Source organism: Coregonus clupeaformis, chromosome 2 (genome assembly GCF_020615455.1).
Source record: "Coregonus clupeaformis isolate EN_2021a chromosome 2, ASM2061545v1, whole genome shotgun sequence".
NCBI lineage: Eukaryota > Metazoa > Chordata > Actinopteri > Salmoniformes > Salmonidae > Coregonus > Coregonus clupeaformis.
The window spans coordinates 2907116-2978219 of record NC_059193.1 but is presented as its reverse complement, the minus strand read 5'-3'; the positions used below and the strand labels follow the sequence as shown (position 1 = coordinate 2978219).

At 44.2% G+C, this 71104-nt stretch overlaps 4 protein-coding genes across 6 annotated transcripts; 2 read left to right on the top strand and 2 right to left on the bottom strand.

The window, feature by feature from the left end:
• The first annotated feature begins 11654 nt into the window (after window positions 1–11654).
• On the top strand, window positions 11655–28657 carry LOC121549796 (protein arginine N-methyltransferase 8-B-like). 3 transcript variants are annotated; one of them, XM_041861693.2, is made up of 10 exons: window positions 11655–12510; window positions 13242–13463; window positions 18324–18479; window positions 20290–20353; window positions 21362–21504; window positions 22009–22096; window positions 24131–24246; window positions 25751–25901; window positions 27037–27158; window positions 27866–28657. In XM_041861693.2, the coding sequence occupies exons 1-10, from the start codon at window positions 12445–12447 to the stop codon at window positions 27947–27949; spliced, it is 1212 nt and encodes a 403-aa protein (XP_041717627.1). In that variant the 5' UTR covers window positions 11655–12444; the 3' UTR covers window positions 27950–28657. The 3 variants fall into 3 exon arrangements, with proteins under 3 accessions (XP_041717627.1, XP_041717619.1, XP_041717636.1); XM_041861685.2 differs by having other exon boundaries at window positions 13239–13463; XM_041861702.2 differs by lacking the exon at window positions 18324–18479 and having other exon boundaries at window positions 13239–13463.
• Window positions 28658–28690: 33 nt separating this feature from the next.
• LOC121549786 (EF-hand calcium-binding domain-containing protein 4B-like) lies at window positions 28691–47859 on the bottom strand. Its single transcript, XM_041861674.2, has 18 exons — window positions 47589–47859; window positions 44072–44455; window positions 42623–42734; window positions 42002–42194; window positions 40416–40562; window positions 35934–36024; window positions 35612–35707; window positions 35128–35315; window positions 34865–34936; window positions 34714–34762; window positions 34517–34605; window positions 33414–33984; window positions 33010–33148; window positions 30956–31037; window positions 30624–30738; window positions 30389–30490; window positions 29410–29486; window positions 28691–29054 (listed from the first exon to the last, which is right to left on the bottom strand). The coding sequence occupies exons 2-18, from the start codon at window positions 44282–44284 to the stop codon at window positions 28967–28969; spliced, it is 2424 nt and encodes an 807-aa protein (XP_041717608.2). The 5' UTR covers window positions 44285–44455; window positions 47589–47859; the 3' UTR covers window positions 28691–28966.
• Window positions 47860–49714: 1855 nt separating this feature from the next.
• Window positions 49715–51631, bottom strand: LOC121555507 (thyroid transcription factor 1-associated protein 26 homolog). Its single transcript, XM_041869344.2, has 4 exons — window positions 51404–51631; window positions 50605–50980; window positions 50294–50402; window positions 49715–50191 (listed from the first exon to the last, which is right to left on the bottom strand). Exons 1-4 carry the CDS (start codon window positions 51612–51614, stop codon window positions 50021–50023), a joined length of 867 nt encoding a protein of 288 aa, XP_041725278.2. The 5' UTR covers window positions 51615–51631; the 3' UTR covers window positions 49715–50020.
• A 173-nt stretch (window positions 51632–51804) lies between these two features.
• Window positions 51805–65769, top strand: mettl25 (methyltransferase like 25). Its single transcript, XM_041861713.1, has 12 exons — window positions 51805–52122; window positions 52267–52443; window positions 52749–52861; window positions 53253–53876; window positions 54210–54357; window positions 57972–58069; window positions 59591–59620; window positions 60415–60488; window positions 61842–61935; window positions 62915–62989; window positions 63392–63463; window positions 65306–65769. Exons 1-12 carry the CDS (start codon window positions 51897–51899, stop codon window positions 65411–65413), a joined length of 1839 nt encoding a protein of 612 aa, XP_041717647.1. The 5' UTR covers window positions 51805–51896; the 3' UTR covers window positions 65414–65769.
• Window positions 65770–71104: the final 5335 nt, after the last annotated feature.

The window sequence follows — 71104 nt, the reverse complement described above, 5'->3', positions numbered from 1 at the left end:
CAATCATCTCCTTTGTCTTGGTCACGTTGAGGGAGAGGTTGTTATCCTGGCACCACATGGCCAGGTCTCTGACCTCCTCCCTATAGGCTGTCTCATCGTTGTCGGTGATCAGGCCTACCACTGTTGTGTCGTCGGCAAACTTAATGATGGTGTTGGAGTCGTGCCTGGCCATGCAGTCATGGGTGAACAGGGAGTACAGGAGGGGACTGAGCACGCACCCCTGAGGGGCCCCCGTGTTGAGGATCAGTGTGGCAGATGTGTTGTTACCTACCCTTACCACCTGGGGGCGGCCCGTCAGGAAGTCCAGGATCCAGTTGCAGAGGGAGGTGTTTAGTCCCAGGATCCTTAGCTTAGTGATGAGCTTTGAGGGCACTATGGTGTTGAATGATGAGCTGTAGTCAATGAATAGCATTCTCACGTAGGTGTTCCTCTTGTCCAGGTGGGAAAGGGCAGTGTGGAGTGCAATAGAGATTGCATCATCTGTGGATCTGTTGGAGCGGTATGCAAATTGGAGTGGGTCTAGGGTTTCTGGGATAATGGTGTTGATGTGAGCCATGACCAGCCTTTCAAAGCATTTCATGGCTACAGATGTCAGTGCTACGGGTCGGTAGTCATTTAGGCAGGTTATCTTAGTGTCCTTGGGCACGGGGACTATGGTGGTCTGCTTGAAACATGTTGGTATTACAGACTCAGTCAGGGACATGTTGAAAATGTCAGTGAAGAGACTTGCCAGTTTGTCAGCACATGCTCGGAGTACACGTCCTGGTAATCCGTCTGGCCCTGCGGCCTTGTGAATGTTGACCTGCTTAAAAGTCTTACTCACATCGGCTACGGAGAGCGTGATCACATAGTCATCCAGAACAGCTGGTGTTCTCATGCATGCTTCAGTGTTGCTTGCATAGAAGTGGTTTAGCTCGTCTGGTAGGCTTGTGTCACTGGGAAGCTCGCGGCTGTGCTTCCCTTTGTAGTCTGTAATAGTTTTCAAGCCCTGCCACATCCGACGAGCGTCAGAGCCGGTGTAGTACGATTCAATCTTAGTCCTGTATTGACTCTTTGCCTGTTTGATGGTTCGTCGGAGGGCATAGGGGGATTTCTTATAAGCGTCCGGGTTAGAGTCCCGCTCCTTGAAAGTGGCAGCTCTACCCTTTAGCTCAGTGCGGATGTTTCCTGTAATCCATGGCTTCTGGTTGGGGTATGTACGTACGGTCACTGTGGGGACGACATCATCGATACACTTATTGATGAAGCCAGTGACTGATGTGGTGTACTCCTCAATGCTATCTGAAGAATCCCGGAACATGTTCCAGTCTGTGCTAGCAAAACAGTCCTGTAGCTTAGCATCTGCGTCATCTGACCACTTTTTTATTAACCGAGTCACTGGTGCTTCCTGCTTTAGTTTTTGCTTACAAGCAGGAATCAGGAGGATAGAGTTATGGTCAGATTTGCCAAATGGAGGGCGAGGGAGAGCTTTGTATGCGTCTCTGTGTGTGGAGTAAAGGTGGTCTAGAGTTTTTTTTCCTCTGGTTGCACATTTAACATGCTGGTAGAAATTAGGTAGAATGGATGTAAGTTTCCCTGCATTAAAGTCCCCGGCCACTAGGAGCGCTGCCTCTAGATGAGCGTTTTCCTGTTGACTTATGGCCTTATACAGCTCATTCAGTGCAATCTTAATGCCAGCATTGGTTTGTGGTGGTAAATAGACAGCTATGAAAAATATAGATGAAAACTCTCTTGGTAAATAGTGTGGTCTACAGCTTATCATAAGATACTCTACCTCAGGCGAGCAAAACCTTGAGACTTCCTTAGTATTTGATTTTGTGCACCAGCTGTTGTTTACAAATATACACAGACCGCCACCCCTTGTCTTACCGGAGTCAGCCATTCTATCCTGCCGATGTAGCGTATAGCCCGCTAGCTGTATGTTATCCATGTCGTCGTTCAGCCACGACTCGGTGAAACATAAGATATTACAGTTTTTAATGTCCCGTTGGTAGGATAACCGTAATCTTAGGTCATCCAATTTATTTTCCAATAATTGAAGATAGGATCCAATGATTGATAATAGGCTTGATGGGAGCGGCAGTTTACTCGCTCGCTGTCGGATCCTTACAAGGCACCCCGACCTACGTCCACGATATCTCCATCTCTTCCTCATGCGAATGACGGGGATTTGGGCCTTGTCGGGTGTCTGTAGGATATCCTTCGCGGCCGCCTCGTTGAAGAAAAAATATTCGTCCAATACGAGGTGAGTAATCGCTGTCCTGATATCCAGAAGCTCTTTTTGGTTATAAGAGACGATGGCAGAAACATTATGTACAAAATAAATTACAAATAACTCGGAAAAACACACATAATAGTACAATTGGTTAGAGGGCTGTAAAACGGCAGCCATCTTCTCCGGCGCCATTTCATTTGGGTATCATAGCGCTTGATGGTTTTTGCAACTGCACTTGAATAAACTTTCAAAGTTCTTGACATTTTCTGTATTGACTGACCTTCATGTCTTAAAGTAATGATGGACTGTTGTTTCTCTTTGTTTATTTGAGCTGTTCTTGTCATAATATGGACTTGGTATTTTACCAAATAGGGCTTTCTTCGGTATACCCCCCTACCTTGTCACAACACAACTGATTGGCTGAAACGCATTAAGAAGGAAAGAAATACCAGCATGACTTCTGCCGTGTTCAAAACAACTGGAAACTCGGAACTGGGAAATCTCAGACTTCAGTGAGTTCAAGACAACTTGGAACTCTGAAAAAAACTAGCTCCGACTAGGGAAAATATGTTTTGAACGGTCATCCAACTCGGAATTCCAAGTCGGGAACTCGGGCCTCTCTCTAGAGCTCCGACCTGAAGATCATTGACGTCATCATTCAACCTTGTTTTTTTCAGAGTTCCCAGTTGTCTTGAAAGCACCATAAATTCAGAGAATGCCAGACTTTGATGACAAAGTTTGATGACAAAATGTTACCCACAAGAAGGACCGCCTCGCCACCTTCCGGTTCAAGTGAGCACAGAACAACAAGGTGAGTCCAAAAATGTATTGTACGCTGCTGCATAATGTTGTAATATGCCAGGGAGATATATGCCTCATCCTAATAATTTGGTCACTTTCCCCCTCTTAACTTAGCCTACTGTTCTGACTTGGTGGTGCACATGTAGCCTATAGCCTGTTTTAGAGAAATGTAATCATCGAATATTGTAAGAGCTTTCATTGTCTGCTTATATGCCCCCTTTATTTATCCTAGGTTCTAACTTGTAGAACAGGGAGAATACTGTAAGAACGGCCCATGTTCTGAATTCTGTCGCTGTACATATCAAAAGTGCTGAACAAATAGTTATATTGACTACGTCCAACCTAGCTCACTTATTAATGTCTTAATAGAAATTACGGATTGCCTCTTATCCGCTGGTCGTTCCCTTATAGTTTGTACATCTCAATTGTCAGTAGAAACACCATTTGTTTAAGCAAGTCAGCCATATCAGCTGTTTTTTTTAAAGACAGTAAATGAGGCTGAATGAACTGTTTCGCTGCCAGAAAAGGCTTCGCTGATAGCCAGGTGTAGTGGTGCTTACCACTCCAGGGTGCTGAAAAGAAAGCTCTACTGTTGGGACAGCTTTTTGTAGGCCCTAACAGGTTGTGGGCACCGTTTGTCACCATTATAGTGCAATTAATGTATTGTTTAGTGTTGTGTTGTGTTGTGTTGTGTTGTGTAGTGGCTTTGCTGGCATGCATCTAAAAAATTGTTTGAGTTTGCCCCACCAAGATTTACATGCTAAAATCGCCACTGTGTGTGACCCAACCTCCTTTTCACTTTCATCATTATTTAATTGACCACGCCAGTCAAATCAATGATGTTCTGCTCTCTGTTTGAATATCAAATTAACCTTTGTCTGTGGGGGTCGGAGAGACCGCCACTTCATCAGCAGATAGACTACTTTGCATAATGAAGAGGGAGCTGTTGTTGATAGAACCGCCTGCGCCTCCTTGTTGACCACTTGATCGGAATGGATGATGTGAAAGGTTTTCGAAACCTCAAATAACCCCAAACCAGTCTCTAAAATATGCAAATCACGCATGAGGTGTCAAACGAAATGATTTGCTTTGGTAAATAACATTATTTCACCAGAATATGTATTTTTTAAAACCCCCAACACCTAATCTACAGGGTGCACTTGATTATTTGGATAATAAAACAAGACACTGTGAGTAGAGGACACAACATGTGAGGGGATGCACTTTAGGCGCGTTCGCACTGCACTTTAGCCCAGGGCTAAGAGCCTCCTTAGCCCTGGGCTAAGGGAGATTTTAACTCGGGGCTAAGCGAGTGTTCACACTTGCACATTCTAAAGTGGATTAGCACCAACCTTAGCCCAGAGCTAGCTGGCCCTGAACCAGTAGCTGTGCGTTATAGATTTGTCTAATGCCCAGAAAGCGCCGATTCAAACTCCCATTCACCAGCTTTGCAACCGTTATAATGTCAAAATAAGTTTGATGATCACCAAATATGGAGTTTCGCTGAGCAACTATTTTAATTTACTCCCATTAAGGCCGGTCGGTATGTACTTCCAAAAAAGATCTAAATAAAAATGTACAAGCAATGGATAAAATGCCTATTTGGCACCTCCAATATGAATCACTCATTACTGCCACGCACAGGTCGGAAGTTTACAACAGCTCAATACATTGGTGGCGCCGAAGAGGCGTTTTTCGGGGTGTTTGTACATTTTTATTTACACCTTCTTTGGAAGTACATACCCGCCTTAACGGGTGTAAATAAAGATAGTTGCTCAGCGAAACTCCATATTTGGTGTTCAACGGATGTATTTTCAGACAGCCTATAGGGAGGAGGACCTGGCAGTCAATGGCGCGTATTTATGGATGCCAAGGGAAGCAAGTATGGGGGATTTATTATTCTCCTAATTGATGGGATGACTAACTTAGAAAGAATGCATTCTAGACTGGGCTGATGTGGGTTGTGTCACCTGGCAAGCTGTGATTGATGTGAAGAGCTGTTTTAGGGGTTAAGATAAGATAATAATTTGTGTCTCCAAATACTAGACTATACTGGTCCTTTGTGATCTGTGAACCTTCCTTGGACGTAGGAATGGTGTCTAGGGGAGCTGGCTCTTCTCACCATGACAGGTTGTTATGATAAACTTATGCCTGGCAACAGGGGTGCGTCAACGGATAGGCTGAGTAAGTCTAAACCACGCTCAGCGTCTACTCTGATTGGCCAGCAGAGAGGTGGGAAACTCTCTCTCTGTCAGAGTATTTGAGGAAGAACCTGTAACAATGGATTTTAGTTCTCTGAAGTGCCCTGCGAGGTATTTCAAGGAGCCCGTATATACGAAACATCATATTTACCATTGAAGGTTTTGCATTAATTAAAATAACTAGTATATCTTAGAAGTCGTGTTGACCTCTTTTGTTCCTAATACCAGATTTGAATTGACGCAACTTTGACACAAGGCTTCCCACAAAAATTGACCAATAGTCTTATTTATTAATTTTTAATCTTTCGTCGCTCTGTGTTTCATCATTTTCCTTCAATTCGCAAGAGGCTGAATGTATCTCACAGGAGAAAGCATCCGAGTGAGCGAAACAGCGCCCCTCTGTCTCTCTACGTGTTGGCCATCTATCTGATGCTGTCTGGTCCAAACGAGTATGACATTGTTGCCGCCCGTAGCATTGAAGGCAAGGGAAGCCAGCGGCCTCCCTTGACAAAAAAAAAATCAAATAAAAATAGCCAATCAGCGTTGAGCTAAACTGAGCGCGCTTAACTGTGAATGGTCCTAGCGCACCAAAAAAAACTGTCAAGGGAAGACGGTTTAGATTTGGCATCACTCTAATCAAATCCCATTGAGAGCATAGGTAATTGACAGGAAAACTTGAATTGTTGCATCTCGTTGTGTTGTTATCCCTTTCCTAAATTAGCCATGGATGGAGATAGGGACTTGGACTTGTGTTTTTACAATAATTATCCGTACTGGCCAATGATTATAATGGCGATTCTGATCCAACCATTAATTCAGACATTGTTGTGGCCCTTGCCTGAGAGGATGGAAGTTCAATATGTAGCTAGATGTAGAAGGCTAATGTTAACTAGCTAACGTTGCCCATGAATGGAAGTTTTCTACTTGCATGAACACGCGCACACACACACACACACACACACAAATCAGAACCATGGACAGCCACATCATATTTAGCTTACCTAGATTAGACTAAATTGTTTTTGGTATCTTTTAGTTGTCACTGTATTAGACTAAGCATACTTGTGGTAACTCTGTGGTTCTAAATCAATAGTTGTTTAGTGGTACGAAAATGTCAGAAACTTTAATTTTACTATTTTCTACATTGTAGAAGAATAGTGAAGACATCAAAACTACGAAATAACACATATGGAATCATGTAGTAACCAAAAAAATGTGAAACAAATCCAAATATATTTTATATTTGAGATTATTCAAATAGCCACCCTTTGCCTTGATGACAGCTTTGCACACTCTTGGCATTCTCTCAACCAGCTTCATGAGGTAGTCACCTGGAATGCATTTCAATTTCAAGAACTTTGAAAGTTTATTTAAGTGCAGTTGCAAAAACCATCAAGCGCTATGATGAATCTGCCTCTCATGAGGACCGCCACAGGAAAGAAGACCCAGAATTACCTCTGCTGCAGAGGATAAGTTCATTAGAGCTACCAGCCACAGAAATTGCAGCCCAAATAAATGCTTCACAGAGTTCAAGTAACAGACACATCTCAACACCAACTGTTCAGAGGGGACTGTGTGAATCAGGCCTTGATGGTCGAATTGCTGCAAAGAAACCACTACTAAAGGACACCAATAAGAAGAAGAGACCTGCTTGGGTCAAGAAACACGAGCAATGGAAATTAGACCGGTGGAAATTTGTCCTTTGGTCTGGAGTCCAAATTAGAGATTTTTGGTTCCAACCGCCGTGTCTTTGTGAGACGCGGTGTGGGTGAACGGATGATCTCTGCATATGTATTTCCCACTATAAAGCATGGAGGAGGAGGTGTTATGGTGTGGGGGTGCTTTGCTGGTGACACTGTCAGTGATTTATTTAGAATTCAAGGCACAATTAACCAGCATGGCTACCACAGCATTCTACAGCGATACGCCATCACATCTGGTTTGCGCTTAGTGGGACTATCATTTGTTTTTCAACAGGACAATGACCCAACACACCTCCATGCTGTGTAAGGGATATTTTACCAAAAAGGAGAGTGATGGAGTGCTGCATTAGATGACCTGGTCTCCACAATCCCCCGACCTCAACCAAATTGAGATGGTTTGGGATGAGTTGGACCGCAGAGTGAAGGAAAAGCAGCCAACAAGTGCTCAGCATATGTGGGAACTCCTTCAAGACTGTTGGAAAAGCATTCCAGGTGAAGCTGGTTGAGAGAATGCCAAGAGTGTGCAAAGCTGTCGTCAAGGCAAAGGGTGGGTATTTGAAGATTCTCAAATATAAAATTACTTTGATTTGTTTAACACTTTTTTGTTTAATACATGATTCCATATGTGTTATTTCATAGTTTTGATGTCTTCCCTATTATTCTACAATGTAAAAAATAGTCAAAATAAAGAAAAACCCTTGTCCAAAATGTTGACTGGCGGTGTATCATGGTCTCAAGGAATATGAATTAACAGGTTATAGAGCAAACAACGTAATTATCACAACACATAGGTTGTAATATGGCTTTTTTGGGGGGGGGGGCTTCTCCAGTAATTTTACCCACACACCGCTACTGCTGGCAGTGTGGTGCCAGGACAACAACCTATCCCTCAACGTCAGCAAGACAAAGGAGCTTATCGTGGACTACAGGAAACAGAGGGCCGAGTATGTCCCCCATTTACCTCGATGGGGCTGTAGTGGAGCGGGTCAAGAGCTTCAAGTTCCTCTGTGTCCATGTCACTAAGGATCTATGATGGTCCACACACACCAACACAGTTGTCTTCTTAATCTTAACAGCTTCTACCCCCAAGCCATAAGACTCCTGAACAGCTAATCAAATGGCTACCCAGACTATTTGCATTGTTTTCCCCCCCTCCTCTTTTACACTGCTGCTACTCTCTGTTTATTATCTATGCATAGTCACTTTACCTCTACCTACATGTACATATTACTTCAATTACCTCGACTAACCTGTGCCCCCGCACATTGACTCTGTACCGGTACCCCCTGTATATAGCCTCGCTACTGTTATTTTACTGCTGCTCTTTAATTATTTTTATTTTGTACTTATCTAGTTTTTTACTAAACACTTATTTTTCTTAAAACTGCATTGTTTATTAAGGGCTTGTAAGTAAGCATATCACTGTAAGGTCTACACCTGTTGTATTCGGCGCATGTGACAAATACAATTTAATTTGATTTTGATTTGAAGAGGGCACGACAATGCCTCTTCAGCCTCAGGAGGCTGAAAAGATTTGGCAGGGGCCCTCAGATCATAAAAAAGTTATTCAGCTGCACCATTGAGAGCATCTTGACTGGCTGCATTACCACTAGGTATGGCAACTGATTGGCATCCGACCGCAAGGCGCTACAGTAGGTAGTGTGTACGGCCCAGTACATCAGCTCCCTGCCTTCCAGGACCTCTACACCAGGCGGTGTCAGAGGAAGGCCCTAAAAATTGTCAAAGACTACAGCCACCCAAGTCATAGACTGTTCTCTCTGCTACCACGCGGCAAGCGGTACCGATGCACCAAGTCTGGAACCAACAGGACCCTGAACAGCGTCTACCCCTAAGCCATAACACTGATAAATAGTTAGTTAAATTGTTAAAGATGCACTATGCAGAAATCGCTCCGCCTGCTAAAATTCTAATAGTTCACCTGTTTTCAGTTTATGTGACAGAACAAGCAAGTATAGTGTAGAGAATCAGCTGTGAACAATATTTTACATAACCAAAAATATTGTATTTTCAGCTGTTTGAAGCTGGTGTGCAAAACCCAAAGTAAAAGATGCAAAAATGAACCTTAAAAAGAAGAAGCATAAAAATAGGGCACATAGAACAGATCTACGGCTTCTTAGATTTGCTTTCAATGAGGATGGGTGATTTATAACTCATATTTCTGTGCATTTTTTGGGGTCGCCCAAAAAGTTAGGCTACATATTGCTGCTTTAACCAAATAGCTAACCTGGACTATCTGCATTTTATTTTTGACTCATCACATACCGCTGCTGCTGCTGTTTATTATTTGTCACTGTATTACTAGTTATATGTACATATCTAATCTATCTCAATTACCTCATACCCCTGGTTAACTCTGGTACCGCGTGTATATAGCCAAGTTTTCGTTAATTTACATTTACATTTTAGTCATTTAGCAGACGCTCTTATCCAGAGCGACTTACAGTTAGTGAGTGCATACATTATGTTTTGTATTTTTCATACTGGCCCCCGTGGGAATCAAACCCACAACCCTGGCGTTGCAAACGCCATGCTCTACCAACTGAGCTACATCCCTGCCGGCCATTCCCTCCCCTACCCTGGACGACGCTAGGCCAATTGTGCGTCGCCCCATGGTGTATTTATTATTACATGGTTTATTATTACATGTTTTACTTTTGTATTATTTCTCTATTTTCTTTCTCTCTGCATTGTAGGGAAGGGTCCATAAGTAACCATTTCACTGTTAGTCTACACCTGTTATTTACGAAGCATGTGAGGAATAAAATGTGATTGATTTGATGTCTCTTCCGTGAACAGCATTCTCTGTACAGGGGCGAAATCGCATTTCAAAAGTGAAACATTGTCCCGGAGGTCGGACAGGCAGACAGCAAGGTTTATATAAACCATCACTGTTGCAAATAAAATACTTGGCTAGAAGCAAGAGGGACTAATGTGTTAATAAATGCAGAGAAAAAATCGCAGAGATAGAATGTTTGCCGGTCGCATGTTGTGTTTGTCCCTTGTGTTGGTCTGTTAACCCAGGACAGTGGAATACAAGTGTGAATTCTTAGCCCAGAGCTAAAGCTTAGCCCAGGGTTAACAAATGCTTGTGTGAATATCCCTAGAGTCTTTAACATCATAATGCTTGTCATTGTAATTGCAGTAGGTCTGCAACAGGCTACTATCGTAGCAACAATGCTACTGCTATGTATGTCACTATCACTATCAGAGTGCAGAATTGAGGTATCATCTAACAATGATTTTCATACTAATGCAATCGTAAATATATATTTCCTCAACGTTTGTGAACCTTGTAAAAAGCAATCATTGATAGTCCATTACCAACTCCCTCTCATGGTATACAGACTTACTTGTACTTCTACCAAAAAGCTGCCCAAGGCTATTGCCACCCACTGCCTTGAGTACAACCAGCTGATAATGCTCATGCATATGACTGTTAAAGAAAGCACATTTGTACAGGGAGGACGGACCATTTCTGTTCTCAAGGGCTATGTCCTTGTGTAATTGTATTCTTTCTTCTTTTAAATGGCCTAAATAATATTTATTTGAATATGGTTTAATGCTGTCTGTGTGTGTGTGTGTGTGTGTGTGTGTGTGTGTGTGTGTGTGTACTTGCGCACTTGTGTATTACCATTCTCAGCATCTGGGAATGGAAGCATGGCTCCCCAGTTTCCATCAGCAGCTGCCACTGTTAAGGCATTACACAAGCAGGGACGTGGGAGGCAGGCAGGCAGTGGTAATGTGGGGGAAGCTGCTATAGCTGCCTAACAATAAACTCACACCTCCTCAATCTATAATCAGGAACAGGCTCTAGGCATCTGCTCTAGAACGAGATTTCGCTTTAGTCGAGAGACACTTAGTCAAAAGGTGTTTTGCAGATAATACATAATGTGTCTGCAAGAATCACAGTTTAGTGTTGAAATACAAGGCTGTTTGTGCAAATATGCAGCGTTTAATTGCTGGACTTTGACTGTTTTATTATATGAATATATAAGATAGAAAAATCGTTGCTGTTTATATGGATGATTCTTTGTAAAACACTAAGAGAAATAGCAACATTTGTTGCATGGCAATAAAGTTTTCTGAATCTGACTCCGAGTTCTGGTCAGTGTAATGCTAAACATATGATAAAGGAGGATACTCAATACAGTATGTGTAGCCAATCAATCATAAAGATTTAATATTTAGAAATTACAGTGCATTAAAATTGCAATACACGAGAAACTTTTGAGGAGATTCCTTAATCTTTAGTGAATCTTGGCGGTAATGACAAGATGACACCGAGTCGCCTAGGTGATTTATCTTCACAACCTCCACATGCGTAAAAGCCGCAATTATTGTACGGCGATCCAAGTGCTCATTACGCATAAGGATACTTTAGGGAAATAAACTAAACACCTGTAGGCGATTTCCAACTTTGCAATGAATATGCAAATTAGATCATTCATAAATGTTCAAATTTAAGATCGAATGGCACACCTGGGAGAGTGTCAAGTCATTCATATAATTTAGGAAAATTACGCACAGTTTCGATTCATTTTGCCCCAAATGATTTAAGGCCTTTCTTGTGTTAATTACGAAAGTAGGTTAGCTAGAACTTGTCTTCAAGGTCATGGCTTATATAAAGTAGGCTAGATACAGTATGGGGGGGACGCATGCTGCAAAGGTACAGACACTTGCGTGCTCATAAGAATTGCCATGCACGGTGGGGAATCCTGGGAAAGTCGAGAAGAACGGCAATTGGTCCGCTATATACAGTATCTCTCTATATTCTGCCGGAAAATCTGTTGTGAAGGTGAAGAGAGGCAACTGGCGCGTGGGAGGCACCGATTTATATCGTCTGATCACGACCCGGTTCTTGGACAACTGGTGCTTGACTGCCTGTAAAACCTAAATGAACAGCTCCAACTCAATAGTCAAGTTCAACTTTTGACATGGGAACGTAGCCAAGTCAAACGGAGGATAGCGCATCCTTCTCCGAATATAAATATCACTGATGGGGCTTCTGGAAAAGAAATGCCAATGCAAAGGAGATTTCAAGCCAAGGACTTGTGAGATATGTTGATAGATGTGGCAAACGACTGTTGAGGGGAAGCGGAGTATGAGGATTTATTTTCCTAACGTGGACTACTGTCATTTTGGTCTCGTTTGCTTGCATCATAGGCATATGTTGCAGTGCGCAAGAGGAGAGAGGAAGGTTAATTCGGGGTGCAATTGATGCCCAAGTGCCTCTATAGGAACCACCTGTAACTTTTACAGAATGGATACCTGTCGTTTTTATAGATGTGAAACAAACGTTTTAGATAAGCATGGTAACTTTTTAGGGGGGTAACAATAAATTGGAATTTAGCCTAAAATATTAAATATTTCTGATATTAAATGTTTGCATCATTTATTATAGTCAATCTAGGGAAAACAATTCTAGCTCATTGAAAGAGAGCTACTAAGTTTATTTTATATAAGATTTTTCCCTCCCTGGGTTGAAGAAATCTCGTTGGCTCATATGGGACTGAGGCACTCGCGTTGCCTGCTCCTTCGGAGAAAAATGGCGGAGCCGGACAATTCTGAGGTATGTCAGTTCGCTGGTAAATGATCCAAGGAGTGACATATGCTGGTCAAAATCTTTCGTTATATTGATAAATCGATAATAATAAATTAATGATGGTTCTGTTTATTTATTTTGTATTGTCTTTGTCAGTTTTGAAGTAATCAAGATTGTATCGACTACTGGTGTCTGTAAAAAGCAATGCAGACACATGCTACGTTTAGTTGTTTTTGTAAATTGATATGGCATATATCCCGTTAAAATATTACAGTTGCAAAGATATGTGATGTGTAAATGATCTGTAGTGGTTAATGGGTGCGCTGTCCTTGGTGCTGATTCCACTATCCGTTCAGCACAATATGTAGCATGTACTCCTGCTGATCTGAAAACGGGTAGATGCGTAACATGATGTAATCTAGCCTACCAAGTGACCTCTAATGCATTCTAAGTACTTCACTGTATTTGTAAATAGCACATTTTGCCATTTAATGCTATAACAAATTGTTTTGCATCAAGGTGCACTGTATTGAAAGCGATTTCTTACAGCAAACAGATCCAGTTATGTTGCTCTTCTCTGACAATGTTCAAATGTCCTACTCTCTTCAAATACACCTGCACTCAATTTTGTCTGTCTCTCTCTCTCTCTCTCTCTCTCTCTCTCTCTCTCTCTGTCTTTATTTGCTCTATCCCTACCTTTCTCTCTATCTTTATATTCCCTATTTCTCTCTGCCTCACCCCCTCCTCTCTCTTAGCAGCAGCGTACCATCACTGCCCCCCAGTCCCAGTCCTCTCAGCCCTCCTCCTTGCCCAAACCTGTGCCTACCGTCCACCATGTGCCACACCCTCCACATACACCCCATGTAGCGGCCCTGCCCACCTGCCCCGGGCGTGGCAAGATGGCAAAGCTGCTCAACCCGGAGGAAATGACATCACAGGACTACTACTTTGACTCCTACGCCCACTTTGGCATCCATGAGGTAGGTAGGGGTCTCATCCATGAAGTAGGTAGGTAGGAAGGTAGGTAGGGGACTCATCCATGAGGTAGGTAGGGGACTCACCCATGAGGTAGGTAGGTAGGAAGGTAGGTAGGGGACTCATCCATGAATTAGGTAGTTAAGGGACTCATCCATGAGGTAGGTAGGTGGGGGACTCATCCATGAGGTAGGCAGGTAGGGGACTCATCCATGAGGTAGGCAGGTAGGGGACTTATCCATGAGGTAGGTAGGGGACTCATCTATGAGGTAGGTAGGTAGGAGACTCATCCATGAAGTAGGTTGGTAGGTAGGAGACTTATCCATGAGGTAGGCAGGTAGGGGACGCATCCATGAGGTAGGTAGGTAGGTAGGATACTCATCCATGAGGTAGGTAGGAGACTCATCCATGAGGTAAGCAGGTAGGAGACACATCCATGAGGTAGGTAGGTAGGTAGGTAGGGGACTCATCCATGAGGTAGGTAGGTAGGTAGGTAGGTAGAAGACTCATCCATGAGGTAGGTAGTTAGGTAGGAGACTCATCCATGAGGTAGGTAGGTAGGGGACTTATCCATGAGGTAGGTATTTAGGTAGGAGACTCATCCATGAGGTAGGTAGTTAGGTAGGAGACTCATCCATAAGGTAGGTAGGTAGGGGACTCATCCATGAGGTAGGTAGTTAGGTAGGATACTCATCCATGAGGTAGGTAGGTAGGGGACTCAGCCATGAGGTAGGTAGGTAGGGGACTCATCCATGAGTTAGGTAGGTAAGGGACTCATCCATGAGGTAGGTAGGTGGGGGACTCATCCATGAGGTAGGCAGGTAGGGGACTCATCCATGAGGTAGGTAGGTAGGAGACTCATCCATGAAGTAGGTAGGTAGGTAGGATACTTATCCATGAGGTAGGCAGGTAGGGGACGCATCCATGAGGTAGGTAGGTAGGTAGGATACTCATCCATGAGGTAGGCAGGTAGGGGACTCATCCATGAGGTAGGTAGGAGACTCATCCATGAGGTAGGTAGGTAGATAGGTAGGTAGGTAGGTAGGTAGGAGACTCATCCATGAGGTAAGCAGGTAGGAGACTCATCCATGAGGTAGGTAGGTAGGGGACTCATCCATGAGGTAGGTAGGTAGGTAGAAGACTCATCCATGAGGTAGGTAGTTAGGTAGGAGACTCATCCATGAGGTAGGTAGGTAGGGGACTCATCCATGAGGTAGGTAGTTAGGTAGGGGACTCATCCATGAGGTAGGTAGGTAGGAGACTCATCCATGAAGTAGGTAGGTAGGTAGGATACTTATCCATGAGGTAGGCAGGTAGGGGACGCATCCATGAGGTAGGTAGGTAGGTAGGATACTCATCCATGAGGTAGGCAGGTAGGGGACTCATCCATGAGGTAGGTAGGAGACTCATCCATGAGGTAGGTAGGTAGATAGGTAGGTAGGTAGGTAGGTAGGAGACTCATCCATGAGGTAAGCAGGTAGGAGACTCATCCATGAGGTAGGTAGGTAGGGGACTCATCCATGAGGTAGGTAGGTAGGTAGAAGACTCATCCATGAGGTAGGTAGTTAGGTAGGAGACTCATCCATGAGGTAGGTAGGTAGGGGACTCATCCATGAGGTAGGTAGTTAGGTAGGATACTCATCCATGAGGTAGGTAGGTAGGGCACTCAGCCATGAGGTAGGTAGGTAGGGGACTCATCCATGAGGTAGGTAGGTAGGAGACTCATCCATGAGGTAGGTAGGTAGGAGACTCATCCATGAGGTAGGTAGTTAGGTAGGAGACTCATCCATGAGGTAGGTAGTTAGGTAGGAGACTCATCCATGAGGTAGGTAGGTAGGGGACTCATCCATGAGGTAGGTAGGTAGGGGACTCATCCATGAGGTAGGTAGGTAGGAGACTCATCCATGAGGTAGGTAGGTAGGAAACTCATCCATGAGGTAGGTAGGTAGGAGACTCATCCATGAGGTAGGTAGGTAGGTAGGAGACTCATCCATGAGGTAGGTAGGAGACTCATCCATGAGGTAGATATAGTGCCTTCAGAAAGTATTCACACACTTTACCTTTTCCACATCTTGTTGTGTTACAAAGTGGGATTACATGGATTTAATTGTTGTTGTTTTTTGTCAAGAATCCACACAAAATCATCTGTAATGTGAAGGTGGAAGAAAAATGCATTTGTAAAAAAAGTTATTACAAATAAAACACTAATATATCTTGATTAGATAAGTATTCAACCCCCTGAGTCAATACATGTTAGAATCACCTTTCGCAGCAATTACAGCTGTGAGTCTTTCTGGGTAAGACTCGAAGCGCTTTGCACACCTGGATTGTACAACATTTGCACATTATTCTTTAAAAAATTATTCAAGCTCTGTCAAGTTGGTTATTGATCATTGCTACACAGCCATTTTCAAATCTTGCCATAGAATTTCAAGCCGATTTAAGTCAAAACTGTAACTAGGCAACTCAGGAACATTCAATGTCATCTTGGTAAGCAGCTCCAGTGTATATTTGGCCTTGTGTTTTAGGTTATTGTCCTGCTGAAAGGTGAATTTGTCTCCCAGTGTCTTGGAAAGCAGACTGAAACAGGTTTCCTTTAGGATTTTGCCTGTGCTTAGCTCTATTCCGTTTCTTTTTATCATAAAAAAAACTCCCCAGTCCTTGCCGATGACAAGCATACCCATAACATCATGCATGCTTGAAAATATGAGGAGTGGTACTTAGTGATATGTTGTGTTGGATTTGCCCCAAACATAACGCTTTGTATTCAGGACATAAAGTTAATTTCCTTGCCACATTTTTTGAAAATTTACTTTAGTGCCTTATTGCAAACAGGATGCATATTTTGGAATATAGTAACACAACAGAATGTGGAAAAAGTATATTGAAGTGTCAGACTCATACCCTAGATAGTGATCTATTGATGTGTCAGACTCATACCCCAGATAGTGATCTATTGAAGTGTCAGACTCATACCCCAGATAGTGATCTATTGAAGTGTCAGACTCATACCCCAGATAGTGATCTATTGAAGTGTCAGACTCATACCCCAGATAGTGATCTATTGAAGTGTCAGACTCATACCCCAGATAGTGATCTATTGAAGTGTCAGACTCATACCCCAGATAGTGATCTATTGAAGTGTCAGACTCATACCCCAGATAGTGATCTATTGAAGTGTCAGACTCATACCCCAGATAGTGATCTATTGAAGTGTCAGACTCATACCCCAGATAGTGATCTATTGAAGTGTCAGACTCATACCCCGGATAGTGATCTATGGTCTAGGTAGCCTAAAACTAAGAAGAGAGAAAGGGAACAACCTAAAATGTGTTTCTGTCGAGGTCCTTATTTAGCATGTGGGTCAGGTTACTGTCTGAATGCAAAGCAGACCCAAGAACAGAACTGCCCCCGATAAAATGTGTGAGTGTGCGTGTGTGTGTGTGTGTGAATGGGTTTAGAGAGATGGGTATCAGATAATCCCAGCAGGGTTTCGTTATAGACCTACCTCTATTTAAATAGCCTGTGCCAGCGATGCGGCCTAAATGCTGCCTCTGTCACTATGATCATTTTCTATTAATAGAAATCCAGAAGCTGTCATTTATACATGTTTAGAAGACATGCACTACGTCCCAAATGGCACCCTATACTCTATGTAGGGCACTTCTTTTGACCAGGGCCCATAGGGCTCTGGTGAAAAGTAGTGCACTATACAGTAAATGGGGACATTTGGGACACATCCATGTACTGTACCACCCACTTCTGAAACGTTCAGTGTAGCATATTCATTACATACTGTATGAGGACAATCATTTACACACTCTCCACACTCTGTTGAATCTCTCTTAGCTCGATATTAACCCAATGAGTCCCACTGTATTGCCAGTGCGTTTGGGACTTCTAACCCATTTTTAACATAGTGTGTTTGCGTTACAGACTTAAAGTTTGTACCATTAGATTTGTCTATTTATTCTGCATCCGTAGACACCATTAGTCTGTGTGATTAATGGGGGCTGCGCTAGAGCGGTGTTTTTGAGACAAGGGCGGATCCCGAAGGGGTCTGGGGCCGGGTCTTTTATACAAAAACGTATTTAGAGTCAGAATTGTTTGAGCCACAAACTATTAAAACCTATCTATGAAAATACTGTATGTTTTGCTCTATGACATTCACAAGCCCCACAAGAGTTGTTAGAAGTTAAGGGGTTCTTCTACATAGAAGATCATAGGAAATCCCAGGACATAGTGTCTACATTACTGTAATAAGCTGACATAGTTGCTGTCACAAACTCCAAACTCCACACAGTTGTCACTGATATATATAATTGCGGACCTTATTTTTCTAATTTGTCAATAAAACTCATGAATGCAACTGTTTATGTCAAATTGTTTTGTGTTCTACATTTAGCCCTGGTTGTCCTGAAAATAAAATGGTAAAACACTTAATTGTGAGGCTAAATATAAGGGCTGGATAAATTAAAGTCAGATGAATGAAAAGCCGATTTTTGCTGGGATCTCGGGACTAATAGGGTTAAGTATTTTTTAGCTTGACGTCCTCTGTGTAGCATAGTATCATGTTTTTCCTGACCCCATGACCTGACCAGGTAAAACTCCTGGACCCATTCATAGTCGCCGAGCTATAAAGTCTTGCACATTCTGCAAATCCTAACTTCCACATAAGTCAAATATTCACTTAGTCTCCCATTGACACCAATGCATGACTAATGGCTGTATCTTCAGGCGATACTTCTGCAATATCGATTGAATCCAACCCTGAGTGAAAATTTGACTTAAAGAAAAGTTATGATTCACCTCTCTGTGAGATTCCCAATCCCATCAACATTCCCATGTTGTTCCCTGTTGTACAGGAGATGCTGAAGGATGAAGTGCGGACCCTGACCTATAGGAATGCCATGTACCACAACAAGCACATGTTCAAGGACAAGATAGTTCTGGACGTGGGCAGTGGGACAGGCATCCTGTCCATGTTCGCTGCCAACGCGGGCGCCAGGCACGTGTACGGGGTGAGAGTCCTTCTCCTGCTTTAAACACCAAACACCTTTTCACACTGCAAAGCTGAGCCGAGCCAAGCTGTACTGAGCCATGTTCAGATGCCAAACGTTGTCGACAGTTGCAGATAGACATTTCATGAATAGAGCTGATGTGATTCCGTATTCTACATGTCAGAGAGGCATGTTCGTTCTACATAACCTATTTCTATAAGAACGTTCCAAAATGTTGCGTCCTGCTGAATGCGCCCCTGGCGATACATTTATTTAACAGATGCCTGTTTCACACTACAGGGCCGACCTGAACCCTGCTGGTTTTTATATTTTCATTTCACATTGTCCTTTTCCAGCGTGGTTTAAGCAGCTATGGTGGATGCGTAGCCAGGCCAGCCCAGATTGGCATGGCTTGGCTCGGTTTGGCCCTGTAGTGTGAACCAGGCTGAGGAAGAAAAGGACTTGATGGTTGATATTCAACTGTCGTACAGTCGTCTGATCTGTCTGTTGAGTTGAAGTGGTGGGTGTATCACATCTCTCCCTCACTGACACTTGCTCAGCCGCACGCACCCCGCCCCCCCCGCCCACCCCGCACGCACCCCCACGCACGCACGCCACGCCGCACGCACGCACGCACGCACGCACGCACGCGACCCACGCACGCACGCACGCCGCCGCACGCACGCACGCACGCACGCACGCGCACGCACGCACGCACGCACGCACGCACGCACGCACGCACGCACGCACGCACACACACACACACACACACACACACACACACACACACCAGGACCCTGCCCCTGGTTCATGGTGTAAATTGTCATAACACTCTACTCTACCGCCATTAGCATCTTGGTTAACCCTTCTGAGATCCTGCCATGTAACTACACCAGCATCGCCTCTGTAATGCTAACAAGCTAACACACATCAGAGGCACATCTCCAGGCTGGATCGCTAATGCAGAAGATCACAGAGTCCCAATGTCACGATCGTCGTAATGAACAGACCAAGGCGCAGCGTGATGAACGAACATGTTTAACTTTATTATCTTTAGTGATAATAGAACACAATCAACAAAACAAGAAACGACTCGTGAAGTCCACGGTAACAATGACCGAACACGGAACAAGAACCCACAAACACAAAGGAAAAATAGACAGTATAAATATGGCTCCCAATCAGAGACAACCAACGACAGCTGACACTCGTTGCCTCTGATTGGGAGTCACTCTAGCCAACATAGAAATAAACACAACAGAATTACCAACATAGAATTAAACACATAGAATGAACACACCCTGGCTCAACATATAGAGTCCCAGAGCCAGGGTGTGACACCCAAATGGCACCTTATTCCCTATATAGCGCACTACTTTTGACAAGGGTCCATAGGGCTCTGGTCAAAAGTAGTGCACTATAGTGAATAGGTCGGGTGTCATTTGGGAGAACTGCGATTCCCACAGGGCACGGCTTGAAGTCTCATTCACAGGAAATACATTATCAGCCCTCACATTTCCCTCACCATATTAATCATATATAACACTCATTGATGAGAGAGGAAAATGGTACATGAATAATGATCTTGATAAAGTGGAGATTGGATCTAGGATGAGTGGTAAAGCAGCAATGATTGCAGTGGGTGCCCTTGTGTGTGTGAGTGTATGTGTGTGTGTGTGTCCGTACCTGTAGAACTAATGTCAGACCTAACATTCATCAACGAGTATGTAGGTGATGTGCACAGCATTTCTCCGCTGAATAAAGCACAGGAGCAGTATAAACCTACTGACATTCATCAAACCTGTGTGTTCCCTCTTGTTATGTGCCCCAGATTGAGTGTTCCAGTATATCAGAGTATTCTGAGAAGATCATCAAGTCCAACCACCTACACAATGGTAAGAGATACACTACAAATCAATCATCTATATAGGTTCACACAGGGTAGCCGACATAGCTATATCCTGTCAAAGTTACATGTTACGAGTTAACTAGTCAAGGGACAAAGATTTGGGGAGGATAAACTGATTCTATAACTGTGTCTAAAGGCAACTTGTACCCATAACATGGTACACATAACAGGCTACTCATGTTCTATTGATCATTAGGACTATATGGGCGCAGTGGGGGAGACAGCTGGCTTACTGAGAGATAACATAATATATTAACATTGATAAAGTATCAATGAAAGAGACAGAGAGAGGAGAGAGAGAGAGGGGGAGAGGGAGGGGGGAGAGAGAGAGGAAGGAGAGAGAGAGAGAGGGAGAGAGAGAGAGACAGAGAGAGGAGAGAGAGAGAGAGGGAGAGAGAGAGAGGGAGGGGGGGGTGGGGAGAGAGAGAGCTATTCAGACAGACATCTTTACCCTGGACTCTGGTTGGCAGCTCTGTCTGGCAGCTCTGCTCCCAAACAAAACATCCCTAAACTGAGACATCAATCAAAATGAGCTGGATGCCGCTGATCATTACTCTGAAATGTCACCTTGATGGAACTCCACAGATGGAGTTATAATTGAATGACCCAGAGGAGTGTTTAGTGTAGTGTAGTGTTTAGTGGAGCGGAGTGTTTGGTGTAGTGGAGTGTTTAGTGGAGCGGAGTGTTTGGTGTAGTGGAGTGTTTAGTGTAGTGGAGTGTTTAGTGGAGCGGAGTGTTTGGTGTAGTGGAGTGTTTGGTGTAGTGGAGTGTTTAGTGTAGTGGAGTGTTTGGTCTAGTGGAGTGTTTGGTCTAGTGGAGTGTTTGGTCTAGTGGAGTGTTTGGTCTAGTGGAGTGTTTGGTCTAGTGGAGTGTTTAGTGTAGTGGAGTGTTTGGTCTAGTGGAGTGTTTAGTGTAGTGGAGTGTTTGGTGTAGTGGAGTGTTTAGTGTAGTAGAGTTTTGTGTTGTGAGTGACATTCTGTGTCCTGTCCTTCAGTCATCACCATCTTCAAGGGGAAGGTGGAGGAGGTGGAACTGCCAGTGGAGAAAGTAGACATCATCATCTCAGAGTGGATGGGCTACTGTCTCTTCTACGAGTCTATGCTCAATACGGTCATCTTCGCCAGGGACAAATGGCTAGTAAGTGTGTGAGTGAGAGAGAGAGCGAGAGAGAGAGAGTATACAGGTGTATGATCTAAATTTGGTCACTCTTTTGTTGCTGAGAATTTTCCTGGTTATATTATATATTATATTAACAGTATTGCACTTTTCACGTAACTTACTTTTGGCCAGCTATTAGCCTAACCACCAATCAAGCAACATTATGGACTAAACGTTCAAATCCTGTTGCTGCAGGATAATGTTGCTGTGACAATATAGATCAAATTAAGATCCTACACCTTTACATGCGTGCATGTGTGTGTGTGTGTATCCACATACTGACTGGTCCTGCTTATAGCGCCCAGTGAGAGGACGATCTGGTTTCTAACTAGTGTTGCTGCTTCAGGGTTTTAGACCGGGTATGAGCTAACGGTACATACAGGATGCCAGGTGTGCAGACAATGCATGTGACTGTAGGATGCCTCTATTCTCTATGAGGTGTATCTCAACTAAATGTATGTTGTTGTCTCCTCTCACATTCAGAAGCCTGGAGGGCTGATGTTTCCTGACAGGGCTGCCCTGTATGTGGTGGCCATCGAGGACAGGCAGTACAAGGACTTCAAGATACACTGTGAGAACGTCCTTCCATCTCCATTTCTTAGCTACTGTGTGTATACTGTATGTATGCTGGAGGTATCTTACCCTCTCCCTCTTCCAGTGGGCTCTCTCCTCCAGCCTCTGGGTTAGACTACAGAGAGCTGTGTAGAGGAGGGATGGAGGAGAGGGAGAGCCTGTCTGCTCGGTTCTCAAGCCTAGCTGAAGTAGACCTATAATACAGGCTGACAGACATAGTGGAAGAGTATTTAAGGCCCCTGTCTCTCACTAAAGGAACACTAGATAGACATACTAAGGGAGGGTGGAAGGACTGAGACCACGTTTTTGGCAACTGTAGACCTGTGTTATATTTTCCCTGTTCCTGAGGGTTGTTATCGATCCTAGGCGGCAAATAGAGAATAACACAGTTTCATCTCAATCTAAAACTTGAGACACTCTTCCAACCCAACACAGTGCCAGTAACATAGTGTTCAATGTCCACCACTTAGAGAGAGAGAGTCTGTGTGATGACCACCACTGAGAGAGAGAGAGTCTGTGTGATGACCACCACTGAGAGAGAGAGAGAGAGAGAGAGTCTGTGTGATGACCACCACTGAGAGAGAGAGAGAGAGAGAGAGAGAGAGAGAGAGAGAGAGAGAGAGAGAGAGTGAGTATGTGTGATGACCACCACTGAGAGAGAGAGAGTCTGTGTGATGACCACCACTGAGAGAGAGAGAGAGAGAGAGTATGTGTGATGACCACCACTGAGAGAGAGAGAGTCTGTGTGATGACCACCACTGAGAGAGAGAGTCTGTGTGATGACCACCACTGAGAGAGAGAGTCTGTGTGATGACCACCACTGAGAGAGAGAGAGAGTCTGTGTGATGACCACCACCGAGAGAGAGAGAGAGAGAGTCTGTGTGATGACCACCACTGAGAGAGAGAGTCTGTGTGTTGACCACCACTGAGAGAGAGAGTCTGTGTGATGACCACCACTGAGAGAGAGAGCGAGTCTGTGTCATGACCACCACTTAGAGAGAGAGAGAGTCTGTGTGATGACCACCACTGAGAGAGAGAGAGAGAGAGTCTGTGTGATGACCACCACTGAGAGAGAGAGAGAGAGTCTGTGTGAAGACCACCACTGAGAGAGAGAGAGTCTGTGTGATGACCACCACTGAGAGAGAGAGAGTCTGTGTGATGACCACCACTGAGAGAGAGAGTCTGTGTGATGACCACCACTGAGAGAGAGAGTCTGTGTGATGACCACCACTGAGAGAGAGAGAGAGAGAGAGTCTGTGTGATGACCACCACAGAGAGAGAGAGAGAGTCTGTGTGATGACCACCACTGAGAGAGAGAGTCTGTGTGATGACCACCACTGAGAGAGAGAGAGAGAGTCTGTGTGATGACCACCACTGAGAGAGAGAGTCTGTGTGATGACCACCACTGAGAGAGAGAGAGAGTCTGTGTGATGACCACCACCGAGAGAGAGAGAGAGCGAGAGAGAGTCTGTGTGATGACCACCACTGAGAGAGAGAGTCTGTGTGTTGACCACCACTGAGAGAGAGAGTCTGTGTGATGACCACCACTGAGAGAGCGAGTCTGTGTCATGACCACCACTGAGAGAGAGAGAGAGTCTGTGTGATGACCACCACTGAGAGAGAGAGAGAGAGTCTGTGTGATGACCACCACTGAGAGAGAGAGTCTGTGTGATGACCACCACTGAGAGAGAGAGAGAGTCTGTGTGATGACCACCACCGAGAGAGAGAGAGAGTCTGTGTGATGACCACCACTGAGAGAGAGAGAGTCTGTGTGATGACCACCACTGAGAGAGAGAGAGTCTGTGTGATGACCACCACTGAGAGAGAGAGTCTGTGTGATGACCACCACTGAGAGAGAGTCTGTGTGATGACCACCACTGAGAGAGAGAGTCTGTGTGATGACCACCACTGAGAGAAAGAGTCTGTGTGATGACCACCACTGAGAGAGAGTCTGTGTGATGACCACCACTTCAGACAAAGAGTGTACCAGATTTACTCATATCTGAGTGTGTGTGTGTGTGTGTGTGTCCAGGGTGGGAGAACGTGTACGGTTTTGACATGACCTGCATCCGTAACGTGGCCATGAGAGAGCCCCTGGTGGACGTGGTGGACCCCAAACAGGTGGTGACCAACTCCTGCCTAGTCAAGGTTAGTGTGTGTGTGTGTCTGTCCACAATGAGCACCACTTGAGGCACAGAGTGTACAAGTCATGAGTGAATGTACTCATCTGATAAACAGGGATGCCATTGTAATATAGATATTCTGTTATGAGACACTGGCCAACCTTCCCACAATTCACAGCCAGTTCCAAAAAGGGCGGCAGGTAGCCTAGCGGTTAGAGCGTTGTGCTAGTAACCGAAAGGTTGGTAGTTTGAATCCCTGAGCCAACAAAGGTGAAAAATCGGTCGATGTGCCCTTGAGCAAGGCACTTAATCCTAATTACTCCAGGGTCGCCGTTGATAATGGCTGGCCGTGACCCCACTCTCATGGGGAGTTGGGATATGCAAAGAAATATTTTCCAATTTGCATAATATACACACTTGTTATTATTTATTGCATTCAAAATCCAAGTGTCACCAAGAATTATGATGAGCCCAAAATGGGTTCCGTGTCCCTGTCTGTGATTTGCATGTTAATGAATGTGTCTAGACTGTACAGATTTCACAGTGTGACCCATGCCAGCCACCGTACCTGGGCCATAAATAGGCCTGGCACTCCCGGGTCTGTGTGACAGATTGGGATTTAACACTGATGTCCTGTCCAATGACGGCCTGTCTGTTTGTCCAATGTCACAACAATCATCCAAAAGAGAGAAAATTATGAGGAGAATATATCCTCCATTTCAGTGTGTGACGCATGATATGAGATGCTGTGTGAATTATCTTGAGGAGGAAAGTATTTGATGCTGAGAGGTGCAATGCTTTCTAGGGCGTATGAATGAAAGGATGATGGATGAATTGAACAGATTAAGGAATTAAGGAATAAAACAGATGATTGACTCACTGACTGACTGGATTGAATAAATTAATGAATGAATGAACAAGCAAACATATTGGGTGGAATTTAATGAAATAAAGAGTTGAACACAAAAATGGAAGGAGAGCTTAGTCAGGGACAGGGTGTGGATTCCATTTCCAGTTACAAGCCTAAAGTGCACTAGTGTGACAGAATACATTAGAGCTCCTGACACACAGCAGATAAATCTATTCACTGACAGAGAAGAAAATACTGCAGACAGAGAGAGAGAGAGAGAGAGAGAGAGAGAGGGGGGGGGAGAGAGAGAGAGAGAGGGGGGAGAGAGAGAGGGGGGAGAGAGAGAGAGAGAGAGAGAGAGAGAGAGCGAGAGAGAGCAAAAAGCACTGGATCAGAAAGCAAGTCATGGAGCTTCTCAACAATCTAATATCATCCCATAGAAAATTAGGTTAAAGAGGCAGAACGGAGCCAAAGACGTGTGTTTGAGAGACATGTGCATTTGTGTATGTCTGACAGTGCTTCTATGTATGAGAGAGTGATAGATGTAAGGAGAGAGAGAGAGAGAGATTGAGAGAGATATACAGAAATAGAGGAGAAAGGAGAAGTGTGTGTGAGAGAGATATCTTTCTTCCGATGTATGTCCCCCTGTACCATATTTCCCATGTAACCTATGACCCAGGAAGTGGACATCTACACGGTGAAGCCTGAGGACCTGTCTTTCACCACAGCCTTCTGCCTGCAGATCCAGAGGAACGACTATGTCCACGCCATGGTCACCTACTTCAACATCGAGTTCACCAAGTGTCATAAGAAGACTGGCTTCTCTACCGGTTAGATCTCACCTCACCACGCACATATGGGTTGTGTTCATTTGGCACCAAGAAGCAGAAAACAGACTGAAACAGGAAAGGACTACCTGAACTAGTCCAATAAGAAAGACCTACTTTTGTTTTCCCTTGCAAAAACGTTTTGCTACGGTGTGCACTAATGAACACGACCGCGATGTGACCACATTCACGTACACTAAACGCTAGGTCCTTTGAAATGAGGTGTATGACAATATAGGTTACATGTCTTCCACACAAGCCACTTGTGTTGTTATAAGGTCTCGAACCAGATATTTTACAGGGAGAGAACCACTGTGTTCAGTTTATGGGTCCTGTCCAGGTTATGCAACAATGGAAAGTTGTCATTTCAAACAGACATCAATCATTTTGTGTAAATCAGTCAATTGTAGCACTTGTACAAATAAATCAGGGTGAAAACCTGTTCTCATACCTGTAGTTGCAGAGATTCTTGGCTCTGTGGCAGTGATCCTTTGGTTTTGTTTGGAAGATTGTGGAAGCACAGCACATTTTTTGCATTCTAATTCTTCAAGGTTTTGACAAGGGCAGGGTGATATTATTGTGAGGTGTAGGTTTGAGGCTGATGATCAAAAGGTACTGCTAGACATAAAAGCATGTAGTAATGGCATCCTTTGCTGTTTCCTATAATGACAAGTTGACTCGGGTTATCTCAGCTCTTGACCCCCCTCTAGTGGTCCTAAGTGAAGCTGCACAGGTAAAAAATACAGACCAATGGTACTTTTTCTGTCTCTCCCTCTCCTGATTATTTCACTCTCCACCATCGCTGTGAAGATCTCAATTGCATACTCTTCGCGTCTCTCCTTCTCAAAACCCATTGGAGGAGAAGGTCAGAGGGGAGGGACCTCTGGCTTTCTTATCCAATGGGTGTTGAGAAGGAGACGAGGAGAGAGGGCACGAGGAGTATGCAATTGAGATCTTCCCTGTCTCTCAATACCGTATTCATTTTCTCCTAATCCTCGCTCCATCTCCGCCTCCTCCTCTCGTTCCCCTCCCCCTCCTATCTCTTGTTCCCCTCCTCCTATTCCTCCCCCTCTCTTCCATCTCCCCCTCCTCTCTCTTGTTCCCCTCCTCCTATTCCCCCCCCCTCTTCCATGGCCAGCTCCTGAAGCCGCCAGTACCCACTGGAAGCAGACAGTGTTTTACCTGGAGGACTACCTGACTGTGAGGAAGGGAGAGGAGATACTGGGCAGCATCGCCGTCAGGCCCAACGAAAAGAACGTGGTGAGAGCAGAGCTACTCTGTACTAGAACTACAGCTCACACCAGGCCAGCATAGAATAAAATGGTGTTTTTAGGGGGGGTTTCTGTAGTCCAGCCAGCGCCTACTGACTATAGATGTCAGGTCTTTAACATGATCTCTGACTATGTCAAGGAGTGAAGCCCTATAGGAGTATTAGCTCAGACACCACAAAGCCACCCTCATGTTGCTCCACCACCCACTGATTTGAACTGTTAACACTCTACATTTTAGTCATTTAGCAGACGCTCTTATCCAGAGCGACTTACAGTTAGTGAGTGCATACATTTTCATACTCTACAAATGCATCCTCCCTTCTTCCCTTACTTGAAGGCATCACAGATCGGAGAGGGTTGGATTGGTGAAAGTAATACAGTGGGAAACTTGCCATCACTTATCCAACCTCATATATTTCAGTGACTACCTTAAAAAGGAGGGTGGAAAGAAGGATGTATTTTCGAAGCATTCAAAAAGGGCTAAATATCCCAACTGTTGTGTCCATCTCAAATACGCTTTTCACACTACTAAGCCAAGCCGAGTTGTACTGTGCTGGCCTGGTTACACATCCATAGTTCTGAAACTGTAGGAGGACAATGTAAAAAATAAAATACCAGAGGCAGCACCTATGGTTGGGGTCGGCACGATACTGTCAAATGGTTATAGGTGGACTGAAGTCTTCTCTTGTATTCCAGCGGGACCTGGAGTTCACCTTTGAGTTGGACTTCAAAGGACAGCTGTGCGATGCGGCCATTTCCCACGACTACAAGATGCGCTAGTTGACCAGTAAAGGGATATATCACCCTCTTCAGCCCCCTATTGGACACATCTTGAGCGAGGGAGGGCACAGGATCTCCAACAGGCCCTCCTATTGGCCCGAGGGGGACACAATATGCATCTGATTGGATGACAGTGTTCCAGCACTTAAGTGACGTCATAAGAACAAGCCATTTCGAAGCAATAGCGCCATCACCTGCCACATTTTTTAAGCTGCCCTATGAATGTAATATCCCTGATGAACTTGATTTTTTATTTTATTCAGGTTAAGTTTTAGTGTTATTAGTACTAGATCTAAATAAATTAAAGGGATTTGATGCTGGTCCAGAGGCACTTTAAGGACAAACTCAGAGCATGTATTTTATCAAAGACAGACACTACACCTCTGTTTCTCTGATGTCTTTCTAAGTTCAACAAATGCAGAACCTACGAGTTTGTAACAGGAAAGTCATTCATTGTTTGTCCAAGTTGTTAAGTTAGGTATATTTTGTTGGTATTCAGTACTGGTAAGTTATTTGCATGTTTAGCTTTTTGTTCTTGGTTGATTTCAGGTATCATGATTTGATCATGTGAGATATTCACAATTGCTATGGTGCCAGAATAAGGAAATATTGAACATGTTTAATGATAGAAACCTGTGAGAAATGTCTCTATACGTCTTCCATCTGTGGTGTGGGGGTGTTGAACAAATAAAGAACAATTACTTTGAATTATTGGGAAATAATCAAATATTTAATTAGATTTCACTTCAGTATTTTGTATTATTTTGTTGTGCTTATGGTGTGACAGACTAATGAACATTAACTTAATCAAGCTCTTATTTACATAAATTATTTTGTAATTGACAAAATGTACCATTACTTCTACAGTAGAACACATTTCTTCTACTCATAACAGTCAGGAGGTCCAAATAACAAAACTGAAAAATTGTTGTAATGTAGACTAGAGCTAAATCAACTATCCATCCAGTTCCTTCACTTGTTATCAGGAGTTCTCTCTCTCTCTCTCTCTGAGTGTCTTTACTTGCAGCAGGCTTTCTTCTTGATAGGCAGAGCCTCCAGTAAGACAACAGTGTCTCTCACCCGATCCTCCTGCTCTTTCAGTACTCTGGACACACAGACAGATGCATTGACATGTCACACACAGTCCCGAAATCAAACCCTAACCCCTACCCTCTGGAGATCAACCCCTACCCTCTGGAGATCAACCCCTAACGCCTAACCTCTGGAGATCAACCCCTAACCTCTGGAGATCAACACCCTAACCCTTACCCTCTGGAGATCAACCCCTAACCCCTACCCTCTGGAGATTTGAGTTCATTTGAAAGGATTCAAAAATGGGAATGACAGCCATACAAAACTCCTATTCTAATTTATCAGAGGGCGAGGTGGGAACATTAACATAGCTTATACCAATTAATTCAGATCTCGATACCTAGGGGTTGTCTCTCTTCCTCCCTTACCTGGCCAGGTGGACCATGGCCTCTGTCACGTTGTAGCCGGTGTAAGCACTGACCTCGTAGAATATCACACGGGTGTCCTACAGGAGAGAAGAGACTCAGGTCACTGGTTGTCACTTAGCTACAATTGAAGGATGTTCATTTGAACCAGGTTGGAAAATAATCCTACAGCAACAGGAAATGTGAATTATTATTTTGATTCTAATTAAATTGACATTTTTTTTAGGGGTTGATATTTTTCATCATTTTAATTTACCAGGTAAGTTGACTGACAACACCTTCTCATTTACAGCAACGATCTGTGGAATAGTTACAGGGGAGAGGAGGGGGGATGAATGAGCCAATTGGAAGCTGGGGATGATTAGGTGGCCATGATGGTATGAGGGCCAGATTGGGAATTTAGTCAGGTTAACACCCCTACTCTTACGATAAGTGCCCTGGGATCTTTAGTGACCACAGAGAGTCAGGACACCCATTTTAACGTCCCATCCGAAAGACAGCACTCAACACAGGGCAATGTCCCCAATCACTGCCCTGGGGCATTGGGATATTTGTTTTAGACCAGAGGAAAGAGTGCCTCCTACTGGCCCTCCAACACCACTTCCAGCAACATGTGGACTCACATCCAGGGACTGACCAGGACCGACCCTGCTTAACTACAGAGGCAAGCCAGCAGTAGGATGCAGGGTGGTATGCTGCTAGCAAGTCTGACATTTTTACGTGGAAATTACAAACTTTAGAAGCCTTTTTAAACCTTGAATACACTACAAGTTTGCATTTCCTGCTGTGCAGGATATGGCATCTGTAGACCTACAGATGGCAATAGTGACAGCTATGCGAGGTCTCATCCATATTTATAGACAGTGAACAGATTTCCCCCACTCTGTGTGTTGGTTGTTCAGTTCTTGAGATTAATGTCATAGCATGCTATAGGATGACACTTATGACTACCTAAACTCAATTTCCTAAATGGAGAACTCACATTGGCCAGATTCTCTGCATCTTTGAGTGGTACCTTCCTCTCAGACGTCGCGTCCATCTTGTTGCCCAGGAGCAGGATGGGAATGCCCTCTCCCGCAGCTTCCTGGGAAAACAGAGGTCAGGGGTCAATGAAAGGTTAGGAGTCTGCTTAAAACAGTCAGATAGAAATAAACTGTTTTGAACAGACATTATTATTTGTCATGTCCTGCCTGGCCAAATGTCTAAGGTGATCTGACCTGGACGTTGATGAACCAGGGTCGCACGGCCTTGAAGCTGTCCAGCACCGTGACGTCGTACATGACCACCACGCCGTCCGCCTTACGGAAGAACTGCTTGGTGATGCTACGGTATCTGTAGCCAACAGAGAAAAGTCACAACTGGACAAAATGGAACCCTGTTTATTTTGCCAAAGTGCTAAATGTCAACCTGAGAACTTTGCTTTTTTGTCGTCATCAAAGTCACATTCTCAGACTAGCACCCAGGCAAAAATAACACATTGTTTCTTAGCTATTGGTATCTATTGGTGAGGTTTTGGCAATACTATTTTCACTGGTCCATGGCCACTCACCTCTCCTGCCCGGCCGTGTCCCACAGCTGCATGGCTACCTGGGTGTTGTCCAACGTTAGAGTCTTCACACTGTAGTCAATACCTATCAGGAACAGCCCTCAGACTGGTTATTAAGGTACTAAGAGGAATATACAGTACAGCAATAATACAGTGAGGGAAAAAAGTATTTGATCCCCTGCTGATTTTGTACGTTTGCCCACTGACAAAGAAATGATCAGTCTATAATTTTAATGGTAGGTTTATTTGAACAGTGAGAGACAGAATAACAACAAATAAATCCAGAAAAACACATGTCAAAAATGTTATAAATTGATTTGCATTTTAATGAGGGAAATAAGTATTTGACCCCCTCTCAATCAGAAAGATTTCTGGCTCCCAGGTGTCTTTTATACAGGTAACGAGCTAAGATTAGGAGCACACTCTTAAAGGGAGTGCTCCTAATCTCAGCTTGTTACCTGTATAAAATACACCTGTCCACAGAAGCAATCAATCAATCAGATTCCAAACTCTCCACCATGTCCAAGACCAAAGAGCTCTCCAAGGATGTCAGGGACAAGATTGTAGGCCTACACAAGGCTGGAATGGGCTACAAGACCATCGCTAAGCAGCTTGGTGAGAAGGTGACAACAGTTGGTGTGACTATTCGCAAATGGAAGAAACACAAAAGAACTGTCAATCTCCCTCGGCCTGGGGCTCCATGCAAGATCTCACCTCGTGGAGTTGCAATGATCATGAGAACGGTGAGGAATCAGCCCAGAACTACACGGGAGGATCTTGTCAATGATCTCAAGGCATCTGGGACCATAGTCACCAAGAAAACAATTGGTAACACACTACGCCGTGAAGGACTGAAATCCTGCAGCACCCGCAAGGTCCCCCTGCTCAAGAAAGCACATATACAGGCCCGTCTGAAGTTTGCCAATGAACATCTGAATGATTCAGAGGAGAACTGGGTGAAAGTGTTGTGGTAAGATGAGACCAAAATCGAGCTCTTTGGCATCAACTCAACTCGCCGTGTTTGGAGGAGGAGATTCCTATGACCCCAAGAACACCATCCCCACCGTCAAACATGGAGGTGGAAACATTATGCTTTAGGGGTGTTTTTCTGCTAAGGGGACAGGACAACTTCACCGCATCAAAGGGACGATGGACGGGGCCATGTACTGTCAAATTTTGGGTGAGAACCTCCTTCCCTCAGCCAGGGCATTGAAAATGGGTCGTGGATGGGTATTCCAGCATGACAATGACCCAAAACACACGGCCAAGGCAACAAAGGAGTGGCTCAAGAAGAAGCACATTAAGGTCCTGGAGTGGCCTAGCCAGTCTCCAGACCTTAATCCCATAGATAATCTGTGGAGGGAGCTGAAGGTTCGAGTTGCCAAACGTCAGCCTTGAAACCTTAATGACTTGGAGAAGATCTGCAAAGAGGAGTGGAACAATATCCCTCCTGAGATGTGTGCAAACCTGGTGGCCAACTACAAGGAACGTCTGACCTCTGTGATTGCCAACAAGGGTTTTGGCCCCAAGTCCTAAGTCATGTTTTGCAGAGGGGTCAAATACTTATTTCCCCTCACTGTATCCTGTAGCATTACTTCATTTCATGAATAAACACTAGAGGGGGTAGTTGAGCTATTCATCAAGCTTGGTGTTAAGGTAACTGTCTTTCACAGTTCCACTCATATCAAAGCGGTGAAATCAAACAAGCTATCCTATAAAGGGGGAACCAAGGGGATTAAGAGGAGAATTAAATTGATTCGATGTGACATAATCTGCGGTGGTACAACCTGTACCGGGGGTTCACAGACAGGGAGTGTGACTTTACGAGCCCTTTCATGTGATGCCGCTTTGCCCTTCAATCTTCTGATAGTTACTCACACACATAAGAATGTGCACACACACACACAGTGAATGCACAAACGACCACTGCCACCATATTAACACACACACACACACACACAAAGGCCTGTGACACCCGTGGTATACAGTAATGTTATGAGGCAGCATGCTGTAGTGAGCAGGAGCTTGAAGTGTGCTGCTGTGTTGTCGGTTCTCACCCACAGTAGGGGAGGTGGAGGGGTGGAAGCGGCCGTCACAGAAGGTGCGCAGCAGGGAAGTCTTGCCCACGCTGGAGTTGCCCACCAGCACCACCTTAAACAGGCGGTCAGGGGCAGGCACCGCCCCCTCCTTCACCCTCTGGAGGAATAGGCAGAGAAAGAGTTATTCAGAATTATATTCATTTTCAATTGATTGCATATTGAAGGGCTTCTTTGGCAATGTTGTTGATCGCTCAGATGAGGGGTTCTAGTTTTGACGCTTAACGCAATGACGACAGATCTTATTAGGTAGTTCTACTACAGCAGGGTCTTCCACCCCTTGCAAGATTGGGGTCAACTTCATTTTAACTCAGTCAATCCACAAAATGAATTAAAATACAATACATGAATAGAGATTTATTCACATGTTGGGTCTCCTTGCCGACAGGCTGTCCTCGAGTTGACGAGGGGGCGTTTCTGATTTTGCTGAAACGACCTCTGTGTTTGGAGGGGGACACTGTCGTTACCGGGACGGGTAGAGGAACAGGGGCGAAGAGGACACCACTCTCCAGATCTTCCTTCTCTTTCTCCTCTTCCTCGTCGTTGTCTTGCTCACTGAGCTGGTGCAGCAGGGGCTGGGGCCCTCCGTGAAGCAGGTGGGGGAGGTGGTCCTCCTCAATGGAGATAACCCGACGGAGAGGCCACCCGTCTGGGGGACCGTCCAGCCCGTCGCCCCCTACCTCCGGCTTACTCTGGTACTCTGTATGCCTCTCCCTCTCCCTTTCTTCCTGGGTGGGGGCGAGGGTCTTCTCTGACTCGAACTTGGAGATCCTCTCCTTCACCCTCACCCCCTGCACCTCCACCTCAACCACCGTCTCCACCTTCCCATCAGCCACCTGGGTCGGGGACCAGGTGTTGGAGTCGTGGTAGCCGTTGGCCAGGCTGTAGTTGGTTTTCGGCGAACGTGCTGGACAAGCGGCGTCCATATCGTCCTCACTAGATGAGGATGGGGAGGAGACAAAAGAGATTTGAAGGTGTTCTATGGGCAGCGCGTCAAGGAACTCATAGGAACCCCGGGTGAAGAGTGAGGCTCTTTGGAGACAAGAGGAAGAAACAGAGGATGTTGGATCAAAATGAGTGTTTCTGAGTCCCATGTTGCCAAGTATCAAATGAGTCCAAGGCACTTTCATGTTAGTCTCTCGTTACAGACCATTATCATTAAATGTCAACTCAAATTGATTCTGGGTGCTGCTATTACTTTCATGAGCAGCCTCTCCATTTCAAATATATCGTTAGTATATTATAATGAAAATACACTCCTTATGCTGTAAAGTACCTTACATTAAATTGACCAATTGGGTGCCTTGGACTCAACAACACTTTTTTTGATTTCACATCCTCCGTGTCTCCTCTTTAATCCAATGTTGATTTAAATCACGTTACTGACGGCCATAAAATCATTATCCTGTCACACATGACAAGACTGGTTGATTATGTTCAGGGCACTTCTAAAAGGAAATGACCTCACCTTTTAACCGGCTGCTGGCTGGTGTCTGCAAACAGATTGACCAAGCCTGCTCTCTGCTTCTGCTTCTGTTTGAGGGAGTTCCTGGGGTTCTGTAGAGCAAAGAGGATACAATAGACTGAAATAGAATAAATATAATTGTCAATGTCCACAATATCACCACAAAGAAAACAGTCAAACATCAAGATTCTAGAACTCACCACAGCACAGCATATGTCTCGCTCGTCTTTTAAATGTTTGTTCATCTCTCTGGATAGAAAACAGAAAACAATATAAACTGTCAAATGCATGTATAACAGGAATACTGTGTGCGTGCGTCTGTGCCTAGGTGTGTGTGTGTGTGTAACTTACCTGAGAAGGTCTAGTTGTTTCATCAGGCTCTGTTTCTCTCTCTGTAGTCCCTCAGTGACTCGGTACATTTCCCTGAGCAGAGAGAGACACAGTCACCAAAGCTCACTGAACCACACCTAGACAGTAATCTAGTGAATAGTACCTGTACTAGGAGTGACATGCTATAGCCACTGATGGAATGTTTGTGGAAGTGCGATGCCTAGGTGAGTGAGTGTGAATGTGTTTGTTTTTGGTCATTATATCTAGTGGTAATATTAACCCACATGTCTCTCTCCTGGTGCAGGCGGGCAGCCTGGTCCTGCAGCATGGTCAGTTGTTCCTGGGCCAGGGACAGTTCTTGACAGGTGCTCTCCAGCTCTCTGCTAAGCTCCTCGTTGGTCATCTTCAGCTTGACGTTCTCCACCCGGCTCTCCTGCTGCTCACTGCTCAGGTCGCGACACTGGAGCTCCAACTGGGGGGGTCAAAAGGCAACATTGTTAGGGAGTCATGACAGGGGGGCATCTCAACAGACAAGTTACTTCCTCTCCTTGTCTACTTGCTTTGTTTCAAAGCAAATTTTATGGAATATTAAAGTATTCTGTTCTGTTCTATTCTGTTCTAGTCATATCTTCTTTGTCTTCTCTCCTTTTTCTGCACTGAAAACACACAAAGACTGAAATCATGCTGGGGATAAGCCCTGCAGGAGGTCAGAGGTGGCCAACCCTCCTCCTGGAGAGTTACAGGAGAGGAGGCACCTCAGTCACTCACCCTCCTCTGTTTCTGGAAGAGCTGCTCCAGGTCTCTCTCCTTACTGGACAGCTGGTGCTCCAGGTCGTGACTACGAGACTGGAGACGCTCCGAGTCCTGAAGGAAACCAGAGGAGAGACAGGGACAGCACATTAGGATAGGAGAACTTAAACAACAGGAATACAGTACAATACAACCTTATTGAGTCCATTGAGTGCCTTGCTCAAGGGTATACAGTAGGTAGGGTTCTGGCAGTTGTGTTTAGAGTTTGGTGTTAAGAGACACAGTCCAGGTCTGGGAGAGGGTCACAAGTCATTTAAATTAACTAATGAACTATATGTACCTGGAGGAGCAGCCGTTCCTGCTCACTTTTCATTTGTTGCTCCATTTCTTCATACAGACGGCGGATCTCACTGTCATGTGTAGCTGCTTTCCTGTATGTGTATGGGGAAGAATGGATTTAATAACAACTACATAACTACTTACCCAGATACTGTTTGGAAGTGCCAGGTTTGAGAGATATTATAGTTGATTCTGTTTATGTCACAGCCTCACAGGTGTGACTAATTACCCCTGTTAATTCATCAAGCATTCTCATTGGACAATTGACTAATTAACAGAACAGTTAGCATGTATGTAAACCCTGTTTCTTCCTGTGTTCTAGGCAGCTGCCCACGGGAGGTGATGTAGGTCAGAAGTCTGGTGGTTCCTGGGCGTGATGGATGGATGGATGGATGGATGGATGGATGGATGGATGGATGGATGGATGGATGGATGGATGGATGGATGGATGATGTGATTTTTGTTTCCTCTGTGGTTTTGGTATGTTGCATAGTTTGTGAATGTGTTCCTGGGCCAGAGATGAGCCATGCTGAAAAGGTGAACTTGTGAAACCGTGCCTTAATTTACTAAATGTTTGAAAACTATTATTTTTGTTGTCAGCCTCTACTTTACTCTGCCTGCTCAACCCAGATCCAAAGAACTGGTCACATTGTTTTCACCACGTGACATTTACTTGCAAAGGAATGCAAATGCCAAGAGCAGTGTTTTTCCATCTGTAGCTCCACAGACCGGTGCACACGCACCAGTATACTGTCTGTGTACATACAGATGGAAAAACTCTGCTCTTTGCATTTGCATTCCTTTAACATTCTGACACCTTATTAAGCAACCAATTAGTAAGAGGACTCAAGTTGTCTTAAGCGGTACCATGGGAATAATGCATACTATTACAGAACACAACAGGGACCACAGCAATACAAATACCCACCCGACTATTCATTGTCTATCGTCAAAGGTAGTATAGTACACGTTGTTTCGGGGGAGAACAAAACATTATCTAATCTCTGCCTACATGGCAGCCAATTTCTCAGGCTTGCAATCAATGCGTTATGGACCCTTCTTTCAAAACTTCCCTTCTGAGAATCTGATCCCTGAGCTTAGTGGTCATTTGAAAGGGATAAGGGGGGCATTCTATATAGCATTATGGTAAACCCACACAGAGCTCCGTGTCTAATCAAATTCTCCACACAGAGCTCCGTGTCTAATCAAATTCTATTTGTCACATGCACCCAATACAACCGGTGTAGACCTTACAGTGAAATGCTTACTTACAAGCCCTTAACCAACAATTCAGTTTTAAGAAAAGTGTTAAATGAAAAGAAATAACAAATAATTAAAGAGCAGCAGTAAAATAACAGCAGCGAGGCTATATACAGGGGGTACAAGTTAGTCCAGGTAATATGTACATGTAGGTAGAGTTAAACTGACTATGTATAGATAACAGAGTAGCAGCAGTGTAAAAGAGGGGATGGGTGGGGGGACAATACAAATAGGTCGGGTATCCATTTGATTAGCTGTTCAGGAGTCTTATGGCTTGGGGGTAGAAGCTGTTTAGAAGCCTTTTGGACCTAGACTTAGTGCTCCGTTACCGTTTGCCGTGCAGTCGCAGAGAGAACAATCTGTGGCTGGAGTCTTTGACAATGTTTAGGGCCTTCCTCTGACACCCCCTGGTATAGAGGTCCTGGATGGCAGGAAGCTTGGCCCCAGTGATGTACGTAGGTGTTCATTTTGTCCAGGTGGGAAAGGGCAGTGTGGAGCGCAATAGAGATTGCATCATCTGTGGATCTGTTGGGGCGGTATGCAAATTGGAGTGGGTCTAGGGTTTCTGGGATAATGGTGTTGATGTGAGCCATGACCAGCCTTTCAAAGCACTTCATGGCTACAGACGTGAGTGCTACGGGTCTGTAGTCATTCAGGCAGGTTACCTTAGTGTTCTTGGGCACAGGGACTATGGTGGTCTGCTTGAAACATGTTGGTATTACAGACTCAGTCAGGGACAGGTTGAAAATGTCAGTGAAGACACTTGCCAGTTGTTCAGCGCATGCTCCGAGTACACGTCCTAGTAATCCGTCTGGCCTTGTTGACCTGTTTAAAGGTCTTACTCACATCGGCTACGGAGAGCGTGATCACACAGTCATCCGGAACAGCTGTTGCTCTCATGCATGCTTCAGTGTTTTTATTTTATTTTTATTTCACCTTTATTTAACCAGGTAAGCCAGTTGAGAACAAGTTCTAATTTACAACTGCGACCTGGTCAAGATAAAGCCAGTGTTGCTTGCCTCGAAGCGAGCATAGAAGTGGTTTAGCTCGTCTGGAAGTCTTGTGTCACTGGGCAGCTCGCGGCTGTGCTTCCCTTTGTAGTCTGTAATAGTTTTCAAGCCCTGCCACATCCGACGAGCGTCAGAGCCGGTGTAGTACGATTCAATCTTAGTCCTGTATTGACGCTTTGCCTGTTTGATGGTTCGTCGGAGGGCATAGCGGGATTTCTTATAAGCGTCTGGGTTAGAGTCCCGCTCCTTGAAAGCGGCAGCTCTACCCTTTAGCTCAGTGCGGATTTTGTCTGTAATCCAAGGCTTCTGGTTGGGGTATGTACGTACGGTCACTGTGGGGACGACATCATCGATGCACTTATTGATGAAGCCAGTGACTGATGTGGTGTACTCCTCGGAAGAATCCCGGAACATATTCCAGTCTGTGCTAGCAAAACAGTGCTGTAGCTTAGCATCTGTGTCATCTGACCACTTCTTTATTGACCGAGTCACTGGTGCTTCCTGCTTTAGTTTTTGCTTGTTCGCAGGAATCAGGAGGATAGAATTATGGTCAGATTTGCCAAATGCAGGGCGAGGGAGAGCTTTGTACGCGTCTCTGTGTGGACTAAAGGTGGTCTAGAGTTTTTTTCCCCCTCTGGTTGCACATTTAACATGCTGGTAGAAATGAGGTTTCCCAGCATTAAAGTCCCCGGCCACTAGGAGCACTGCCTCTGGATGAGCGTTTTCCTGTTTGCTTATGGCCTTATCCAGCTCATTGAGTGCGGTTTTAGTGCCAGCATCGGTTTGTGGTGGTAAATAGACAGCTACAAAAAATATAGATGAAAACTCTTGGTAAATAGTGTGGTCTACAGCTTATCATGAGATACTCTACCTCAGGCGAGCTAAACCTCGAGACATCCTTAATATTAGATTTTATGCACCAGCTGTTGCTTACAAATATACACAGACCGCCACCCCTTGTCTTACCAGAGGCCGCTGTTCTAGCTTGCCAATGCAGCGTAAACCCCGCCAGCTGTATGTTATCCATGTTGTCGTTCAGCCACGACTCGGTGAAACATAAGATATTACATGTCCCGTTGGTAGGATACTCGTGATCGTAGCTTGTCTATTTTGCTATCCAATGATTGTACGTTGGCTAATAGGACTGATGGTAGAGGCAGATAACCACTCGCCGTCGGATCCTTACAAGGCACCCCGACCTACGTATCCGATATCTCCGTCTCTTTCTCCTGCGAATGACAGGGTTGTGGGCCTTGTCGGGTGTCTGAAGTAAATCCTTTGCGTCCGACTCGTTAAAGAAAAAATCTTCGTCCAGTACGAGGTGAGTGATCGCTGTCCTGATATCCAGAAACTATTTTCGATCATAAGAGACGGTGGCAGAAACATTATGTACAAAATAAGTTACAAATAACGGCAAAAAACACACACAATAGCGCAATTGGTTAGGAGCCCGTAAAACGGCAGCCATCTCCTCCGGTGCCATTGATTCAGTCTACAGTCTACAGCCACAAGGCAGAAACATAAACGCACATGTTGGCACATGTCACCGGCAGGTTCAACAACTAATATGTAACTAGTCTGGAGTAGTTGACTTGCTAGAACCTCGCTGCCTTCATTCACTGCAGGCCTATATCAACCATTTGAAGCTATTAACTACTCGGTGCTTTCAACTTTCATGTTTTAAATTGACTCCTTTCGATCGGATAGAATCCTCTGATGAATCAAATGTTATTTGTACCACAATCTGGTACACGAACAGACCTCTATAGCAACATAGACCATAGCCCTATCACATGGGTGGGAACAGAACAAGCTATCGTCAGTTCTTTGAATCAATGACTGCTGTTCGAACCTAATAATCACACTATGACGAGCTGCAATCGAGAAACCGTGGAAATATTGGACATTCATTTACAAGGCCGCAAGCTGTTTGTATTGTGGTTTGAATGGCTGTGGTTGCAGTCCACTAAACAGTCACAGTGAAGATATCACACATACTGATCAGATAATCATGCCTAAATGCCAAAGGGACAGTTTCCCAGACACCAGATCAAGCCTTGTCCTGGACTAAAAAGCACTTTTAAAAGAGATTCTCCCATGACAATGCTTTGCAGTCTGGGACTAGGCTTCATCTGTGTCTGGGAAACTGGCCCAGGGAGTAGCAGACGACAACAGAGAGGAGGTATTTGTTAGTAGTATTTGTGGTCTCCAACCTCTGGAGGGCACTCTCCATCTCCCTCCTCTCATCTTTGGCCTCTTTAATCTGGAAGGTGACTCTGGCCAGGAACTCCTCAAAGTTGGACAAGAGGTGAGGCTCGTCCCTCCTCAGCTGGGCCCACAAGCTGCGCACCTCACCTGGACTGGAGGAGAGGGAGACAGGCAGACAGAGAGAGACAGAGGGTAAGAGTTCTGATAAAGCTCTACAGGGACCAGTCACATTCAACTTACTGGTTGGCCTCCACAATATCAGAAACCATTGGAATCACTGTAAAGACACAGGGTTCCAAAACCGTAGAGAGTTGGCCCCCAAACAGTTTTGTATACCATGAACCAGCTAAAGCCATGACATGCAAGTTGCAAGTGCGACCCCACACTTTCCAAGTAGAGGCAACAACCCAAACAAAGATATTTGGGGAATACATACAAGGTACAATATTGTAATGTTGAATATGTAATATTGTATAGTAATATAGTTAAGTGATTATGCCCGAGAAGCTGGTGTTTGGAGGATATATTGGCATGGGTGTTGTTCGTCGAGGGCCAGCAAACGGTGCCAATATATCCTCCAAACACCGGCTTCGAGGGCATTATCACTTTATACAACGGCTTACCAACATATTCAAATAATGATTGACATATTTTCATGAACGTCATTTTGATTAATTTATTCATACCATTTCATCCTTCCACGAGATATAGTCCCGACACAAATCTAAGGTTGCTACCCAAGCCGGCTGGTTGTTCGTTCTATCGGTTCGGTTGCCAGAGACGCGACCCAGTCGTTAAGTATTTTTGTTCTGTATCTATGAACGCGAGTTGCTTGCTAGCTAGCCAACTATGGCTAACTTAGTCACGTCAAACAGTGCAGCCAGAATAACAGCAAAGTAGCTGCATTTGCTTAAGCTGTTTTCTAGTGACATTTATTTGAGACATCCATAACAATGAGCTAATGATGCACGATTTCACCTGGCATAGAAAATGTGCTCTCTCATCAGGAGACTGTTGTTCAGAGGAGCTAGCCAACAACACAGCTAACACAATCACTTCAAACTGAAGCTGGAAAGACTGCAAACTAGCTGTATTTTGTTTCATTTGATCTGTTTTCTATTGACATTTCTTTGTATATATCCATAAAAATGATGCCAGCTGATTCATGATTTCGAATGGCTGAGAAAAGCTGTCTGCCTGTCTGTCTCATCCCAACACTTTCATGGGACAGCTGGAGATTGAATTTCAATATTGAAACAATGTTGCAAATATTGGAGAGACAGACAGCAAGGTTTATAGAAATCTCCGCTGCTGAAAACCAAATGCTAGTCTAAAAGAAATGGGAGATAATGTCTAGATGATTTTTATAGTGGAGATCAAGTTTATAAATTGCCTGGCTGGGCTGATGAGACAGTGGTGTGCGCATTGAGATGGAACAGAGTAAATAGGCATTTCAACGTCATAGATTTAGCCGGTGGTAACTTGTGGAATAGACTCTGGCTGGAATACGGTTTAAACCAATCAGCACCCAGGATTAGACCCACCCGTTGTATAATATGTAATAATGTGAGGTGGGGTTAACTCCACTCACTCCTGGAATACGTTGCTGGCCCCTAGGCTCTCCAGCAGCATACAGAAGTGACTATCCTCGTCATCCTCCCCCCCTCCAGTTAACCTCTCGTCCCATTGGCTCTGGTATAGGGCGTCTGAGGGCTTCCTCGAAGTGGGGAGGGCGGGTGCTGCGTCCTCGGCTACAGAGATCCTCCGGCCGTGCAGGAACTGACCTGGGGACAGACCAGGATGCAGGAAGCATAAGCATCACCAGCAAGATGTCGTAACATCAGTTAACATTTTTGAAAGTGCCCAGCACTCACGATTATCAAGTTTCCGATAGTTGTGAAAAGAGACTCTCAAGTTTTTAAGTTTGTTTGATTTGTAAGTGCATTTTATACAGAGTACAACCTATCCTTTACAACCTATCCTTACCTGGGTGAGCATCTACTCCCTGCCAGCTAGGAGATACATTATTCTATACCTTGTCTTTGTCACATTTGAATGTGGTCCCTCACTACATTGATCTCAAAACATAAGTTATTGAACCAACAGTAAACCATGAGATATACAGCAGATTGCCAATTGGGGATTAATAAAGTCATATTTAATTGAATTGAAATTGAATGTAGAGCAATAAAGAGAAAAACAGGGAACTCACTGAATCCTGATGAGAACACTTCGAGGGTGAGGTAGCCGTTCTGGTCAGTATCCAGGGAGTCAAAGACATTCTCCAGTTCCTCAGCAGTGAGGGGTAGTTCTCTGTGAAGCCTCTGTGGAACGCACACACACAAGAAATAAGGTTGTTCCTTCTGCTAAAGATGTAACACCACACAAGCCCAAGATTCCATGCTTCCCTCCAAAGAGAAAGATATTCAGCTCAGTAGCATTGAACGTGTCTACTACAGCTGTAATACATGTCACCCTGACCTTGTCCTGCCTCTCTGAATAGAAATGTGTCAAGGAAAACATGCAAAAGAATGCCATTGAATAGAAAATAGGAGTGATTAACTGAGTTTACAACATTATTGTGGATTTTCATTTGGTCAGTGCCAGTGGTGTGGTCAATGCTAGACCCGATTGCAAAAAGGGACGGGAGAATATTGGAACAGGTGGTGTAGGCCATATGATCGTATTCATTAATAGGTATTTACATTTTACATTATCCTTAGATAATGCACATGTCAACATTACAATTTTCTAGGTGATTCTTCTGTTTGCCTTTTTAAGCCTTTCCCCTAAAATGTACAAAACACTATCCCCTCTAAGCCCAGACAACAACAAAGGCAGGCTCTTGTTCATTTCAAAACAGTGCTTGAGTGAAATACAAAAATTGTGTGTGTGTGTGTGTGTGTGTGTATGTGTGCACACGTATTTCTGATAGAAATCCATCCAGTCTTCCTGAACACAGTGATCAAAGGTGCCGTGCTAGTGAGTGGCTGATTCAGTGAGTGGGTGGAGAGGTTCTCCACATGAAAACCTCTGAATGGTCAATGAGGTAGAGAGGAGAGCCCTGGCCAAAGCACTTCCTGCATGTCACACTGTCCTCTGGTTATCTTATGGTTGTGGCCCTACTCTGATTGATTGTTTGTGAGAGACAGCATCATCACCCTAACCCATAAAATGAACTTGTTTTAGTTGTTTATGTGTGTGTGTGTGTGTGTGTGTGTGTGTGTGTGTGTGTGTGTGTGTGTCTGACTGACTATCCGTTCAGAATCAATCAGTGACTTCCCATTTACATTTGGTTCCAGTGTCAACTAACGTGAATTCAACAAAAAATGTCACCATGTCATTGGATTAAGGTTAAACATTAGGTGAAAGAATTACAAAATTCCCTTACGTTGATTACTTTTTTCAAATCCAATCAGTTTTCCACATTGATTCAACATCATCACATTGAATATTTTGGTTGAAATAATGTGGAAACAACATTGATTCAATCAGTTTTTGCCCAGTGGGTTTTGACATAATTCCCAACAAACTCAGTCAAAATGATTATCTAAGCATGGCTGCATCAGTGGGATAGACATCTATATCCATAACATCTAAGACTATAACTATAAGTGTAAAACTGAGGCAAAACAAGCCCCCCATCACCCCCTCCTCTAACCCTCATATCGGTGCGTGTGATGAAGCCTTTGCCCTCCACATCGCAGGTCTGGAAGAACTCTTTGGTCTTATCCAGCAGGGCGATGCTTCCCCAGTCAGAACCCCTCCTCATGGGGACAGCTCCTCCTCTGTCCTTGGCCTCAGACTCCTGCATGTCACTAGATATACTTCTGCAGAGTATTCTGGTGGCTCTGAACAAGGTCGAATCAGACATGGCTGTCTCACTCCTCGGCCTGGCCGGTTGGGGTCATGGTGAGCGATGAGACCAGGCACCACAAGTCAGTAGTGATGAGGCCACAGAGACTGTCTAGGAGTTTTCATATCTCAGTAAATGGTCAGTGTAGTGTTCATATCTCAGTAAATGGTTTGTCTTGTTCCCAGGTTCCTGGGAAGAATAAAAAGGAAAGACATTAGAATATAGCCTGAAATCTGATGTGTTTGAAAAGTGGGTACATGAAGACCATGATGAATACAGAGAGCATCACAATGTAATGTTTCCTTTTTAGATTTATACGCTCTCATAAGACATTGTTTGGCTGCGTTTGGACAGGCAGCCCAATTCTGATATTTTTTCCACTTATTGATTTTTCGACCAATCACAGCATATCTTTTCACTGATGTGAGACAGTACTGTGCAGCCGTCTTCATCGACCTGGCCAAGGCTTTCGACTCTGTCAACCACCGCATTCTTATTGGCAGACTAAATAGCCTTGGTTTCTCAAATGACTGCCTCGCCTGGTTCACCAACTACTTCTCAGATAGAGTTCAATGTGTCAAATCGGAGGGCCTGTTGTCTGGACCTATGGCAGTCTCTATGGGGGTGCCACAGGGTTCAATTCTTGGGCCGACACTTTTCTCCGTGTATATCAATGATGTCGCTCTTGCTGCTGGTGACTCTCAGATCCACCTCTACGCAGACGACACCATTTTGTATACATCTGGCCCCTTCATTGGACACTGTGTTAACAAACCTCCAAACGAGCTTCAATGCCATACAACACTCCTTCAGTAGCCTCCAACTGCTCTTAAACACTAGTAAAACTAAATGCATGCTCTTCAATCGAACGCATGCTGGCACCCGCCCACCCGACTAGAATCACTACTCTCGACGGGTCTGACCTAGAGTATGTGGACAACTACAAATACCTAGGTGTCTGGTTAGACTGTAAACTCTCCTTCCAGACTCACATTAAGCATCTCCAATCCAAAGTTAAATCTAGAATCGGCCCTATTTCGTAACAAAGCCTCCTTCACTCATGCTGCCAAACATGCCCTCGTAAAACGGACTATCCTACCGATCCTTGACTTCAGCGATGTCATTTACAAAATAGCCTCCAACACTCTACTCAGCAAATTGGATGTAGTCTATCACAGTGCCATCCATTTTGTCTCCAAAGCCCCATACACTACCCCACCACTGTGACCTGTACGCTCTTGTTGGCTGGTCCTCACTACATGTTCGTCGTCAAACCCACTGGCTCCAGGCCATCTATAAATCACTGCTAGGCAAATCCCCCGCCTTATCTTAGCTCATTGGTCACCATAGCAGCACCCACCCGTAGTCTGCGCTCCAGCAGGTATATCTAACTGGTCATCCCCAAAGCCAACACCTCCTTTGGCCGCCATTCCTTCCAGTTCTCTGCTGCCAATGACTGGAACAAATTGCAAAAATCTCTGAAGCTGGAGACTCTTATCTCCCTCACTAACTTTAAGCATCAGTTGTCAGAGCACCTTACCGATCACTGCACCTGTACACAGCCCATCTGAAATTAACCCACCCAACTACCTCATCCCTATATTGTTATTTATTTTGCTCTTTTGCACCCCAGTATCTCTATTTGCACATAATCTCTTGCACATCTAGCATTCCAGTGTTAATTCTAATTGTAATTATTTTGCACTATAGCCTATTTATTGCCTTACCTCCATAACTTGCTACATTTGCACACACTGTATATATATTTTCTGTTGTATTTTTTGACTTTGTTTTTTTACCCCATATGTAACTCTGTGTTGTTGTTTTTATCGCACTGCTTTGCTTTATCTTGGCCAGGTCGCAGTTGTAAATGAGAACTTGTTCTCAACTGGCTTACCTGGTTAAATAAAGGTGAAATAAAAATAAATAAATAAAATAAATAAAATAAACATCTGATTGGTCAAAAGACCAATTAGTGAAAGAAATATCAGAATTGGGCTGCCTGTCTAAAAGCAGCTTTTGAGATGTGCATCATGTTGGTAGTGTGTTGTAGGCTAGTAATGCATGAAAGCAGAACTCTTTCTGTGATGTAAGTCTCTTATCTACGTGAAAAATAACAGGAAAGGAGCTAGTGTTACTATTGAGTAACAACTATGATGAGAAAAATTTGGTCTTGAGCCACTTGTCAGCAGGCGCATAGTCCTCTGGGTATAAATTCCCTTTTTCTTAAAACTGAGACTTTCAACCTAGCTAACATGCTGGGAAGTATGTAAACATAACGGTTTATCTTAATACCCAAGCATACAATCCTCATGACTATGTTAATTCCTGCATACCATAGACTACAGTCTAGACATCGTGAATAAAAACCACTCAATGCAATTCTCTTCAGGTTTGGGAACTCTGAATATTAGCAGTTGGTAGGCTTACTGTATCTTCTAAACACAAACGTTTTCAGCCTGTGCTCAAGAGAGTAACATCCTTGTGCTGCTATCAATCTATTGCAAATCTGCACCCTGAGCCACTATGTTTTTGATTACATTGTAAAGCAGGCCTACAGTTCACCACAACAAATTGAGGGGGAGGAAGTGGTTTAAGCGGATAGGGCTTCTGTTGAAATGGCTAACAATAGGTGTGGGCGACAGCATCATGGGCTCCATATCAAGACCTACTGTATCAGCCTTGAACTAATGAGAAGGTCTGTGCAGTAGAAGTTTTAGTTAAGGTAGAAAAAAAACATGACATGCTCTGTTGGTGTTGACTAATGTGGGTAACACTATTCACAAATGAATACATACCATACGAAAAGTAACATATCACACTAAATGGAGTGTCTCGGATTTACATACAGAATCATACGAAATGCTCTGAGACCGGGTTGGTAGCCTATCATATTCCAAAACACTGTAATCCACTATGGGACCAGGATATCCAACTGCCTTTTACTCACGTAGCCAGACCAAGAAAGGATGTAGCATCCCATTTAGAAGGAAATGTCAGTTTGGTTAGTTATCATTAGAAGGAGCATATGCAACATACATTTAAACAGTAGCATTAATAATGTAAAAACAATACAAAATAAAAAAGCAAGAATATAATTTGTGCAAGATGGTTGTTGCACTTTCTGACAAAATCGAAACTAGAATGTGTGCTTGTCATCATGTATACAATTTAAAACCGATGGGTGTGAAAATATGTATAATTTCTTACGTCTATATGATCCATAATAATTTTCACATGGGCAAGTTCATGCATTATATTGACTAAAATAAGCAATTAAATTTATTATCGTATAAGCAAAAGAAAAACACTTATAACTTACCTTTTTAACTCCAAAAGATAAAGATATTAGCCCTGAAATTTACAACATGGACCAAAATGGAGAGCGTTGATCGCACTTCCTATTTAGTAAGTTCTTGCCTCAGACGACCGTTTGAAAAGTAATTCGCATACCATGTGATGTCATGGGGCAGTCGCCCGAGGGGGTTTAGGGATCGAGTTTTCACTAATAATCACTAGGTAGGGTAGACGGAGCGCCCATTAAATATCAACATGCAACAGCTAATTAGTATTATTGGAATGACAGCGACATAGTGAAGGGCAGCATGGACTTCAAAAGACATGCGCACTGCACATAATCTGTAACTATGACAATGCCCGGGCAAGGAAGTACACGGGTCCTTACAAAGAGATACAGTGGGGAAGAAAAGTATTTAGTCAGCCACCAATTGTGCAAGTTCTCCCACTTAAAAAGATGAGAGAGGCCTGTAATTTTCATCATAGGTACACGTCAACTATGACAGACAAAATTTGAAAAAAAATCCAGAAAGTCACATTGTAGGATTTTTAATGAATTTATTTGCAAATTATGGTGGAAAATAAGTATTTGGTCAATAACAAAAGTTTCTCAATACTTTGTTATATACCCTTTGTTGGCAATGACACAGGTCAAACGTTTTCTGTAAGTCTTCACAAGGTTTTCACACACTGTTGCTGGTATTTGGCCCATTCCTCCATGCAGATCTCCTCTAGAGCAGTGATGTTTTGGGGCTGTCGCTGGGCAACACGGACTTTCAACTCCCTCCAAAGATTTTCTATGGGGTTGAGATCTGGAGACTGGCTAGGCTACTCCAGGACCTTGAAATGCTTTTATGAAGCCACTCCTTCGTGCTCGGGCGGTGTGTTTGGGATCATTGTCATGCTGAAAGACCCAGCCACGTTTCATCTTCAATGCCCTTGCTGATGGAAGGAGGTTTTCACTCAAAATCTCACGATACATGGCCCCATTCATTCTTTCCTTTACACGGATCAGTCGTCCTGGTCCCTTTGCAGAAGAACAGCCCCAAAGCATGATGTTTCCACCCCCATGCTTCACATTAGGTATGGTGTTCTTTGGATGCAACTCAGCAGTCTTTGTCCTCCAAACACGACGAGTTGAGTTTTTACCAAAAAGTTATATTTTGGTTTCATCTGACCATATGACATTCTCCCAATCCTCTTCTGGATCATCCAAATGCACTCTAGCAAACTTCAGACGGGCCTGGACATGTACTGGCTTAAGCAGAGGAACACGTCTGGCACTGCAGGATTTGAGTCACTTGCGGCGTAGTGTGTTACTGATGGTAGGCTTTGTTACTTCGGTCCCAGCTCTCTGCAGGTCATTCACTAGGTCCCCCCGTGTGGTTCTGGGATTTTTGATCACTGTTCTTGTGATCATTTTGACCCCACGGGGTGAGATCTTGTGTGGAGCCCCAGATCGAGGGAGATTATCAGTGGTCTTGTATGTCTTCCATTTCCTAATAATTGCTCCCACAGTTGATTTCTTCAAACCAAGCTGCTTACCTATTGCAGATTCAGTCTTCCCAGCCTGGTGCAGGTCTACAATTTTGTTTCTGGTGTCCTTTGACAGCTCTTTGGTCTTGGCCATAGTGGAGTTTGGAGTGTGACTGTTTGAGGTTGTGGACAGGTGTCTTTTATACTGATAACAAGTTCAAACAGGTGCCATTAATACAGGTAACGAGTGGAGGACAGAGGAGCCTCTTAAAGAAGGAGTTACAGGTCTGTGAGAGCCAGAAATCTTGCTTGTTTGTAGGTGACCAAATACTTATTTTCCACCATAATTTGCAAATAAATTCATTAAAAAATCCTACAATGTGATTTTCTGGATTTTTTTTCTAATTTTGTCTGTCATAGTTGACGTGTACCTATGATGAAAATTACAGGCCTCTCTCATCTTTTTAAGTGGGAGAATTTGCACAATTGGTGGCTGACTAAATATTTTTTTCCCCCACTGTATGTCATTTTATGTGAGTGTCCAGGTCATGGTCTCTATTTTGGCCCCTCTACAAATAAAACACTATATTTGTCACTTCGAATACTGTAAAGTCTACTTGGATCAACACTAGCTTTGGTTCTTGGTGCATTCATAAATAGAACAATAAACCAGACTTTGCTTACAGCATTTTATTAACATTTAATACAAATGGTTGCTATTTGAAAGGAATATTTAAATATTTTACAAGAACAGCTCATCTCTCAAATGCCACCTTGTGGATCAAAATGTAAAGAAACTGCTAAAAAGTCTGAAAATCTATTATGATACAATCTATTCACAGTGGCTATTCACATCATCAAATGTGCATTGAATGTCACTGTGAAAAAGAAAAACAAGACTCTTCTATTATATAAAATCATCAATGTAAGAGTTCCACTGTTTATTTGCTATTTGATGCCTTCGAAGTCCATTCTTCCTGGTCATTTTCCCGGCCCGGTCCCTTGAATCTTCTGGAGCAGGTATTCCATCTGTAGGTTCAGGTTGGGCTGCCCCTTCTTTGTCCTTTTGCTCAGCATCTGAAATGTCTCCATTTTCTTCTGTTTGTACTTCTTGATAGCTTCTTCTTTCTGCTCCTTGTTCTTCAAAAACTCCTATATGAGGAAAAAATACCACTCGTTGAGCACAGTCCAATGCTTTTGACCTACAATAGTACTTTTCGGAGGACTTTAATTGAGAAACGTGAAACACTTTACCTCTTTCTTATTCTTCTGCTTTTCTTTGACACTTTCAAACTCCTCTTTAGTCTTCTGATAGGAAGTCTTCCTCACCATTTTCTTTTTACTCCGGTTACTCATGGGTAGACTGGGGGGAAAAACACATTAACATGTTGCATCATGCATTGTAAATGCTTCAAGTGGTTGGCCTTGACTGCAATGACATTTCGCGCAAAGCATTGCCACACTTCATTGACAGAAATTATATTTTACACAGTACACTGCAAATGGATAATGCATTTGAATTTTTTGCACAAACTGCTTTACTCTGAACCAGGTTAGCTTTATACCTGTCATTCTTTGAGGCCGCTAATGCTGGAGGGGGCTGTGAGGCAGAGGCAGTCTGGTCAGAGGAGATGCCAGCATCAGCCGCAGGGTCTGTGGATGTAGCTAGGTCCGTGGGGGCTTCATTCACTGCCATGGGAGCTGCTTCCTCCTCTATCGGACCACCACCACCAGCTATCCTAGCTTTGGTTCTGTTGATTCTGTTAGTCTTAACCTCATTCCTCAGTTTCTCTGCCTCTGCCTCGTAGAGATGCCTCAGATGTTCGGGGTACTGTTCCGTATATTGGGTTTTGAACTCTGTGTTCTTCCTCCTCTCCTTCCGTAGCAGTTTGTTGTATTCATGTTTCACTTTCTCCTTCCTTTTGAAGGCAAAGCCCTGACCTGAGGAGAGATGTTTATGACTCATGCATTAATGTATATCTGGAAAAATACTGTTTGTTAACTTACACATAAACATTTAACTACCTATGTCGCTAAGTTAGTTACATAATGTTTATTAGCTAATTGATCAATTGGGGGGTACTGCTTGCATTGCATCAGGGCCTTTATAGATTCCCCACCTCTACAGTTGGAAGGTCTAGTTCCCCTGGCACTCTAACATATTGAATGATTTCAATATATACACTATACATTAATTGCCAGTTTAAACACATGTTAGATAGCTAGATAGGCTAGCTTAGCCTGGTTGCCGTCTCTGTTCAGCTAGCTATTACATTCCAATGACAAGGAGTGGCACGTTAGCTAGCTAAAGAGACTGGTACTCAAGACTATGGCTAGCTAGCCATGGCAAGCAAGCTTTGCTACCTTCTCCAATACTGCCGTCGAATACTTTGTGCTCAGAGACCCATTTCTTCTTATTCTTGTTGTGGACACCCCCTGGTCGATTGTAGTGTTGGTTTCTATTGGCACCTTTTCCGTCAAATTTGCCTTTGGTGTTCATTTTCTGCTGTTCTGGTGGTGCCATTTCACTCAATTTTAGCAAAATATCGCTACGTTTCATGTGTTTACTTCGCATGTGCTTTTCGTCGCATTGTTATGACGTATGTGGTGATCTCAGAAAAACATGACAAATCAATCCATGAGCAATCGACCACGAGGGACGTCATTTGTGTTGGTGCAAAAGTAAGGATAACGTCCATAGGACTCAATGTATTTCGGTACACCCAACATGGCTAACATATGCGTGCTAAGAAAAGCATCGTCGTTCAGTTGCAACTGGTTATGCCTGATTATGCTAAAAAGAGGGGAGTCATTCCAGGACCTGCTGTACACACGTCTAGGTTAGAGTTTTTATTAAATGGCATCTTCCATGAATTCTCTGGAAGCGATTCAGAAAAAAATAGATGATGTTAAACTCTTCTTCTCTGTTTCGCTGAGCATTGCCAATGCCCACACTGTGGATTTCTACACTTGCGATGTATGGGACCAGTTCATGGCTGTGACACCCGTGGAGGTCTTGACAGAGATCACTTTGAATGGCGACCACAAGAGGGCGTCAGAACGTTACTTAAATCATGACAATGGTACAGTAAGTATTATTTTGTCAATGGTTCATTGACAAATATGAAATGTTTAATATGTAATTGTTATTACACGGTTCTAATATTTATCAATGTTAAATAAAATAAAGAAAGGACAACTGTTATGTTTCTTTTTTTTACTCTAAGAAAAAGCGAAGAAGATCACCTTCGGTTTCTGTGATGATAGTAAGCGCCTGGTGGATGTGGCTGAGCTCTTGGAGGCTGCCCATGCCCACTCCCTGCCTGGCCTTGGGGTCTGTGTGGGCCACACAGAGCTACTGCAATCCCTCAGACACACTGACAACGCCCAACCCCTGGAGGAAGGTACAAAAGAATGGACACTATCCTAACCTATCCCTAAGAATAGCTAAAGGGGAACTGTTTGTTTTAGTCCAAGGCCTTGGTTCTGTCATTGTAACACACTGTCATTAGTGTCACTGATATAGAAATAGAATTACTATCAATTTCTAGTCATTCTAGTTCTATGGTCACTGACACTAGCTTTGGTCACAGGCAAGGAATGTAACATTCCTTGGTCACAGGTCTCTCAATAGCAATGCACAGATAGTGTACAGTTTTGTCATCCGTGCAACGATTCACTGACATTGCACATGTGTGTCCGTTGACAGTTCCAGCTGCTGTGGTGGAGACTGATGAGTTTATGAACTCCAAGAAGTCCCACGAGGTGCAGGCCATGTCAGAGGTGGTGGCCAGCCTAGCCCAGCGCTGCCGAGTCAAACAGGTGAAAGACACAACCGGGTCTCGTTCAGTAGGCACTTAACAGAAGAAAACGCTCTGAAACAGATTGAGGTACTATCTGATCTTGTCGGATAAGAAACTCAGTTTTCTGTTTAAAACGTTGATGTTTTTCTACCGTGTGCCCTGGCCCTGACCACAGCAGTGTTCTTCAATCCTGCTCCTGGGTACCTACAAGGTGTATGCAGGCTTTTGTTCCAGCCTTACACACCCGACTCAACTTATCAAGGGCTTGATGATTTGTTGATTCATTAAACAGTGCTGGGCTAGAACAAAAGCCTCCACTCCCTATGAGTAGTGCACCCAAGACCAAGCTTGAATAACATCGATGGACTACATAATTTTCTGACACATCACAATAAATCTTTGTCTCCCAGGTGATTGACGTGGGCTCGGGGAAAGGTTACCTGTGCTCCTTCCTGTCGCTGCGGTACGGCCTCCAGGTGTACGGCATCGACTCGTCCAGCGTTAACACGCACGGCGCCCAGGAGAGGAACAGGAAGCTCAAGAAGTACTCCCGGGCCTACCAGAGGCACAGCAAAGCCAATAGGACTCAGACAGTGGTGCCCCCTTCAGGCCAGGAGTTGGAGGATATGGTTAAGATGAGTGGGGATGCAGAGAAGGAGGTGGGGAAGGGGAGGAGAGACAGGGGGCCGCAGACCAACACAACAGGGTTAACAGATGAAATGACATCACTTACCTCCGCCATTTTGTTAGAGGACAATTCCCTTCCAGAGTTGGACCAAAGTGATCCAGCCTCAGCTCCAGAGGATCCCTTCCTCAGTGCCCTGTGTGTGGACATGGTGGAGCCCACCTCCCACCGGGTTCCCCCCAGTGAGCTGAGCCTAGAGGAGAGGGAGAGGAGGAAGAGGGAGAACCTGGAGAGGAAGGCCAGGAGCTGGGTTAACAGTGGTGGCATGGGCGGCGGCATCCTGTACTCACCTCTGACCTCCTACGTTACCGCGGAGACGGAGCTCAAAGAGATTATTGGGGAGTTAGAGGTAGGTGACACTCACTGTCAACCAATAGGGTAACGACAACGGCGAAACCATGCTCTTTTGAAAGCAAATATCACCAACTGCGGTTGTGTGGCAATTTTAAATAATTTTGAAAGCTAAAATCCCTAAGATTCATATTTAGCTTTAGAATGGTGGTCATACCATAGTACAAACACATTCAAGAAGACATTTTCTTTCAAGTATGTTTTTGTGTGCTTGTGTCTATATGTATGTGCCTATATAATTGTATGATCTCTGATGCCAGCTCTCCATCACATGGCTAATGTAGGCCTGTTTCAGTGCTGAGACCTCTCTCTCCCTGTTTTCCAAACCCAGGATGCGGTCATGGTTGGTCTGCACACGTGTGGAGACCTGGCGCCCAGCACCCTGCGCATGTTTGTGGCCAAACGGGAGCTCCTCTCCGTCTGCAGTGTGGGCTGTTGCTACCACCTTCTCTCTGAGGAGTTTGATCCCACCAGGCAAGGTAATTACACGGCCAGGGGGGAAAGTAAAGGCTGGCACACCGTGAGTGTGAGTGAGTGAGTGAGTGAGTGAACCGTACAGTACTCAGCCAATGGCCCACACAGGAGAGCCAGTACCACAATAGCCCACATTCACTGGCTTTGTCCCAACACTCTGAAATAGCTTCATACCGCTATAGCCCACATTCACTGGCTTTGTCCCAACACTCTGAAATAGCTTCATACCGCTATAGGCCACATTCACTGGCTTTGTCCCAACACTCTGAATTAACTTCCTTTATCTTCCACCTTCTCTTCATGACCACTGATCACTGAATGGACTATATCAGTGGTATTATTAGCCTATAATCTTTCAGAATTTACAATCACCAAAATAAGACTATCAGGCCCCCATTGATTTTGTTATAATGTTTGAGCATAAGAACATATCATTGGCCATGTCATAATGCATAGAATTGCAGGAAATTAGTTTAAAAACTGCTAAATGTTCTCTCCGCTGCCAAGATGAGGGCCTCAAATTTTCTTGCCCAGGGCCTGGACAGAATTTGGCCCATTGCCACGCCCCCTGCCACGCCCACCTCCTAAGCCTTTTTTGATCCTGAAAAAACCCTGCGTTGTTACAAATAATTTCTGTCCCACTTTATTTGGATAGTCCGGATAGTCCATCTGTAGATGCTCTACAGATGGTCATACTATCAACAAACTATCTGTTGATAAGCAACTGCTTGCTAAGGTTACGGTTAGGGTTAGGTTTAGAATAAGGGTTAAGTTTAGGGCTGGGGTTAGTAGATAGTCTGTAGAGCATCTACAGATGGACTATCCAAATAAAGTGTTACCATAATTATATAGTCACAAGAAAAATGGTCACAAGCCCATTGTCAAATTTACAATCAGTTAGATGTTTTGAAGAAGAGGTTATTCATCGTTTTTGTACTTCTTTGGTCTGTGTATGTTTTTTCACCTCTCAACCCTTATCGTGGGTCGCAACTCAAAAGACACCTCAATTGGTGGGTCACGAAGCAAAAGAGTTTGGGAACCCCTGGACTTCATGACTTTTGCTGTTTGGGGAGCATAGGTCATTCACTAAGTTCCTCTAGTGGGAATGCACTAGATACTGTAGGTTAGATTGATAGTGTCTCTCACCGATAGTGTCTCTCACCATTCAGATCAGTCAGAGGGACAGGGACAGGAGACAGGGAAAGAGGACATACCATGTAATTAACAACCTAGTGTACAGAGAGGCTTTTGTGTATTCCCCAAGGGAAAGGCTCCCATTGCATTCATACATTAGCTACACACAGTATGCAGTGTATACATACATGCATACAGTACGCAGGCAGGGAGACACAGTCACCAGCACACAGACCCACCCTCCTCCACCCCTAGAGAACATATGGTTTCCATTGTGGAAATCTCAACCAGAGCCAAACTCTTACTTAGAACTACAGACAGCAACTTCTCTCTCTCTCTCTCTCTCTCTCTCTCTCTCTCTCTCTCTCTGTATTTCTCTCTCTCTCTCTCTCTGTATTTCTCTCTCTCTCTCTCTCTCTCTCTCTCGGAGACCTGTAACCTGTCCACAGACCTCCCCCCATTGTTTTTATGCTAATCATAATTATGTCACCCTGTGGTGTCTACTTTGTCACTCTCACCAAGCCAAGTGAAGCAGAATTCTCTCACCAGCCAAATATGAAGTAGCATAAACACTGATGTGGGTTGATGAGTGGAGGGGTGTATAGATATACAGTAGGGTACACAGCCAACTTGCACTCTGTAGATTTGGTTAGCTAAGAAGAGACTGTTAGAATCATTGAATGGATTTATCGTCTCAGGATAACAGTTTAGCGGATTGCAAATGTGATATGTTTGACCCTCTAATGTTCAGGTGTTGAATTGGATATGATTTATCCAGCATGTATTCTGACTTCATACGAGAGCGCTGTAGTATTTGTATTCCACTCACACTTAATCAATGCCGAAAATAACTCCATTAAGTCATCGTTCCAAATGTACAATACAATAAAAAAGATCTACGCTACACAGAATATAAAGACCCAAAGGGCCATATAGTATAGAAAACACAAAGGCAAGGAGACTTGTCTGATACATGGACCTGCAGCTGAAAGGCCAACAGAAAATAGTCCATAGTACTGTCTATATCCTGTTCCCCTTGCTTTTTTCCCCCCTCATCAAATGTACAATGCATTTGTTTCCCTGACATCAACAGTGGGATATTCTCTCTTCTACATTCCTCTATTTATTTAACCTAGAAGACTCAAGATCATGCTGTTCTTCTTGAACCGTAGCTTCAGACAGATGTGATGGGCCAGGATGTTAGCTGCAACTCCTGGGTATTTTTGCTACTTCACTGCTCCCCTGTCCCTCCTTTTATGAGGTATGAAACCTGGAGTCCTCTCTCAGTGTGTGATGACAACCCCTGCGTGCTTTTAACAGTGATTCTGCACCTTGGCGTGGAGAGCTGCTTCCTATCACTCTGTCTCTGTTAACACTGCGACCCCTGACCTGTGACTCGCCACTCTGTTGGGTCCGCCAATAATGACATCACAGCGTTTTGATTGAAAACACTTGAGTTGCGCCAGACGTCCTTGCATGCTTCTCACTCCTTCTTCCTCTCTCTCTCTCTCTCGCTGTCTCGGCCTTGCAAAGCATTCTGGGATGCGGGCCAAACCCTGCGGTGTACTACCTCACCCTAAAAGATGGGAACCCAAACCGCTAAAAGAGCCCAACATTTTAAGAGTGTGGAGATCCTTAGCTAAGTCGTATAGGAAACATCCATTCAATTGTGTCTTATGGAACGAGACCCACTGGACTGCACCATTTGTCATAGTTATTCAGTCTGGTGGATTTAGCCTAGTGTGAGACCCATCAACTGATGTGAGGTAAGCTTCTCTACTTTAGCCTCAGCCTTGATCATTATATCCTTAACAACATAAACTTGTCTGGGACCAGTCTTTAAGGGTGTGAAGTAACCGTGCCACAGAGCCCTAGAGTCACTCTCTCCTTCTTCCTGACTGTTGGGAACAAACCGATATTACAATATTAGAAACACTTGGGTGTGTGTGTGTGTGTGTGTGTGTGTGTGTGTGTGTGTGTGTGTGTGTGTGTGTGTGCGTGCCAGGGAAGGGGGCGATCAGTGCTTGGCCCTCGAGACGTGGTCAGTTCAACGTGGCTGAGATTAGGCTAGCGTGCTAGCGAAATGTAAACACTCCACCACATATACTGTAAGCTAGCCTTCAAACTCTAGCAAAGCCTGTCCTCTCCAATTGACTCTGACCAGGGCTGCCTCTGCTAATACCCCTACCATGTGTTCAACAGGAGTGGAGTCAAAGAGCAATGTGGCTAAGGGGTTAGAGATCGCCCGCACTCTCGTGTGCTTGGGTTTTTCGAGTGTGAGACTTCAAAGCTAGTTTGGGAAGGCTCTGAATAGCATTAATGTTTCACTTCATTCTCTCTCTCTCTTTCTCTCCCTTTGGACTTTTGTGACCCTTGGCAGCCTGTCAACTACCATAGTCACACTATCCTATGGTGTTAAATACAAGGTGTAGTTCTGATACAGCTAGAGTTAAAGTGTGTTTGTTTGTTTGTTTGTTTTTTTCAGAGTGTCCAAGCAGCAGCGTGTGTGGTTTCCCCCTGAGTGGCTACCTGAGGGAGCAGTCCTGGTTCTGTGGCAGAAATGCCAGGATGTCGGCCTGTCTGGTGAGCCTGACTCACCTGAGGTGACAGATATTGAGCCAACTGTCATTTGCTGTAAATATACCACTGAACAAAAATATAAACGCAACATGTAAAGTGTTGGTCCCATGTTTCATGAGCTGAAATAAAAGATCCCAGAAATGTTTCATACGCACAAAAACGTATTTCTCTCTAATTTTGAACACAAATTTGTTTGCATCCCTGTTAGTGAGCATTTCTCCTTTGCCAAGGTAATCCATCCACCTGACAGGTGTGGCATATCAACAAGCTGATTAAACAGCATGATCATTACACAGGTGCACCTTGTGCTAGGGACAATAAAGGGCCACACTAAATTGTGCAGTTTTGTCACACAACACAATGCCACAAGTTTTGAGGGAGCGTGCAATTGGCATGCTGACTGCAGGAATGTCCACCAGAGCTGTTGCCAGAGAATTGAATGTTAATTTCTCTACCATAATTTAGAGAAGTACGTCCAACCGGCATCACAACCACCCACGTGTATGGCGTTGTGTGGGCGAGTGGTTTGCTGATGGCAATGTTGTTAACAGAGTGCCCCATGGTGGCGGTGTGGTTATGGTATGGGCAGGCATAAGCTACGGGCAATGAACACAATTGCATTTCATTGATGGCAATTTGAATACACAGAGATATCGTGACGAGAAGCCCATTGTCGTGCCATTCATCATCCGCCACCACCTCATGTTTCAACATGATAATGCACGGCCCCATGTCACAAGGCTCTGTACACAATTCATGGAAGCTGAAAATGTCCCAGTTCTTCCATGGCCTGCATACTCACCAGACATGTCACCCATTGAGCATGTTTGGAATGCTCTGGATTGATGTGTACTACAGCGTGTTCCAGTTCCCGCCAATATCCAGCAACTTCGCACAGCCATTGAAGAGGAGTGGGACAACATTCCACAGGCCACAATCAACAGCCTGATCAACTCTATGCAAAGGAGATGTGTCGCGCTGTATGAGGCAAATGGTGGTCACACCAGATACTGACTGGTTTTCTGATCCACGCCCCTACTTTGTTTTGAAGGTATCTGTATTCGTAGTCATGTGAAATCCATAGATTAGGGCCTAATGAATGTATTTAAATTGACTGATTTCCTTATATGAACTGTAACTCAGTAAAATCTTTGAAATTGTTGCATGTTGCGTTTATATTTTTGTTCAGTATAATATTTCCATCAGCAATGCGTTCAACGGTATAGTTGCGGGCACTAAAAGGTTAGGTTGTGCCACATTATTGGCAGAACAACTCTTTGTCACAATAAACTTTTTTAGTACCCACAACTGTTCAATGCTGTACAGTTGGTCCTCAGTCTGTTATTGTAGTGAGACTAACTAATGGATATCTTCTACCTTTGAGTACCACATGTTGTAAGAGCAATGTAATTGTTTTAACTATGTTTGGACCCCAGGGAGAGTCCATTCATGGGGATCCTAATAAATATTGAATACTTAATAACATTTCACTTTATTTTCTCTTGTTTATTTTCTCTTGTTAAGGCTTTGGAGAGAGTTGCCAAGGGCCAAGGGGTAAGTGCTATGTACATGTATATCAATCCGTTGGACACATTTGGCCAAACTACAGTTCTATGAGTTGTCTGTGTGAGAATGACATCATGCAATCACAGTTCAATTAGTTTCTGGTTGCTACAAATTTGTGCTCATCAAAGATAATCAAAGCTGATCAATTGAATGATTGCATCCAGCAACTGGCCACGTGCATTTCCCAAACTCGACAGATCCTGTTTTCATTTGACGTATTCCATATCAAGTGGATGCGGATGCCTTAAAGCACACTGTAATGCCCATATTTCTCCAGGGTCTTTCACATACAATAAGGCCTGATTGAGAGTTACATTACTGTAGATATTTGAGCCGCCGACAGTCTTGCGTCCCAATTGGCACCATATTCCCTATATAGTGCAATAATTTTGATCAGGGTCCATAGGGCATCCCATAGGGCTCTTGTCAAAAGTAGTGCACTATATAGGGAATAGGGTGCCATTTGGGACCCTAGTGTGAGGGGTCAAACCTGTTACACGATACCGCCCGGACCATTAATAAAGAATGTTTATGAATATTAATGTAATCACTAAGGGATGGGATTGTGTGTTTAAATGGCAGCTCGCGTCCAAAAACCAGTCTGATTGCACTCAGATCAGGTTGGTATAAGCATTGAGGATTGTCATGAAAAAAAATCCTCCAATGTGTTTTAATACACACCCTAATCACTGGCAGAGAAAATAACTTAATATCTTAAGGAAATAGTATTTTTTGTAAGCAAACACAACAATGGATCTTTGTTTATTTTCTGTCTCCCACAGATTCAGATGGAGTCACTTTTCTATAGGGCCGTGCTCCATGTGATTCTAAGGGACCACTACAGCTCCTTTAAAAGGTAGGTTTGGCCTCCCTGGTTAGGGGACATCCAAAGCAGTAAGCTTAGTAGGCTATACCAGACTACTGAGAGAGTCCAGGTGCCCCCTGTCTTGGGCGGGCTGCAGTACAGTTGACAAAACCTGTTAGCTTTTGACCTTGTGGGTTTGTACCTCATTTAAAGATTTGTGGCCATGTAAGAATCTCCACTTACTCAAATTAATTAAGCTAGGAAACAAAAAACACAGACTTCTGATGCGAAGATACAATGAGGGTATTCTCTACCCCTCTAGCTGAAGTTTTGATGAACAATAATTTTGAACATTTGTAGGGAGCAGCCCACAATGTGAGACCGTCAGACTTCCTGAATGGGTTGTTGACTGCTGGGTAAAGTAGAACAAGGGAAGAGGAATGATTGATCCTGGTGAAAACAGAACGGAGAAGTCTACATTTAGATTGATCCTGGTGAAAACAGGACGGAGAAGTCTACAGTTAGATTGATCCTGGTGAAAACAGGACTGAGAAGTCTACAGTTAGATTGATCCTGGTGAAAACAGAACGGAGAAGTCTACAGTTAGATTGATCCTGGTGAAAACAGGACGGAGAAGCCTACAGTTAGATTGATCCTGGTGAAAACAGGACGGAGAAGCCTACAGTTAGATTGGTCCTGGTGAAAACAGGACGGAGAAGCCTACAGTTAGATTGATCCTGGTGAAAACAGAACAGAGAAGTCTACAGTTAGATTGATCCTGGTGAAAACAGGACGGAGAAGCCTACAGTTAGATTGGTCCTGGTGAAAACAGGACGGAGAAGCCTACAGTTAGATTGATCCTGGTGAAAACAGGACGGAGAAGCCTACAGTTAGATTGATCCTGGTGAAAACAGGACGGAGAAGCCTACAGTTAGATTGATCCTGGTGAAAACAGGACGGAGAAGCCTACAGTTAGATTGATCCTGGTGAAAACAGGACGGAGAAGCCTACAGTTAGATTGATCCTGGTGAAAACAGGACGGAGAAGCCTACAGTTAGATTGATCCTGGTGAAAACAGGACGGAGAAGCTTACAGTTAGATTGATCCTGGTGAAAACAGGACGGAGAAGCCTACAGTTAGATTGATCCTGGTGAAAACAGGACGGAGAAGCCTACAGTTAGATTGATCCTGGTGAAAACAGGACGGAGAAGCCTACAGTTAGATTGATCCTGGTGAAAACAGAACGGAGAAGCCTACAGTTAGTCTTCTCAGCCCCATAGAGATAGGGGAGGTACCCTCTGTATTACACACACACGAAGACAACCTCACACACACACACACACACACACACATACACACACACGATGACAACCTCACACTTCTCACTGTGTGTGTCATTGGCAGCGAGAAGCGTGTGGGGAACGTCTACTCCAAGGCCACCTCGTTCGTGGACTACGTCTGGAAAGCACTCCGGAGGCTGGAGCTGGATGAGTCAAAGGTCAGTGATGGGGGATATCGGAATATTAGGGAGTTTTGGGAACAGACTTGGGAATGTTCTTCAGAGCAACACATCCTCAGGGGGAATCCCACACTGCTGTGTTGGGCATCAGGAAAGCATCCCATAATGGATTTGGGGTCAAAAAACGTATTCTTGCCGTGAGATGTAAAATCCCGTCGAGAGGACAGGCTTTTAGCATAGATCTGTACAATTGAACTGACAGTAACAATTATCTGTAATGGTACCTGAAATCCCTGTACAGAGTTGAACGTCTTTGGTTGCTCTAAATCCGCTTTGAAACTGACACATGGAATCTTAAGGGCTCTTTAGAAATGGACAAGTTGTGTAAATATGCACCTGGAATACTGTGGGATCATGGGTAAGGCATTGTTAAACGAACAGTGAGTGCAGGGATTAGGGACTATGTCTCAACTGGCTCCCTCGAGACGATCTATGAATGAGAGATTTGTTTTTCCCCCCTTGTTGCTCGTAAAGCCTGGGATTAAAACTGTTCAGTGGGTTTGTGTGTTATCACTCTCATGTTACTCACCTATCACCTCCAGACATGACCCTGCTCTGTCTTCCCTCATTCTTCTCTTTATCCCTCCCTCTCTCTCCTCCATCTCTCCCTTGCCTCTCTCTCTCTCTCCTCCATCTCTCCCTTGCCTCCCTCTCTCTCCTCCATCTCTCCCTTGCCTCTCTCTCTCTCTCCTCCATCTCTCCCTTGCCTCTCTCTCTCTCTCCTCCATCTCTCCCTTGCCTCTCTCTCTCTCCTCCATCTCTCCCTTGCCTCTCTCTCTCTCCTCCATCTCTCCCTTGCCTCTCTCTCTCTCCTCCATCTCTCCCTTGCCTCTCTCTCTCCTCCATCTCTCTCTTACCATCCATCTCTCTTTCACCACCTCTTCTCTCTCCTCATCTCTCCCTTCTACATCTCTCTCTCACCACCTCTCCTCTCCCTCCCTCCTTCCCTCTCTACCAGCTCTCTGACGGTGTCATACAGAGTTACCACGACACATACCGACCCAGGATGGTTGAGATGGAGGCCTTTAACATGGTAGGTCCCAACTGATACTATAACACTACTACCTAGAGGAAGTATCATCACTCTGATTGAATGGGTCACACAGGACTTCTATGGTTGTAGGAGCATTGATTCTCTTTGTCCTGCACTTTCTATTTTGGAGCAGTTATTAAGCCTTATTAAACTTGGTTAACGTTTACACAACTCCCTCAATGACTTGTGTAAGCTCTACTCTGTGTAAATAATCTGGCAATTAAGTTATATTTTTACTGTCATCAGGCTGCTAACGAAACCTAGTTTCTATTTCAATGATGTTACAACAGCCATGACCTTGCTCTACTTTGATAAGGTACCTAGTTGTATTCCATTGGATCCCATAGGGCTGAAGTACACTTAAAACTAGTGTTTACTGACCTGCTACCTGTGTTTACACAGCTGAAGGTGACTTTGGCTCCCTGCATCGAGGGCCTGATTCTCCTGGACCGCCTCTGCTACCTGAAAGAACAGGTAAAGGAACAGCAGGCCTCAACCACAATGGCACACCAAAGACGTGGGATGCATCTCAATAGTCTAATGTGGCTGCCTCTCCTTGTCTCCTTTTCTTTCACATGCACTGGGATAGGTGAGAGTAAAATGGTGGATGTCTACTGGGGATTTGCTTTCACCTGTCCAGTTCCTACAGGTCCATGAGGATAAAGGAGAGGAGACAAGGGATGGGGTCCACTTTAGACTATTGAGATGCACCCCAACTACTTTAGATTATTCAGATGCACCCCAACTACAGCACATCAGTCATTGTTACTCAAAAAGGAGAGGCATCACTTTGTCCTTATTCATTCACTCTCATTCCCTCCATCCTGTGGTCACACACAGACACACACACGCAGGCCAGATGTAGTGGTCCGGTCCCTATGACTTCAAACGGCCACGGCGTAACACCAAACATCTATTTTCCTCATTGTCCCATAATTACCCGTGTCTGGTTCTCCAGAGCTAAGTAGTGGGTGAAAACATGACCTCAGCTGCCAGGCCAACGGAGGGAACTATTGTTTCTCCCTCCCAGCTACAAACAGAGAATGACTGGTCCTGGAACGCACATTGTTTGGCTAATTGCTATAGGGTGTGTTCATTGATTCACAATGTAATAGGATAAAGAGAAGATGGAGTGCAGTTTTAGTGGCTTTCGCTGCTACAGAGACAATGGCTATACTGTTCAAGCCTGGTCCCAGATCTGGTTGTGCTGTATATGCAACAATGACCATAGCAATACAGCGCAAACAGATTTGAGACCAGACGAATACTGTACCTGTTTAGCTGTTCCATTAATGTTTTCTCAGAAGGGATTTTGGATGACGTGGTTATGTATACTATTAGTTGTCTTCGGTCCATCTCTTTAAAGTGATACAGTGGTGTGGCCCTGAGAATGATTTAGCTATTTTCTGAATGACTTGGGTAGGATAATAATGTAGTGATTATGACTGTTGTGCGATGGGTTCTGCTTAGGTCCGATATTCCAGACACGTAGTCCCACCTTCCTGTTAGGTTCAGCAGTTTAGAATTCCTATTTTCCATTTCCTGTTCTGAGAACATGCTTTGAACATAAAACCCTTTAAAACGCTCTGCTTCGACACTGTCTTCAAATTTAATGCTAAGTGTTCCTTGCAGCCATTTGTGAGGAGTTCTCAAAGTTATGACAAACATTATACGGCTATATAAAATAACTCCAGATTTGAGATTTCATATGTAGTCGTTTCTATTGAAGTCATAGCGGGGTGTAAATGAAGGCCCCTAAACTCAGCTCCTATAACTGCTGTATGTTTATCCATAGGTCTTGATGATTTGCTTGTCCCAAACATTAAAGGAGCTTTGTGACTCGTTACATTTCCCCGACGACAGATCACGTAAGTCGGGAGAAACCAGAGAGGACGCCATTAGGGTTGAGTTGGCGCTGTGGAGAGTTTGTGGTGTACCCCTTATTACAGACCAGGGATGTAACTTCACACCGTTGTACCCCGGCCAAATCTAATGACACTAATCTGTGATTTGAGTGATTGTAATGCGCTATCGTCCTACAAGTTTGATACCTTGTACAAAAGTGTTCCCTAACAGGAATATGTATCAGAAATTGATCAGAATGCAGATTTTTATCCAAGTTCAACCTAAAGTGTCCACACTCAAAATTACATATAGTGTGTGAGCGTGTGTGCGTGCATGTGGTGGTCAGTGCAGGCTGTTGAGTTAGCTTTGCACAACAGCATAGCTCTCAGTGCAGGCCTACCAAACTCCTGGGGGGTTTTTGACGTCGTGTCTTACTGTTTTTGTTCTTCTTGTCATTGATGTCTGTTACAGGAAGACGTGGCGTTCTCCGCTCTGGTGCAGCTCTTTGATCCGCTGTTGTCGCCGCGCTGTTACGGAGTTGTCGGAGTGAAGGCACCTGGGACAAAGCTGTCGGAGTGAAGGCACCTGGGACGGAGTTGTTGGAGGGAAGGCACCTGGGACGGAGTTGTTGGAGGAAAGGCACCTGGGACGGCATCATAGAGTTCTTTGAGATGAGACAAACTGCATTTCCTGCCATTTCTATGTTAGTTTATTCAATGTTTTGCTGACGCATGATTTTAGCAAGGTTTTAATGTAATGATGGACTCCTTACTCAGTCACGTACAGATGTGGGAATGGGATCATTGTTTAGTGTTTTCTCTACTTTTGCCTTCTCTGGTTTCTGCCAGTCATACTATACTTTGGGGTGTACTATACCATACTGTATTAATCAATCAATAATTATTAGAAGATATAAAGTTCCTAGTGTGTTTCTGCTTTGTTCCCACCACGTCTGGTCGTTCTCTGAGTGCCTGCCTTAGAGGACCAAACATTAAAACCACATGGCTAAAGCACCTGGAAAAAAACATCCCTCCCTCCATCCCTCTCCCCCTCCATCATTTCTCAGCTCTTTCCTCTGTTTTATTTATACTGAACAAAAATATAAATGCAACAATTTCAAAGATTTGACTGAGTTACAGTTCATATAAGGAAATTAGACAATTGAAATAAATAAGTTAGGCCCGAATCTATGGATTTCAAATGACTGGGCAGGGGTGCAGCCATGGGTAAGCCTTGGAGGGCATAGGTCCACCCACTTCGCAGCCAGGCCCACCCACTAGGGAGCCAGGCCCAGCTAAACAATGACGAGACCGCCTACAGGGAGGAGTTGAGGGCTCTCGGAGTGTGGTGCAAGGAAAATAACCTCTCACTCAACGTCAACAAAACAAAGGAGATGATCGTGGACTTCAGGAAACAGCATTGGGTGCACCCCCCTATCCACATCGACGGGACCGCAGTGGAGAAGGTGGAAAGCTTCAAGTTCCTTGGCGTACACATCACTGACAAACTGAAATGGTCCACCCACGCAGACAGTGTGGTGAAGAAGGCGCAACAGAGCCTCTTCAACCTCAGGAGGCTGAAGAAATGTGGCTTGGCACCTAAAACCCTCACACACTTTTACAGATGCACAATTGAGAGCATCCTGTCGGGCTGTATCACCGCCTGGTACGGCAACTGCACCGCCCGCAACCGCAGGGCTCTCCAGAGGGTGGTGCGGTCTGCCAAACGCATTACCGGGGGCAAACTACCCACCCTCCAAGACACCTACAGCACCCAATGCCACAGGAAGGCCAAAAAGATAATCAAGGACATCAACCACCCCGAGCCACTGCCTGTTCACCCTGCTATAATCCAGAAGGCGAGGTCAGTACAGGTGCATCAAAGCTGGGACTGAGAGAATGAAAAACAGCATCTATCTCAAGGCCATCAGACTGTTAAATAGCCATCATGAGCACATTAGAGGCTGCTGCTGCCGCCTATTGAAATCACTGGCCACTTTAAGAAATGGAATACTAGTCACTTTAATAATGTTTACATATCAGGCACTACTCATCTCATATGTATATACTGTATTCTATTCTATAATATTCTACTGTATCTTAGTCCATGCTGCTCTGTCATTGCTTGTTCATATATGTATATATTCTTAAATTCCATTCCTTACTAGATTTGTGTGTATTGGGTATATGTTGTGAAATTGTTCGATTAGTTGTTAGATAGTACTGCGCTGTCGCTACACCCGCAATAACATCTGCTAAACACGTGTATGTGACAAATACAATTTGATTTGATTTGATTTGAAATCAGAATGCGTTTTTCCTAACAAAAGTGCTCCTCAGCACTCCCACACCCTCCCTCAGAGGATCCCGCAGGTGAAGAAGCTGGATGTGGAGGTCCTGGGCTGGCTTGGTTACACGTGGTCTGCACACGTGGTCTGCAGCATACTGGCAAATTCTCTAAAACGAAGTTGGAGGCAGGTTATGGTAGAGAAATGAACATTCAAAATTCAAAAGGCACTTGCACATCTGAGCTTTCTTTGTTTCAGGTGAGTGGTAACAAATGAATAACATGAGAAAAAAGAGAAACCTGCACACTGCTCTTGCTAGTATCATTGCTCTTTATTAAGCTTTACGTATCGGCCTCAAGGCCTTCGTCAGAGCTTTTGTGAGTGTTTTTAATTTGCACCCTTATGTAGACATTGCTCCACCCATATCCGTTCAATGCATCGAATGGGGTTGAAGTCAAGGAAAATGAAACGTCTTACCAAATATAACAATGTGCATTTCATAAGGATTCTATTAAAATGTGTACATAAAACGTATTCAACACGTCTGTAAAACCACAACGAGGACATCGACCTATCAAGTACGTTTGTATAAATCATTGAGTAGGCCTACAGTGCAGGATAAACGACGTCAGTTCATGTTCACATTTACAACATAACATATTTTTTTACATTTTTGTCATTTAGCAGAGGCTCTTATCCAGAGCGATTTACAGTTAGTGAGTGCATACATTTTCATAACATGCATGGGCATTTCATCACTAAAACCTTTTTGGAATAATGTCTGGAGGGTGAAAATCCCAAAACATTATATTTTGCTCAGTGTTATTTATATAATCATCCCTGTCTGATATCGTAACGTTCTCTATGCCACAAAATCTAAAGGTAGAAATGTAATGTTTTCGTTCATTAAAACTGCGACAGGATAATCCCTGTCGTTTCTCCTAATTGAATTTTTATGTTCACTAATTCTCTTTAATAGAACAAGAGGTATTACCTACATAGCCCAGCCCACATGGACATTTAATCATGTAGGTAACATGGTTGGAGGAGCACGTAATAATGTCATTTTTTTGGAACCGTTTTCCTTATGTGGGGTGGCAGAAATATTCACACTTCATCATATTGTTGCACTGTGCGCAGCCTCTGCGTTTATAGCTACCATTCCGAAGAGGGCGTAAAAGAGCCTGGCTCATCTTCTTTTGTGGCTGGCAGTTAGCATGGACCAACTTGTCGCATAAATTGCGACCTCTCCTATATACTATACGTGGTGGGTTCTTAAATTCAGCTGGCAAAGCTGGGTCCGATGATAAAACATGCCAGTGTTTCTTGACAGCATCTTCCACTTTGCGCGAGTTCAAAGTATATGTGGAGGTGAACATTACTGAGTGTTCTTTAGCTCTAGTGGGCCCAGCAAATCATAATGCGTTTTTCCACACAAAAGGACAGAAAAGACTCCTCAATTTAATCAGCTTCTTGATATGCCATACCTGTCAGATGGATGGATTATCTTGGCAAAGGAAAAATGCTCAATAACAGGGATGTAAACAAATTTGTGCACGACATTTGAGAGAAATAACCTTTTTGTGCGTGTGGAACATTTCTGGGATTTCTTTTTTTCTGCTCATGAAACATGGGACCAACATTTTACATATTGCGTTTATATCTTTGTTCAGTGTATTTCTTTGAGAGGCTCTTGTGTCTGTGCCTTCCTCTAAATACATAAATACCGGAGCACCCCAAGACTGTGTCCTATTAACTACTCTGTATTAACTACACTAATGACGGCCAACCCAAACATATTTGGGGGACAATAAAGTTGTATTGTATTGAATTTGAGGGAACAATAGCTAGGGGCTGGTTAGGGGTGCCAGGATTCTAGGATTGGGATTGAGCAGTTTACCCTCCCCCACATGTCGCCCCTGACAGGGAGGTCTGGAAACCCCATCAGCCAGGTCCTAACCAGGGGGAGCGGCGGAACGATGGAACAGAACAGGGGGCAAGGGGCACCCTCGACCCCTTTTAGTCCTCTGTCGTTTCCATCTTTTCATAAATCACTCCCGCTTTCCATCTTTCCTTTTGAAGGTTGGTGCACTTCAGTACAGCCATGAATCAGGATAGTGGAAAGTACACATACACTTGAAGCAAAGGAACAAGGACAGTACCCAGTAAGCAACAGTCATTGCAGGATTACTGTGGTCCTTTATAACTAGCCTACAGTATGTGTTTTTTATGGTGCATACAGCAGGAAGGAATAACATGCAGCTAAAGTGATTAAATGAGGGGAGCTCATTGCTGGATACTTTTATTCAACGTTCCCCAGTAAGACTTCAACACCGGATTGAAACAGTGGAAACACAAGCTCCTGTCTTGGAGGAGTCTGAACCGAGACATAAATCCTTTCCCAAGTGAAAATGAGAAGATGAGAACATTTATTTTCCTCTGAGCGGGACAGAGTGAGCAGAGCGTTCACTATTGTCCTCAAAGACCCGGGTCATTTCCTTTCCATTGCCATCAACACTAATGTTTCTCTGTAGCGATGGCGGAGGCAACACCATCTGTATTCATAGCTCTGTCATCGGAACTGCGTTACGACTCTGTCCGCATCTTCAAATCCCAGGGCTTTATTTTTACCTCCAAAACAGACAGATGAGGATGGAGAACCGAAGGCCTCGGGTATGTCTGTGCAGTGTTGAGGTCCTGCTCTATGCACCGCATTGACACTCCACACCGGTGGCCAAACCAGCTTGCCCCGGCGGCCGTTGCTGGAGTTGTTCAAGATGTGAATGTGGCCGTTTTATGACATCAATGTTGCAAGGTTCTCCGGGCTGGCTTGTGAGTCATGTTCTGTTGACCTGTCCTGCCACCAGCTCACACGCAACATGGACTGTACAGTATTGTAAACACACACACACACAGAATCCTCCACACACAAGGAAACACCCTCCATAAAAGAGAAATGTCTCAGTGAGAGCCATACCGCAATCGGCAATTGGTATGATTTCCTGACCTCACATATAATGGGAAAGAGGAAAAGGGTTCAGGATATGGTGAAGGCTGCACTTAGGACTACTGCGAGACAGAAATAGAGAGTGTATGGAAAACAGTCAAAACTCCCATCTCCGGCTGAATTTTCCCCTGTAAGATGGGATCAAGAGCAAACCTCAGAGGAGGGAAAAACAGGGAGGAGAGGAATGCGTGCGTCAAGGATCTCTGTCAAAACCTCGTATCATCAACCATTCACACGCCACTGTTTGAGAAATATGCTTCCATTTTAGTCGCTTCTTGGCAAAACAACAGACACAAAGACCTGTCGACTCCTTCATTTGAAAAATCTATTTGTGGTTCCTGCAGTGGAGTCACCTGCAAGGGAGTGGAGCCAGGATGCAACTTTGTTTTGCTATTGGCCAACATCAGTAGCCTTCACTAAGTTTTTACAATGTTGTTGCAATGTCTACAAAAAGACCTGGCTAATATAAATGTAATTTGATTGATTGACTGACAAGATGGCATTTGTTACATTCAACTACCTTCTCGGGGGAGGATTCTGTTGGCGCATAGGGAGCGGGGAGAAGGAGGAATATCTGAGTGTCCGTCTATGTGCGGTAGCTTTCGGGCTGTATTTTGATCTGGCCAGTGCTCTCATCTGTTCAAAAAGTTGTATTGAATGATTGAACTGAAGCAAATTGAAAAGGTTACACTACTCTCAGAAGCTATCTCTGCTATTTTAACATCAGCCATTTACTAATATTGTCAGACGTCATTAGATACAGACCTAAGCCTGAACTGATAAGCCAACATCAGATGAATGAAATCTGTTGTTGACTTCAGCATGAGGAGTCATTACCGAACTTGGTAACACTTTACTTGACACACAGCGTCATAACACGTTATGACACGCTCATAACACGTTATGACACGGTCATAACCATGTCATAATATGTCATAACAGCTGACATAACTTGTCATAACCTGTTATAATATGG

Excerpts from the sequence above, each read along its gene's own strand:
- LOC121549786 (XM_041861674.2), bottom strand. The coding sequence starts at position 44,284 with ATGTCTGATTCGACCTTGTTCAGAGCCACCAGAATACTCTGCAGAAGT. Across the intron at positions 35,708-35,933 it reads AGGAACGGCTGCTCCTCCAG|GACTCGGAGCGTCTCCAGTC; the intron begins GTACATATAGTT and ends GGTTTCCTTCAG. Across the intron at positions 31,038-33,009 it reads CTCCACCTCCCCTACTGTGG|GTATTGACTACAGTGTGAAG; the intron begins GTGAGAACCGAC and ends TGTTCCTGATAG.
- LOC121555507 (XM_041869344.2), bottom strand. The coding sequence starts at position 51,614 with ATGCGAAGTAAACACATGAAACGTAGCGATATTTTGCTAAAATTGAGT. Across the intron at positions 50,981-51,403 it reads CGACGGCAGTATTGGAGAAG|GTCAGGGCTTTGCCTTCAAA; the intron begins GTAGCAAAGCTT and ends ATCTCTCCTCAG. Across the intron at positions 50,192-50,293 it reads AGCAGAAGAATAAGAAAGAG|GAGTTTTTGAAGAACAAGGA; the intron begins GTAAAGTGTTTC and ends TTCCTCATATAG.
- mettl25 (XM_041861713.1), top strand. The coding sequence starts at position 51,897 with ATGGCATCTTCCATGAATTCTCTGGAAGCGATTCAGAAAAAAATAGAT. Across the intron at positions 52,123-52,266 it reads TTACTTAAATCATGACAATG|AAAAAGCGAAGAAGATCACC; the intron begins GTACAGTAAGTA and ends TTTTACTCTAAG. Across the intron at positions 60,489-61,841 it reads CACTACAGCTCCTTTAAAAG|CGAGAAGCGTGTGGGGAACG; the intron begins GTAGGTTTGGCC and ends TGTCATTGGCAG.
- LOC121549796 (XM_041861685.2), top strand. The coding sequence starts at position 12,445 with ATGGGACTGAGGCACTCGCGTTGCCTGCTCCTTCGGAGAAAAATGGCG. Across the intron at positions 18,480-20,289 it reads GCGCCAGGCACGTGTACGGG|ATTGAGTGTTCCAGTATATC; the intron begins GTGAGAGTCCTT and ends TATGTGCCCCAG. Across the intron at positions 20,354-21,361 it reads GTCCAACCACCTACACAATG|TCATCACCATCTTCAAGGGG; the intron begins GTAAGAGATACA and ends CCTGTCCTTCAG.